The sequence below is a fragment of the Bos grunniens genome, chromosome 29, assembly GCF_055505025.1.
Source record: "Bos grunniens cultivar Pamir isolate PY7600 chromosome 29, Bosgru_T2T1.0, whole genome shotgun sequence".
Lineage (NCBI taxonomy): Eukaryota > Metazoa > Chordata > Mammalia > Artiodactyla > Bovidae > Bos > Bos grunniens.
Window position 1 is genome coordinate 2567636 of NC_141193.1, and position 62491 is coordinate 2630126.

The 62491-nt window shown below is 53.3% G+C and overlaps 1 protein-coding gene across 8 annotated transcripts; it reads right to left on the reverse strand.

Annotated features, from left to right (window-relative positions):
- Positions 1–595: 595 nt before the first annotated feature.
- CARS1 (cysteinyl-tRNA synthetase 1) lies at positions 596–52782 on the reverse strand. Of its 8 annotated transcripts, none has more exons than XR_015157623.1 (23): positions 52694–52782; positions 46364–46612; positions 43078–43169; positions 42121–42209; positions 41695–41791; positions 41093–41191; positions 40074–40223; positions 25667–25807; positions 25355–25443; positions 24631–24752; positions 12206–12318; positions 11697–11825; positions 11292–11421; positions 11110–11213; positions 10718–10815; positions 10342–10531; positions 9920–9988; positions 9552–9633; positions 4396–4476; positions 3819–4287; positions 1719–1778; positions 1312–1395; positions 596–860 (listed from the first exon to the last, which is right to left on the reverse strand). XR_015157623.1 is itself a non-coding variant. In XM_086383889.1 (23 exons), the coding sequence occupies exons 1-23, from the start codon at positions 52716–52718 to the stop codon at positions 726–728; spliced, it is 2496 nt and encodes an 831-aa protein (XP_086240015.1). In that variant the 5' UTR covers positions 52719–52782; the 3' UTR covers positions 596–725. The 8 variants fall into 8 exon arrangements, 3 of the variants coding, with proteins under 3 accessions (XP_086240015.1, XP_086240014.1, XP_086240016.1); XR_015157622.1 differs by having other exon boundaries at positions 43078–43172; XR_015157626.1 differs by having other exon boundaries at positions 40063–40223; positions 43078–43172.
- Between the last annotated feature and the right edge of the window lie 9709 nt (positions 52783–62491).

Consider the following 62491-nt stretch of genomic DNA (forward strand, 5'->3'; position numbering starts at 1 on the left):
CACCGACTGCCACACGAGAACAGGATGACGACCCGCAGCCCGTCGGCCCGGCCCCGAGGACCCCACCGTGGTCCTCGCGGAGCCCACCTGGCCCTCGGTGCCCCTGCCTCGACCAAGGCTGGAGACACACCGTGGAGCTCAGTGGGGATTCTCCTCCCCCGGGAGTGAAAACGCGTGAACGGGGGTGGAGAGGACATGCTCCCGGGCGGGGACCTGGGAACGCTGCGGCCCCAATGTCACCCTGGGGGTGCTGAGCCGGCCCTGCCGCCCGCTCGCCCGCAGGATCGCGGTGGAGACAGGGCGGCGAGCTGAGCTAGCATGACCCGAGTGCCCGGCCGGGCAGGCTTTGTGTGCGGCGCCGCAGGCTCTGCCAGTTTGAGCCCGTCTTTCTCTTGCTCAAATGCCTCCCAATGCGCCCACACAGCAGAGATTAGCTGATAGCCATCAGTACTGGCGGGGTGGGGAGTGCTGGGGGACGATCCTTGGCTGAAGCCACTCGGCGGTCTGAGCCCCCGAGTCGTGACCTGCTGACCCAGCAGCCCTGCCGGCCCGGCGCGCGCTGACCGTGCAGGCTGACGGCAGACAAAGCCCAGCCCCCGGTTGGGAAGACTTTATTACTGACGACTCAGAGCAGGAGGCGGCCCGGCCCTCTGTGGACAGAGCGCTTCACTCGGGGCCAAGGGCCACTGTAAACAGGCGGGAGCACGGGCGGGGTCCCGGGGGGGTCACGGGGGGCCCCCGTTCTGAACCAGTTGCAGGTACTCTAAGTGCAGCTTCTCCTGCGCCTCGAACAGCTTCCGCAGCTTCTTGGCCTGCCCCTTGCTCAGCTCTTTGCCTTCGGTGTCGTGCGTGGGCAGACCCTGGGGGGGCGAGAGCACGGCGGTCACCCCGGGCACCCCGCCCCCACACCACACTCTGCACCCAGCACCCTGATCCGCGGCGCTGGGGCCTCTGGGGAGCACCCTCCTGCCCCGGGCTGAGAGGCATGGCACCCAGGTGGGTCGGCGGCCTCCTTGCTTGTGTGAGCTTAAAAGCCCAGCGGGCCGGAGGGTCTCGGGAGGCCCCACTGGGGAAGCCCTGGCCGGGGGCACGGCTGTGCCATGCCCTTCGGACCGTCTGCGGGGACAGGCTCTGCAAACCCCTTAACCAGCCCCGCGCTGACAGAGAGCAGCCCTGCACACAGGCTGGACCTAACAGCCCACACGAGCCCGTCTTCCTGGGCAGAGACACTCCTTAGCCAAGTTCAAACCCCTGCCATCCCCGTTTCATGGTCTAACAACGTCCTGAAAAGAAAAAAAAGCCTCCTCTTACATTTTCGTCGAACTTGGAGTATTTGTCGCTTTCCGATAAGAACATCTCACTGGGTGGGATCTTCATCTTGGCCAGCTTTGCTGCCTGGAACACACACGTGGGGTCACTGCTCCGAGCCCAGAGGGGGGCCCCACGCCAGCCCCCAAGTTCAGGGAGCGACAGAAAGACCGAGGCGACACCCAGGCAGAGGGAGTTAAAGGCGGAAAGTGGAGGTTTTCTGTAGGACAGAGGGGTGCGGGGCACACGGCAGGGCCAGGGTGGCAGGCGCCAGCCCGCAGCCGCCGCCTCCCTGGGGCACCACGTGGATGTGGGGGACAGAGGTGGGGGGCAGCTAGGCTGTGAGAGACACAGACGGCAGAGTGGGTAAAGTGCCTTCCCGCCGGAAGCCCCTCGCAGGCAGACGCTACCTCCTGCTCCTGCCTCTTCCCGGCAGCCTCCTCTTTCCTCTTCCTCTTCTCCTCTTCTGCCTGTGGGACACCAGACTCCCGTGAGCTGAGCCGCCCCGGCCCCGCTCGAGGGGGAGGGAAATGGGACAAGCCCCCTGCTCCCCCCTGCTGCTGCCCCCTGCCCGGCCCGCTGTGCACACAGGGCAGGGAGTGGGCACCACACGTGAGGTCACCCTCAGCACGGCCACAGTGAAGGAGGGAGCAGAGGCCTGCCCGGCCATGCAGTGGGACCAGGGATGGCCCGGAGAGCCCCGCTGGGCGGCGCCACCCGGGGGCGGAGGGCGGCCTGGGTGCTGGGCTGCATGCCCGCACAGAGCGGCCTGGAGCCCACCATGGGTCTGCTGAGTCCCCCGCCGTGTACACCCCTCCTGGCATCCACGGCGGTGCCCCGGGGCACAGGCAGCCCTGTTGCCTCACCACGCCCCTCCCGGACACCTGCGGAGGCTCCTCCTGGCCCCCAAATGCAGGTCGACAGCGGCTTCCTCCTACAGCCCCGTGGGCCCAGCCCATGAGCTGTGCCCAGAGCTGCCGAAGGGCACCGGCTCCGTCCCATTTCTCTGCAGGACACTGAGTCCCCGAGAGCAGGGTCGGTCCTGATTCACGGAGCAATCCTGCTCCCAGAGGTCTAGGGGGTCTGATGTGTGACAAGGACGCGTGCTGGGGCGGAGGGAGCTGTGACAACACGCTCACCCCCGGGGACGGGGAGGATGGAGGTGAGACACGCTCACCCCGGGGACGGGGAGGATGGAGAGTGAGACACACTCACCCCGGGGACGGGGAGGATGGAGGGGGACACGCTCACCCCGGGGACAGGGAGGATGGAGAGTGAGACATGCTCAGCCTGGGGACGGGGAGGATGGAGGTGAGACACACTCACCCCGGGGACGGGGAGGACGGAGAGTGAGACACGTTCACCCCCGGGGACGGGGAGGATGGAGAGTGAGACACGCTCACCCCGGGGACGGGGAGGATGGAGAGTGAGACACGTTCACCCTGGGGACGGGGACGATGGAGAGTGAGACACATTCACCCCCGGGGACGGGGAGGATGGAGAGTGAGACACGCTCAGCCCCATGGACGGGGAGGACGGAGGTGAGACACGCTCACTCCCGGGGGACAGGGAGGACGGAGGTGAGACACACTCACCCCCGGGGACGGGGAGGATGGAGGTGAGACATGCTCACCCCTGGGGACGGGAAGGATGGAGGTGAGACACGCTCACCCCCGGGGACGGGGAAGATGGAGAGTGAGACAAGCACACCACCGTGGACAGGGAGGATGGAGAGTGAGACACGCTCACCCCGGGGATGGGGAGAATGGAGGTGATACATGTTCACCCCTGGGGACAGGGAGGATGGAAGTGACATGCTTACCCCCGGGGACGGGGAGGATGGAGGTGAGACATGCTCACCCCCGGGGACGGGGAGGATAGAGAGTGAGACACGCTCACCCTGGGGACGGGGAGGATGGAGGTGAGACACGCTCACCCCAGGGACGGGGAGAATGGAGGTGAGTTCACCCCCAGGGGACGGGGAGGATGGAGGTGAGTTCACCCCCAGGGGACAGGGAGGATGGAGGTGAGACACGCTCACCCTCGTGGATGGGGAGGATGGAGGGGGACACGCTCATCCCCGGGGACAAGGGAGGATGGAGGGGGACACGCTCACCCCGTGGACGGGGAGGATGGAGGGGGACACGCTCACCCCGGGGACAGGGAGGATGGAGGGGGACACGCTCACCCCGGTGACGGGGAGGATGGAGGGGCACACGCTCACTCCCGGGCCGGGGTGACACTTCAGGTGACCGGCAGGTGGGACCACACGTCTGCAGGTCACCAGAAGCAACGGACCTTCCCTCACGCTCCGCGCTCTTCGTTAGGAGCTGATTCTGTTGTTGTTTAATTGCCAAGTGGTTGCCTAGCTTGTTCGTCCTCCCTTTCAACGTTTACAAACACCGGGGCTTAGTAAGACTGGAAACACTGACTCCTCCGTGTGCAGTGCACACACGCCCGTGGTCATCGCGCCAGCACACGGCCAGCCCGGCCCCTGCGGCCTCACTCACCCTTTTCTTGTCTTCTCTCTCTCTCAGTAAGGCGTCTCTGTCCACCAGCTTGACCACGGTGGGCAGACCTGAAAGGCAAATGGCCGTGGGAGTCCCGAGCCCAGCCCTGTGCCCACTGCTCCTGCCCTCGGGGCCCCCAGAGGGCAGCAGGGAAACCCCCATTACTGCTCCCAGAGACCACACGTTAACTGTGCTGCTGGGGCCTGAAGAGCCAGGCATCACAGTGAGACTTTCTCCTGAGGGTTTAAAACCCCATCATTTTCTGTGAAGCCCAAACCCCAGCCAAGTCAAAAGACAAGCTGTGAAACTCGCTGACGATCCACACGACACAGGCTGCCTCCCGAGGGACAGGTCCCTGCAGAATCGGGGTGCCGGGCAGTCAGGCCACAGGAGCAGAGCCCCAGATGTCGTCTTTCAGACAGAAGGGGCTGGCGTGAGGTCCAAGAGGCACGATCCGGCCCTGCGGACCCTGTAAGAGGCGCGGTGCCCTCGGACCCATCCCAGCAGCTCCCCTCTTGAGAGCCAGCCGCACCTGGCAGCCCCAACCCGGCGCCCACATCACAGCCAGAGGACCCACCTTCGTGGTCTTCCAGCCGCACCCCCAGCTCGGGCAGGACGTCGTCCCGCAGGGCGTCGCTCAGCTGGAGGACCTCAGGCACTGTGGGCAGAGGACACGGCTCAGTCCTCGGGCGTGGGAATGCCCGGGCACTGCCCGCTGGCAGTGGAGGCAGGCGAAGCCGAAACGGACACCACAGTCACTGCTGAGCGCAGAGCAGGCACAGCTCGGGGCCCTGTTGAGTGGCGGGCACATAGCCTGGCCCCGAAGACCCTGCGTGGGGACAGCCCGGCGTGACAGCAGGCCCGGGGAGACCAGGGCTCCGCTGCACAGAGGGGCCCCCGGGAACACTGAGCCCCATGGCCAGGGCGCAGCGATCCTGGGAGAGGCAGCCGCGTCTCTCCACCCGGGACCAGGGGCTTGTTCCGAGCCCCGAGGTCACGACCAGCCCCGGACCAGCTCCCTGCTGTCGGCTCACAGCAGCTGGCACGCCAGGCCCAGGGACCTGCGGGCAGGACCCAGAAAGGCGGGAGTGGAGGCGGGGCTCTCCAGGAACCGACATGCACCTGCAGGTGGGGGTGACCCCCATGGCTGCCTGCGCCTCTCACCCAGAGATCCTGGCTGAGCAAGGGACAGGAAAGGGCCCCCTGGCCCGACTCTGCCTTGAGCACCAGCTCTCCTGGCCGGGCCCACCCCACCCAAGGGAGGGGGCCACCTAGAGCCCAGCTTGAAGGACCCCCAGGAGGTAAGAAAGACTCAGAGCAGCAGAGCAGGCAGGGCAAGCACACTTCCTGGGAGGCCCTGGGAAGGCCTTGACAGGCCCCTCACGTCCGGACAATCCTAACCCACACGTTAGTCTCTCTGTTCATCCTACAAGCAACACGAGCAACCCCTGGCTCACTCCCTTCCTGGCCCAGGAGCAGGGGGACCCTGTGAGAGCCCTGTAATGGCCCCGAAGTGCCAACGCCAGCCAGGCCCCGTCCGCAGGAAGCGCCCTGACCAGGGAGGACGCAGCTGGGGGGAAGAGGCCAGCCTGTCTGCACCGGGTGTGAAGGGCTTGCTTACAAGCTGCCCTTGTAAGGGCTAAAAATTCACCCCAGCTAAACCCATATCCTACCGACGCCAAGAGCTGCTCTTGAGACCCTCTGGCCCGAGACCCCGGCCCCGGGGCACGGCAGGTTCAGCTGTGGGCAGACCCGGGCCCACGGGCCCTCCACATCCCTCTCTGCAGCTCTGACCTATCCCTATGGGTAATGGTCTTGACAGGGATCAAGACCATCCCCATGGAAAAGAAATGCAAAAAAAGCAAAATGGCTATCTGGGGAGGCCTTACAAATAGCTGTGAAAAGAAGAGAAGCAAAAAGCAAAGGAGAAAAGAAAAGATAAAAGCATCTGAATGCAGAGTTCCAAAGAATAGCAAGAAGAGATAAGAAAGCCTTCCTCAGCGATCAGTGCAAAGAAATAGAAGAAAACAACAGAATGGGAAAGACTAGAGATCTCTTCAAGAAAATCAGAGATACCAAGGGGACATTTCATGCAAAGATGGGCACAATAAAGGACAGAAATGGTATGGACCTAACAGAAGCAGAAGATATTAAGAAGAGGTGGTAAGAATACACAGAAGAACTGTACAAAAAAGAGCTTCACGACCCAGATAATCACGATGGTGTGATCACTGACCTAGAGCCAGACATCCTGGAATGTGAAGTCAAGTGGGCCTTAGGAAGCATCACTATGAACAAAGCTAGTGGAGGTGATGGAATTCCAGTTGAGCTATTTCAAATCCTGAAAGATGATGCTGTGAAAGTGCTGCCCTCAATATGCCAGCAAATTTGGAAAACTCAGCAGTGGCCACAGGACTAGAAAAGGTCAGTTTTCATTCCAATCCCAAAGAAAGGCAATGCCAAAGAATGCTCAAACTACCGCACAATTGCACTCATCTCACATGCTAGTAAAGTAATGCTCAAAATTCTCCAAGCCAGGCTTCAGCAATACGTGAACCGTGAACTTCCAGATGTTCAAGCTGGTTTTAGAAAAGGCAGAGGAACCAGAGATCAGATTGCCAACATCTGCTGGATCATCGAAAAAGCAAGAGTTCCAGAAATACATCTTATTTCTGCTTTATTGACTATGCCAAAGCCTTTGACTGTGTGGATCACAATAAACTGTGGAAAATTCTGAAAGAGATGGGAATACCAGACCACCTGACCTGCCTCTTGAGAAACCTATATGCAGGTCAGGAAGCAACAGTTAGAACTGGACATGGAACAACAGACTGGTTCCAAATAGGAAAAGGAGTACATCAAGGCTGTATATTGTCACCCTGCTTATTTAACTTCTATGCAGAGTACATCATGAGAAACGCTGGGCTGGAAGAAGCACAAGCTGGAATCAAGATTGCCGGGAGAAATATCAATAACCTCAGATATGCAGATGACACCACCCTTATGGCAGAAAGTGAAGAGGAACTCAAAAGCCTCTTGATGAAAATGAAAGTGGAGAGTGAAAAAGTTGGCTTACAGCTCAACATTCAGAAAACGAAGATCATGGCATCTGGTCCCATCACTTCATGGGAAATAGATGGGGAAACAGTGGAAACAGTGTCAGACTTTATTTTTTTGGGCTCCAGAATCACTGTAGATGGTGACTGCAGCCATAAAATTAAAAGACGCTTACTCCTTGGAAGAAAGGTTATGACCAACCGAGATAGCATATTGAAAAGCAGAGACATTACTTTGACAACAAAGGTCCGTCTAGTCAAGGCTATGGTTTTTCCTGTGGTCATGTATGGATGTGAGAGTTGGACTGTGAAGAAGGCTGAGTACCAAAGAATTGATGCTTTTGAACTGTGGTGTTGGAGAAGACTCTTGAGAGTCCCTTGGACTGCAAGGAGATCCAACCAGTCCATTCTGAAGGAGATCAGCCCTGGGATTTCTTTGGAAGGAATGATGCTAAAGCTGAAACTCCAGTACTTTGGCCACCTCATGCTAAGAGTTGACTCATTGGAAAAGATTCTGATGCTGGGAGGGATTGGGGGCAAGAGGAGAAGGGGACGACAGAAGATGAGATGGCTGGATGGCATCACTGATTCGATGGACGTGAGTCTGGGTGAACTCCGGGAGTTGGTGATAGACAGGGAGGCCTGGCGTGCTGGGATTCATGGGGTCGCAAAGAGTTGGACACGACTGAGCTGAATTGACTGAACTGAATGCAGGAGACCCGGGTTCGATCCCTGGGTCGGGAAGATCCCCTGGAGAAGGGAATGACAACCCACTCCAGTATTGTTGCCCAGAGAATCCCATGGACAGAGGAGCCTGGCAGGCTACAGTCCGTGGGGTAGCAGAGTCAGACACAACTGAGCACTTTTCAGTATACTCACTACACAGACGTTAGACACAGAACTACTAAAGGCCCCTCAACTCCTCTCCTAGGCGTGCACCCAAAACACCTGAGCACAGGGAGCCAAGCTGACACTTACACACACGTGTTCACAGCAGTGCTGTGCACCAAAGGTGCACACTGTCCATCCGTCCACCCAGGGCTGACAGATGGACAGAAGGCGGCACGCACGTGCAGTGGAGAATCACAGATTTAAAGAGGAAGGGGGCACGGCCACGTGCCACAGCGTGGGTAACCTCGAAAACATTCTGCTGAAAAGCCAGACAAAAGCAGCCAAAGAACAGGCTGGAAGGGGTCTGCTCCCTGCCCCTGCTGGCGAAAAGCCCCATCTTTATCTCTGGATGAGACTCAAGAGAAATCTGGGAGAACAGAGTGAACTGAAGAGACGGGAGCGCCGGGTTAGCATCCCAGGGAGTCTACCGACCCTGGCATCTCTCTGAACTTCCCAGGGAACAACGTGGAAAACAAACAAACAAACGAGGTTACACGCAGCGGTTCTTGCTGTTCAGCTGTCACGACGCATCCCACTCTGCGACCCACGGGCGCAGCACGTCAGGCTTCTCTGTCCCTCACCACCTCCCAGGGTTGGCTCAGACTCACGTTCACTGAGGCGGCGATGCCATCCGACCATCTCCTCTGCTGCGTGATCCGTTTACGGAACATGCCCGCAACGGGACAACCCCGAGACAGAGGGCAGGCTGGCGGCAGCCGGAGGCTGGGGGAGGGGAGCGCCTCTGGAGGGCGGGGACGTTTGGGGGCCGGAAGGCGGCGGCGCTGCACGGGCCAGGAAGGCCCTGGGAGCCCGAACGGTACCTCAGTGTGGCCGCTTTTACGTCATGTGAATTTCACCTCAATAAACTATTTTTTTAAGGGAAAACCCCAGTTGGATATTTCCGAGGAATTCAATAAACCGACTCTTAAATGTATGCAACAAATTTCTGAGAACAACTCACACGACCCTAAAAGAGGAGCACAGAGGGGGAGCTGGCCTCCAGGGAGGGGAGAAGCTCGCAGGCGGCGATGGAAGCTTCCAGCCCCGCCACCGCCACGGTGGCAGGAGTGAAGCCAAGGCTTCCACCCGGAGAGTCCAAGCTGGAGGAGCGGCCCACGAGTCTGGGGCAGCAGTGGGCTGGGTGCAGGGCACTGGGCGGACCTGCTCCAGGTGGGGTGGGGGAGCCTGTGCACAGAGCAAGGGCGGCCAGGGGCCAGCAGGCCTCCTGGAAGGACGCAGCTACGTGGCCGCCAGGGAGGCCAGCAAGGAGAATGGGCATCCTGGACGTGGGCCGGCAGGCGACGTCCCTGGGGCACCTCTCGGCCTTGCAGGTGCCAAGCTCTGAGCCCAGCTCCAGGCGGGAAGGAGCACGCCCCGCAGTGGCCATCTCAGGACCGCCTCGCCACACCTGCAGCTGCAGCCTCGCCCCCCCCGCCTGCACAGCCCGGGGCTTCGCTGCCCACTGCAGGCTCAGGTCAGCCCTGCTGGTCGCCGTGAGTCCAGACCAGCAGAGGGGGAAGCGGACTGCCTTTCTGACGCGGTTAGCTGCCCGTCTGACAACCGCTCAGAGCCGCCCGAGACGACATGTTTGCAACCCCCCATCCTCAGGCTCTCGGGCGAGCACGAGGGGCAGGCAGGGTGCAGACAGCAAAGCCGGAGCAGACTCCAGAGCCGCCCCAGGAGACGCTGTGCAGTCACCACGGGCCTCTGCGGCCAAGGACAGGACCCCTCCAGTCCTCGGCCTGCGCATGCCCCAGGCCACGGAGCCCCGCCAGGCACACCGCACCTCTGTGCTCACGGGCGATCCGCCGCACCCCTTCCCGGAACTCCGACAGCACCTGCAGGTAGGGCATGACCGTGGACTCCAGCTGCAGAGAGAACGTTTGGGTTGCTGTGACCAGCGCCCTGTTTGTGAAGGTCAGAGCCCGGCACACGCGCCTCAGGGCGGGGCTGCCAACAGATGTGCGAGCCTGTCCAACACGGGGCCACAGGCGTGGGGGCGCCCGCATGGCGGCACAGGCAGGACAGTAAGAGGGTCCCCCCCAGTGGCCTGAGCCTGGGGTTCATAGAAGCCTGGTCTCAGACATCCAGGAGGGAACGCGGTCCTGGGGGCAGGGGCAGCAGGGAGTCCTGGCCCGGAAGGGCTTTACTCACATTGAGGCTGGTTCCAGCTCCTCCGATGGGGAAACCCAGGGAGCTTTCCTCTTCTATGGCCCCGAAGATCTAGGGAAAGAAGCAAGCGTGCAGGACACGTGGCTGAGAGACGGCAGGCAGGGACCGCATCTGCGATGCGCGGGCGGCGGTGCCCCAGGCCCTACCCGGCGCGGGTGGTGGCGGGGCAGTTAGAGACTGAGACCCAGGCTGAGGTGCCCGCCCACCGCTGCAGGACGGGTCCGGTTCCCACAACCCCTCTGGCCCCCAGCCAAGGCCACTGGACCACAGAGCCCCCTGCAGGGACCCCCAGGACTCATCAGCAGGAAGAGAGCATGCTGAACAAGGCATTGGGGACTGCTGGCAAGTACTTCTGCTCGTCAAACCCCAGACAAGAGGGACGAAAGCCGGCGCGGGCCGCTCACCTTCAGCATGTGTGTGAGGTAGTGGGCAATGCTCTCCAGCAGGACGCGGTGGGGCCTCCTCCGGGCGGCCTTGCGGGCCGCCATGTAGAGGTTGCACTGGCCGACCAGAGCCCGCATCTCCTCCAGGACTGTGCGCGTGTCGATGTTGTCACAGAGCGCCTGGTGAACTGCGGCCTTCTTCTTGTAAAAGCTGAGCAGGAAGAGGAAGGCGGGGCACCGTCAGCCGGACAGCTCTGCCTGGGACGGCCCGCAGCGTGATGGTTCTGAGCGCGGTTCCGCACGGACAGCGGGGACGGAGTCACCAGCTGCCCCCTCACCCCCCGTCAGTGGGCACGATGGGGGACCGTGCAGGCCCAGGGAGAAGGTGCAGCCTCACCTCTTGTTCAGCTCCGTTTCCTCGTCCTCCCACTTCTCAAACTGAGCGGCCACCTCCACGGGGGCTCGGAGGAGGTCTTTCACGTTTAAGAAAAACTCCTGAAGTTAGAAAACCCCGTTCAGGAGAATTTCTGAAAAGAGCCTGAGCTGCTCTGGGCACCACCCAGCCCCCCACACAGCAGTGGGCAGGAAGGGGACCAAAAGGTTTCTCTGCAGGACCAGAGTCCCATCTCGGCTTTGGGGTCCCTTGGGGTGGCCGACAGGCGCCCATGTAGGTGAGATGGGGCGCACCGGCAAAGCGGCTCAGCCGCCCCCCAGCTCAGCACCCACATCCCCTTCTGTCCAGGAGGAGCGAGGCCCTCGCGAGGCCGGGGGGCGCGGGGCGGGACCTACGTTGAGGAGCCTTTCGTACTGCAGCGCCGACTCCATGGTGTTGGCCGAGTAGTCCAGCGTGTCCTTCCACGAGTGCATGAGGAAGGCCAGGCGCAGCTGGCGGGCTGCGGGCAGAAGGGCAGCCTGAGGCTCCGCCCCAGCCGGCGGCACCCGCGCGGACAGGGGCGCTGGGGGCTCCTTACCTGAGTGCTTCTTCAGGGCGTCTTTAATGGTGATGAAGTTCTTGAGCGACTTGGACATCTTGCAGCCCGCGATGGTCAGGTGGCCTGTGTGCAGGAAGTACCTGACCCAGCAGTCGTTCTCAAAGTAGGCCTGCACACAAGGGCGGGAGGGGCGGGGGCGGGGCTCAGGGCACCTCCGCAGGCCCAGGGGGCTCAGAGGGGGGACCCTGTGCTGGGCAGGGCCCTGGCAGGAAGTGAGGACGGGTGGGTCCAGGCCTGCGCTGCGAAGGCCAGGCTGCTCATGTGCGAATCAGACCAAACAATCCGATTCACACTCCCCTGACTCGGAGGCCAGGCTCTGCTGGAGAGCACTCGCCGTGCACCCCCTGCCCACCCACCCGCCCAGACAGCGGCCAAGGCCCCTACCTCTGACTGCGCCAGCTCGTTGTCGTGGTGGGGGAAGCGGAGGTCGAAGCCCCCTCCGTGGATGTCCATCGAGGCTCCCAGGAGGGTGCCCGCCATGGCCGAGCACTCGATGTGCCATCCGGGGCGCCCCTGGGGACCCACACTCAGTGAGGGAGCGCCCCGCCTGGCCTCCGTGGCCACGACCCCCAGAAACCAAGCTCCGCGGGAGCAGGGGGTCGAGTCCCACACGCGGAAAGACCGCAGGGAACGGCGAACCCCGTGAAGGCCGAGGCCGTGTCGCTGCCGGGCCCCTGCTCCGACACCCCTGGCCCATGGCTCGCGCCACCAGGACCGTCGTCACAGGCAACATTAGAGGGCGGACACCCCCAACAGCTCAGGTGAGAGATGGTCGGGATGCAGGGCTCCGAGGTGCTCCAGTCCCATCCCACCGGCCACAGGGGGAAGGTGATGACCCCATGGGGGGTGGGCCTTGCAGGGATGCGTTCCCCCCCTGCCCCAGCCACACTCACCTTGCCCCACGGGCAGGGCCAGGACGGCTCCCCGGGCTTGGAGGCCTTCCAGAGCGCAAAGTCATTGGGGGACCGCTTCTCACTCAGGCGCTCTGCAGAGACGCTCAGGTCGCCTGCGGACGTGGGGAGCGTGGGATCATCTCAGCCCAGGGATGTGTGAGTTATGTGTTTATTGGACCCCCACCCCTGCACCCCACTGCCCCCCACCCCCGCAGCCCCTGCATCAGGATGATGATGGAGCGGACTGCAGGTGTGAGGGGCTGTTCCCGCGGGCCTGCCTTGGGTGCAGATGTGAGGGGCTGTTCCCGCGGGCCTGCCTCAGGGACAGGTGTGAGGGGCTGCTCTCGAGGGCCTGCCTCGGGTGCAGGGGTGAGGGGCTGTTCCCGCGTGCCTGCCTCGGGGACGCCGGCTCGAGTGGGCAGGCTCCTGTACTAACATCGGTGGCCTCTGGGCCGGATTCTGGGAGGTGTGAGCCGGGCCACTCTGCACAGCGTGCTGGGCCTGGAGGCTGCAAGTCGGGACCCCCGCCGGTCCCCCCAGAAGGGAACCCACCCACAGGAGAGCCCCCAGCCCACATGGGCACAGCAGCTGCTGTGAACATAACACCCGCCCTGAGCCCAGCCTGCACGTAGAGCGTGCCCCTGGGGATCGGGGCTGTGCTGGCTGAGGCACTCAGGCCCGAGAGGGTCTTCCAGGTCCCTGGTGGAAAATTCCAGGACAGGAGTGACACGGACTCTCACGTCCAGGCTGCAAACGCAGCCACGGCAGGAGGAGCCTGGGAGGCAGCGTGTCAGCGGCCGAGAAAAGAGCTGGACGGAGGCCCCTCTGGACCAAGGGGTGGCGCCGGGTGCCGGGCGCTAAACACAGAGCCCCTGGGACACTCCACAGGCGGACGCGCCGGGACGAGAACTACGCGACGACTGCGGGCACCCTGCTGTCCTGACGTGCGGGTCTGTGGGGTTTTCATCCATGGAAGGGGAGCCCAGGCGCCCACCGAGCGGGACACGTGCCCCTATGGGCCGCACGCCTGTTCTCACCGTGATCACATCACCCCGGCGTCGGCAGTTTCTCAGACGCGTGACCTGACCTGGAGCGCCGACCCTCTCTGCCCACCCTTCCCAGGACAGATAACGCACACTGGGGCTTTACGTTCTTCGTTATAACACACGTGGCCACGAGTGTTTCCAACTTTATAAACTTAACTCTGAAGGCTTCTAACAGGCTCTTCTGTCCCACACGCTCCTCCCCCAGCCTTCACGTGTCCCCAGTGTCCCGGCCTCGTGACACCGGCTCTGTGCTCCAGCCTCCCTCTGCCCGACTCCAGGGTCACTTCTGGTCCCACATGTGCCCTGTGGTCTGACTTGTCTGCCCGACAACCCCACCCCACGCAGCGGCCAAGCCTGACATGCCACTGGATCTTCTCTCCACGTTTCTGTGTCATCTGCTGTGTCTTTAAAACACGTGGCCCACTGGAGAAGGGAATGGCAAACCACTTCAGTATTCTTGCCTTGAGAACCCCAGGAACCATATGAAAAGGCAAAAAGATAGGACACTGAAAGATGACCTCCCCAGCTCGGTAGGTGCCCAATATGTTACTGGAGATCAGTTATTTCTAGAGAAATAACTCTAGAAAAAATGAAGGGATGGAGCCAAAGCAAAAACAACACCCAGTTTTGTATGTGACTGGTGACGGAAGCAAGGTCCGAAGCTGTAAAGAGCAATATTGCATAGGAACCTGGGATGTTAGGGCCATGAATCAAGGCAAATTGGAAGTGGTCAGACAGGAGACGGCAAGAGTGAACACCGACATTTTAGCAATCAGCGAACTAAATGGACTGAATGGGTGAATTTAACTCAGATGACCATTATATCTACTACTGCGGGCAAGAATCCCTTAGAAGAAATGGAGTAGCCATCATGGTCAACAAGAGAGTCCGAAATGCAGTACTTGGGTGCAGTCTCAAAAACGACAGAATGATCTCTGTTCGTTTCCAAGGCAAACCATTCAGTACCACAGTAATCCAAGTCTATGCCCCGACCAGTAACGCTGAAGAAGCTGAACGGTTCTGTGAAAACCTACAAGACCTTGTAGAACTAACACCCAAAAAAGATGTCCTTTTCATTATAGGGGACTGGAATGCAAAAGTAGGAAGTCAAGAAACACCTGGGGTAACAGGCAAATTTGGCCTTGGAATACGGAATGAAGCAGGGCAAAAGGCTAATAGAGTTTTGCCAAGAAAATGCACTGGTCATAACAAACACCCTCTTCCAACAACACAAGAGAAGACTCTACACATGGACATCACCAGATGGTCAACACCGAAATCAAACACTGAATCAAATGAAAGACAGCTCTTTATAGGAGTAATTTTGCAGTTATTAAGTAAGAGAGGAATCAAAGTTAAAAAAATCTACCATTCAATCATTTTTTTCATTTGTATAAGAATAGTGTCCTTGGTTTCCAGAAGAGGGTATTCTTAATTTAGATACTTGGGTGAAGGTAAAAAAAACAAAAACAAAAAAAAAAACAACTAAAAACTTATCCTATAAATATGATTAAAAATGTTCTGGACCCTCGTCATGAGGCTGTGGGATAACCTATGCGAGAGGCTATAGCGGTGGATGGTAGTGGGTCTCCACCTTCTGTGCAGATCGTATTTTCTGCCATTGACGAAGAAAAGGAGGGAGACTGTGTTCTACCTCCCGAGGAGTGAGAGGGCTTACAGGACGCTGCGGCCGGGCGCCCTGGTGAGCCCCCTTCCCCCTCTACACAAACCTTTAAAAATTTATCCAACAATTTCTGATTTAAGGCGACTACCCCACCTCCGCTTGCACCTCCCAGGGCCTAGGAATTCCCCAGTTTACATCCAAAGCCTCCCAGACCACTGCCTAAGGCTGAAAAAGATAAAAAAAAATTTCTTTTAAACTAAGGAGCTTTTCAAGAATACACAATATACAGAGCCTGCTCCTTGCAGAAAAACCCCTCAGGGGGGCCTCACCCAAGCATAAAAAAAAAAAAAAGGAGAAAAATAAAAAGAAAAAAGGAAAGAAAAATAATCGTAATAGAAAAGGATTCTACAAACAAAAAGTGTTTCTCTTATGACCAAGCAGAACGGTAAGGGGATTTAGCAACAGTATTAACCCCTAACATGCTGGTTGCTCCAATTCCATCGGGAGTGGCTGGCCCCCTGTCTGAGGGCCTTGTAGGACTTGTGCTAGGGTGTAGTTCGCTTTCTTTTCAAGGAATTTCGGTGGTGCATGGTGTAGTAGATTCTGATTATATTGAGAAATTAAAGGTTTTGATCTCACCGCCTACTAAAACTGTGCAAATTAATAAAGGTCAGAGAATAACAGTTTTTGCTTTTACCTTACATCAGACAAGAAAAACCTTGACTTCTCAAGCTAGGGGCCCCAGAGGATTTGGATCTAGTAATCTAGTTTTTGGGTGCAGGAAATTACAGCTCCAAGGCCTTTAAAAGATCTTTTAATTCAAGAAAGTAAAATGTCAGGGCTATTAGACACAGGAACAGACGTCTCTTAACATTTCTGGGAAAGACTGACCCAGCTCCTGGCCAACACATACTACTGAAAATGAGTTGGTGGGATTAGAGAAAGTGGTATGCGGGGTGGGAATGCTGTAGAGAAAAAGGTGAGGGAGAGTTTAAAACCTTGAAGAGTAGTGAGTTCCCTGTTGCTGGAAGTATTCAAGCAAAGATTAGATGGTTGTTTGTCATCTAAAAAGCTATAGACCAGATTTACGTTACAAAACGATAATTGGAGAAGCTTATAAAGATGTTGTGCAACACCTCTTTACTTGCTTCTCATATTTAGGTCTGCCAAAAGTTTTGAAAACTGATAATGCCCCTTTGAAGCTGCGGAGAGATTGTTTAATAACTTTAAATGATTTCCAAAAATTATTAGGGGACATTAATTGCATACGCCCACATTTAAAACTGACTACTGTAGATTTAAAGCCTTTGTTTGATTGTTTAAAAAGTGATCCTAATTCCAGTTCTAAGAGAAAGTTGACTAATGAGACAGAGTTGGCTCTTGTTTAAGTAGATGAGACTTTAAATGATCAGTTAATTAGGACTGATATTACCAAAAGATGAGATTAAATTATTCTTGCCCCAAAACATACACCTACAGGGTGCTTGTGACAAAAAGGCCCATTGGTTCCATCTACCAGTGACCCCAAGAAAAATAGTTTTATCTTATCCCAGCTTGGTGGCACAATTAATTATAAAAGGAGGAAAAAAGAAGTGTGGAACTTTTTAGAAAAGAAGTAGCAAATATAGTAATTCCATTCAATAAGGATCAACTGCAAGTCTTTTACAAAATAGTGATGATTGGCAAGTTGTCCTCATAGATTTCAGGGGTCAAATTTTGTTTCATTTGCCCTCAAGCCCCCACAGTAGTTAAAAGTTCAAAAATGTTAGACTGGCAGTTTGAGGATACCTGTGGAACTTTCCAACCCTATGTAGTTCCTACGCTCCCCTTTACCCTATGGGGGAGGGACGTGCTGTCTCAAATAGGAGATACTCAGAGAAGGGTTTTCTCAATTTCTTAGTTATCAACAGGCGGTACAATTAACAATACTTTATATATTGTTATAAATACATAATATAAATATACTTGCCTAATTACAGTTTGCCTAATTAGGTATGGGTATAAATAAAATATAATAAAGGTATACCTAATTCTATTTATGGATCTATACTTAATTAATTTGTATATAAATTAATATGTATACTGTATATGCATATTATATATATACTGTATAATTAAATATATATTGCAGTAATATAACGTGTGTGTGGCTGATATTAATTGGTATGGATTGATGTGCTGTGATGATATATGTTCTGTATACTGTATAATTATATATGTGTGACATGTATTATTGCAGTACATTGGTTTGTGTTGGTTGGTATTAGCTGTGTACATGTTGTATTGCTGTAATATATATTAATTAATGTATTAATTATAAAGATTAATTAAAGTATATTGATTATGTCAATAAGTTTATACTTGTTGCCATATATAAATACCTTTTGCATTTAGGTATATCTGTATACCAAAATGAGATAAGAAGGTTATACATTTATTATTTAAATTTATACAGAGACCTAAACTAAACATTAGACCTAAATTAACATATCTCTAAATTTATGTTGTTAAAATGTAAATTTTAAAAATTTAAAAAATTAAATTGACAACTGCTTGACAATTCCTTTGCCATAAAACCCCCGTAGGTGTAATTGGGGTAACCAGACAAAAAATTGGTTTTATGGCAAAACGGCCCCCTAGAGTGGGTCCATCTTCCCGCTCAAACTAAAAAAGTAGCGGCCTCTTATCCAGGATTGAGAGCTACTTTGATATTAAAGGAAAAAAGGGGAGCATTGAATTATTTGGTAAAGAGCCATCAGAAATTGTAATTCCATATAATAAGGAACAACCTGATGCTCTTCTAATGTTTAAAAATTGACAGATTGCTATAAAAAACTATTTTGGTCAAATTTTTACATCATTTACTTTCACATGTTTTGCTAAATTTTATATCCAGACATCCAGTTATTTTTCCTGTCAGACGTAAACAATCTCCTGTTCCAAACACTCAAATAGTTTTTACTGACGGGTCAACAGACAGTAAAGCCTCCATAGTTACTAAAAATCACCAAAAAGTTTTAAAAACACAAAAAACTTCAGCTCAAAGAGCTGAAATAACAGCAGTCATAGAGGCTTTTGCTATGTTTGCAGATGAGGAATTTAACCTTTATTCTGATTCTCAGTATATTGTCAGGTTGTTTCCACACATTGAAACTGCGGTTTTGCCTGAAAATAAGACTACCATATTTCATTTGTTAACTAAATTACAGCAACAAATGCCTTTAATGATTTGGCTGACTTGTTAACCAGAAATACAGTGGCTACTGTGATTGAGGAGGCCAGAGCCTCTCACTTACTTTATCATCAATATGCTACTGCTTTAAGATATCAATTCCAAATTCCCAGAGAGACTGCTCGAGAGATTGTGCGTTCTTGCCTACACTGCCCCACTGTTTATAATAGTCTACCTGTGGGAGTTAATCCTCGCGGTCTCAAACCTAACGTACTCTGGCAAATGGATGTAACTCATGTCTCTTCATTTGGAAAACTGTCCTTTGTTCATGTAACTGGAGATACCTTTTCTCATGTTATTATTGCAACTGCTCGTACAGGGGAAGCAATTAAAGATGTAATACAGCATCTCTTTACTTGTTTTTCATATTTGAGCCTACCAAAAGCTTTGAAAACTGACAATGCTCCTGCTTTTACTTCTAAGTCTTTTCAGGAATTTTGTATAAAGTTTCAAATTATACATAATACAGGCATCCCTTATAATCTCCAGGGACAAGCCATTGTGAAAAGAGCACATCAAATATTAAAAATCCAAATTCAAAAAATTAAAGAAGGGGAGTTTAAGTATAGTTCTCCCCATCAAATCTTGCAACATGCTCTTTTCGTAATAAATATTTTAAATACTGATTCAGCCGGAACTACTGCAATGCTTCGCCATTTGTGTCCGGAGCAATTGAATGCAAAACCGTTACTCAAATAGAAGGACCTCCTCTCAGGACAATGGAAGGGTCCTGACCCATTATTAACTAGCGGTGGAGGATGCGCTTGTATTTTTCCACAGGATGCAGATTCTCCAATTTAGATCCGGGACAGGCTGATTCACCATGTTGCAGTCCCCCAGACATCCACTTCCCTCATTGCTTCGATCACAAAAGAGGAGCCCGCCGGAAGGGGAGGCAAGATAAACATCGAGATCCCGGCGAGACTGACGAGGCTGCTGCAGCGTGAACTCCCACCAGAAAATAACCCTCTCCTTAAGTTTTTCTCTTTACCAGCGATTCTGGAAAACTTAATTACAGTGACTTTCACTGGTGGACCCAATGCAGCGACTCGTGAACAATGCGTGCTCTCATCTTGTTTAAACCCTCAGTATAATGCTTGCTCCTTTGTAGTGTTACAATGTCCGCCTTATGATGTAACCACTTATTGATATGTTAATTTTGGTCTTGCTGTATTACAACAACTACAGGATTTAATGCGATCGTGATGGTTTGTGGGCTTGCTTATCCTGGGAATAGCAGCTTTAATAACCACAATTGCTTCTGTTACTGTGACAGTAATATCACTGACTCAACAAGTGCATACTGCCCAATATGTTGACACCATGTCTAAAAATGTTTCTCTAACTCTAGCAACACAGGAAGCTATAGATAGAAATTAGAGATGAGAGTAGATGCCTTATAAGAGGCAATAATGCATACTGGGACTGATTACAGGCTTTAAAAGTGAAAATGGCTCTGTCTTGCCACGCTGATTACCGGTGGATATGCGTGACATCTTTAAAGGTAAACGAGACAGATTATGAATGGGAAAAAATCAAAAATCATATCTCAGGTGTTTGGAACAGCTCTGACATTGGCCTGGACTTAGGGAAACTTCATAATCAAATACAGACCCTGGAACACTCTCGACTGGATTTTATGGCCGCTGGAAGAGCTAATGACTTTTTTCACACCTTCTCTAACTTTATTTCTGGAAAAAACATTCTGTCTAATCTTCTCATGAGCATTTTTCCTTGTATTATCAGGATTCTTTGGCAGAACATTCAGAAGCTCACAACTGAGCCGCATCTGGCTGTTTTAAGAAATAAAAAAGGGGGAGATGCCGGGAGCAGGAGCTCCGCCCCTGGCAAAGGTCATGAGGAAGGAGGCTCGGCATACACAAAGGCGGGATCGAGCCTCAGGAGTCCCCCAGGAAATTCTCGAGCATCTGCCCCCAAAACCAGAGTCTGCCTACTTTCTGCTTTGTGCTCTCACCTACACCTCTGACTTTATGGGGGGCTGTCCCCCACTACCTCTCTCTGAAAAAAGAGTTAACTTACAGCTCCAGTTAATAATTCCTGGGTGTGACACTGTTTCAACCTACAAACTCCTTTGGAAGTCCTCTAGCCTGCCTGAATAGGTTTTTCTGGCCACATGTGATTGTTCAGAGCCTCCCAACTGTGAGAGGCATGAGATGTTCTAAACTGTCTGAATACAGATTCCTTTGAGCAGTTAAAAGATTGATGAGAAATTGTATTGGTGAAGGGTTTTTCACTTGTTGGGCCAATGTTTGCTGCTAAGTTTCCATATCCCTTACCTGCTGTGTCCCTGGCAGTGTATTGATTAATATAATTGGTGTAAGTAGTAGCTTTAATGTTTGTAATCTTGGACCCTTGAGTTAATTCTTTTTCTTGTTATAGCCCACCACACCTTTGCCCTATAAGAATGCAACTTTATCTAATGCTTTTGGAGGGTGGCGCCTGACTTTAGAATAATTACCTTAGAGAAAAATAAGTTTCTTAAAATGTTAACAGGCCTCCGGGCCAGAAGATGATGCAAATCACCTAAACTTTTGCATAAGATAAATTTGCAGGAAGAAAGCCTGGCTTACTGCATGACTCTACCCCTTCCCCCATTATCCTCTATGCATAACTTAAGGTATAAAAACTACTTTGGAAAATAAAGTGCGGGCCTTGTTCACCGAAACTTGGTCTCCCCATGTCGTTCTTTCTCTCACCTTCTGGCTGAATTATTCAGCCTCTTTTCTCCACTGAATTTCCTCACTGAGCTATCCTTATTCTATTACTCTTTATATCCTTAGTTAACATTTAATTAAGCAGTTGTTTCCTGATCCTCGCCGACACTGTCCCCGCTTCGAATTCCCTGGATCCACCGGGGCTGGACCCCGGCAGAGAAGCTCCATACAGTCAGCAAAAACAAAACTGGGAGCTGACTGTGGCTCGGATCATGAAATCCTTATTGCCAAATTTAGACTTAAATTGAAGAAAGTAGAGAATCCCACTAGACCATTCAGGTATGACCTAAATCAAATCCTTTATGATCATACAATGGAAGAGACAAATAGATTTAAGGGACCAGATCTGATACATAGACTGCCTGATGAACTATGGACAGAGGTTCATGATACTGTACAGGAGACAGGGATCAAGACCATGCCCAAGAAAAAGAAATGCAAAAAAGCAAAATGGCTGTCTGAGGAGGCCTTACAAATAGCTTAGAAGAGAAGAGAAGTGAAGAGCAAAGGAGAAAAGGAAAGATATACCCATTTGAATGCAAAGTTCGAAAGAATAGCAAGAAGAGATAAGAAAGCCTTCCTCAGCGATCAGTGCAAAGAAATCAAGGAAAACAATAGAATGGGAACAACTAGAGATCTCTTCAAGAAAATTTGAGATACCAAGGGAACTTTTCATGCAAAGATGGGCTCAATAAAGGACAGAAATGGTATGGACCTAACAGAAGCAGAAGATTTTAAGAAGTGGTGGCAAGAATACATAGAAGAACTGTACAAAAAAGAGCTTCACGACCCAGATAATCACGATGGTGTGATCACTCACCTAGAGCCAGACATCCTGGAATGTGAAGTCAAGTGGGCCTTAGAAAGCATCACTACAAACAAAGCTAGTGGAGGTGATGGAATTCCAGTTGAGCTATTTCAAATCCTGAAAGATGATGCTGTGAAAGTGCTGCCCTCAATATGCCAGCAAATTTGGAAAACTCAGCAGTGGCCACAGGACTGGAAAAGGTCAGTTTTCATTCCAGTCCCAAAGAAAGGCAATGCCAAAGAATGCTCAAACTACCGCACAATTGCACTCATCTCACACGCTAGTAAAGTAATGCTCAAAATTCTCCAAGCCAGGCTTCAGCAATACGTGAACCGTGAACTTTCAGATGTTCAAGCTGGTTTTAGAAAAGGCAGAGGAACCAGAGATCAAATTGTCAACATCCACTGGATCATGGAAAAAGCAAGAGTTCCAGAAAAACATCTATTTCTGCTTTATTGACTATGCCAAAGCCTTTAACTGTGTGGATCACAATAAACTGTGGGAAATTCTGAAAGAGATGGGAATACCAGACCACCTGACCTGCCTCTTGAGAAACCTGTATGCAGGTCAGGAAGCAACAGTTAGAGAAGGACATGGAACAACAGACTGGTTCCAAATCACAAAAGGAGTACTTCAAGGCTGTATACTGTCACCCTGCTTATTTAACTTCTATGCAGAGTACATCATGAGAAACGCTGGGCTGGAAGAAGCACAAACTGGAATCAAGATTGCCGGGAGAAATATCAATAACCTCAGATATGCAGATGACACCACCCTTATGGCAGAAAATGAAGAACTACAAAGCCTCTTGATGAAAGTGAAAGAGGAGAGTGAAAAAGTTGGCTTAAAACTCAACATTCAGAAAACTAAGATCCTGGCATCCGGTCCCATCACTTTATGGCAAATAGATGGGGAAACAGTGTCAGACTTTATTTTTTGGGCTCCAAAATCACTGCAGATGGTGATTGCAGCCATGAAATTAAAAGACACTTACTCCTTGGAAGGGAAGTTATGACCAACATAGATAGCATATTAAAAAGCAGAGACATTACTTTATCAACAAAGGTCCATCTAGACAAGGCTATGGTTTTTCCAGTGGTCATGTATGGATGCGAGAGTTGGACTATGAAGAAAGCTGAGAGCCAAAGAATTGATGCTTTTGAACTGTGGTGTTGGAGAAGACTCTTGAGCTGTCCATCCTAAAGAAGGTCAGTCCTGAGTGTTCATTGGAAGGACTGATGTTGAGGCTGAAACTCCAGTACTTTGGCCACCTGATGCAAAGAGCTGACTCATTGGAAAAGACCCTGATGCTGGGAAAGATTGAAGACAGGAGGAGAAGGTTATGACAGAGGATGAGATGGTTGGATGGCATCACCGACTCAAAGGACATGAGTTTGGGTAGATGCTGGGGGTTGGTGATGGACAGGGAGGCCTGGTGTGTTGCAGTCAATGGGGTCGCAAAGAGTTAGACATGACTGAGCGACTGAAGTGAATCTCTTTACAACAGAGCCCTTAAGGAGAAGTCACTGGACCCAAACGTATGACACTGTAAGTCGCACGTTGAGGAAGCTGTAACCTGCATAACGAAGCCGCCCTCGTATCGGGACAAAGACTCCCAAGTCTGTGGAGACTCAGTCAGCAAGCAGGGACCCCTGTTCAGTCCTGGACGGTGCTTCCTCCAACTACGACCCAGAGACTCATACGTCTGCCTGGCTGCAAGTGCAGACAGACAGAAGCAAACACCCACTAACAACCTTTATCTTCTACAATATGTCATAAATCCTTACAGCCACACATCCATTCAGCATCACGTTTCAAAAATTTTGACTAGGGTCTGCTATGTACTTAGGCTCCATGTAGCTAATGGTGAAGTTTAAATGTAAAGACAATAAAATGTGAAAACTGTATCCATGGTTAAAAAAAAAAAAGGCAAGATAAACATTTTTACAGCCCCAGTGCCTTCCGGAAACGCTGGCAGCAACAAGTGCATCTGGTGGTGTGAGAGGGTGAGAGTGGAGAAAACACTTATGAATGAAAGACAGACAGAGCCCAGCGTGGTCCAGGAAAAGTCTTGTGTCTGTTTAACACGTCTGGGTTAAGTGGGGTGGGGGGGGCTGTCTTTACACGCGGGTCACCGTCACAGTGGCAGCAACACGGCCGTCCAAGCGGCTGCCCGGCGTTCTCCAGTGTGCCGTCCTGTTGCCAAGCTCTGCCCAAGGGCTCTCGTGTAGGCAGTGTGAGTGATCACGGTGGACGACGGGCTACGGTTTAGTACTAACTGCAATCCCTGGTCTAAACGACAGTCTCATACACGTTGCAACTGAGCTATGCTTGAAGCATACTATGACACGGAATGCAAACAAACTCTACACGGATTAAACACAGGTGCTCAGACCCCCAGAGCTGAGCCTTCAAGATCAGAACAGGCTCTGACTATGGCCCAAGTCCCCCACCTTGGATTCCCTGCAGCGACCGTACAGATAATGACTGCTCGCTCCTGTCCCGGGACAGGGGCTGCCCTGCCCGACTCGGCGTCCGCCCCAGGCGCCTTCTGGGGTCTGTAAGTGAACAGCCTGTGTCTCCCGCCCCTCTGGGTGCCCTGCCTGCCTTCCATCAAAGCGCTCTGGGGCTTTCCCTCCCCAGGCTCCCTGCTGCCCCGTGAGGGTGCCGGGCGCCCACTCAGCAGGGCACCATCTGTGTCCTCTCCACACCCCCGGGGCAGGAGTCCAGCCCGGCCCAGCCCGACCCTTGAGAGAACAGTCAGCCCCACCCCAGGCGCCGAGGCCTGTCTGCTCTGCGGGGCCGCACAGAGGCTGCCCTCTGCTCTGTCCCCTAGGCAACAACGCAGTTCAGGAGTTCCGTGTAGAGAGCTCCTAAAATCCCTAAAGTTTTAAGCCAGGGTCCCCGTGAGCCTAGGCCCCCACGCTGTGCGGGGTGAGGCCACGGCTCCCCGGGCTGTGACCCCAGCCGGTCCGCTTACCTTCCCCCTCGTGCAGGGCTTTCTGGTCCCCGACGGCCTCGGGCACCAGCTTTCCGTAGCTGTGCCCCTCACTGTTGGCAAACTTGACTGTGTCGAAGTACACGGACCCGTTTGAAGCGTAGCTGGAACACAAAGCCGTCGGGGAAGGCGTGACGAGCTGCCCGGCTGGCCGGCCTGGGGACCCAGAGGCCATAGGGGTCCGCTCCGCACCCTGTGCAGCAGGCCGGCCAGCAGGCTGTTCCAACATGGCCACCGAGTGGGCCAAACGGGGCTGTGACGAGCGTGGCTGGGATGGGGGCCCCCGACTCCCCAACAGCCCGGCCTGTGCCCTGCCCCCTGCCCGGGTGACTCTGCCCTGCATGCTGCCCTCGCCTCTGCCTGCCAGCCCTGACCCCCAGCACCTCGCCGTCTGACTGCATTTGGAAAAAGGGCTTTTACAGAGGAGCTCGAGTTAAAACGAGGCCTCCAGGGTGGGCCCTGACGCAGCAAGACTGGTGTCCTTTTAAGAAGAGGAGCCGGGGGCTCAGGGAGGGACGAGGGGTGTGTGCCCTCACAGGACCGCTGCAGCCGCGTGGTGGCCCTTCCACTGCTCACGTGCCGTGCAGCTCTGAGACGGGAGCCCAGGGCCGCCACCGCCCTGGCGGCTCCCTGCGCCTCCCTGCTCCTCTCCAAGCCAGCGGAGACCCGCGCCCCTGGGCACACCTTCCTGGAGCCTTGAGCTCACCCGTAACCGTTGTCCACGATCTTCTGGACAAAGTCCACGATCTCTGGCACGTACTCACTAACCCGGGTCAGGACGTCCGGAGGGAGGACCTGGGGACAAGGCAAGCCCGGCTCCAGAAGCCTGAGCACCGCTGGGCCCCGGTGCCCCGCCCCTCCCCCATGCACCACCCCCAGCCCCGCTGTCTTTTCAAAATGAATTTGCACACGCAATGAAGAGGGTCTGGATCCCGAGAGGGCTTCAGTCACGGGGCCCTCGGCCCAAGAGACCAAGGTCAAGACCATCTGCGACACTTACATTCAGGGCGACACTTACGTTCAGGGCTTCCATGTCTTTGTGGAACTCCGCCTCCCAGAATTTGGGCAGTTCAGAGAAAATAGAATTGTCCGTCACCTCACTGCCGTGCATGGAATCCAGCCAGTCAGAAAGCACATCCTTTGCTTCTTCCAGCAACGCCTGAAGAAAAGGAAGCAGGATGTGTGCACCCGCATGCAAGTTCCAGGGCCCACGGCGGGCGCGGTCTACGCGCGTCCGTGTCTGCCTCACGCGTACAGACTCGCCGTGCACGGCCAGCACCTGACCCGGGAGGAGACCCCAGAGCTCCCACGGATGGCCTGGCCGTCCAGAGGCTGGAGCTCTGACCACGTGCCTGGAGGGTCAGGGTGGGCCTGGAGAGGCCCAGCACTGCGTCAGGGCTTCCTGGTGCAGGGCAAGAGGGCACGCGGTGTGGTCACCGACGGCCGGGACGCCTGCTGGAGGGGAGGTTCAGAGCAGCAGACGGAGCTGCGATCCAGAAGCAGGTCTCCGTGCCCAGGCCGCCCTGCCGGGCACGTGCCATCAGCTGAAGGCCCCACGTCACGACTACAATGACGCAGCATCGGAACGAGTCATGTCCTGTCACGGCGGTCCTCACGCCACACCCAGAAACCGCCATCTGAGACACGATGAGACAGCGTCAGGGCTGCGCCCCAGCCCCAGCGACCCAGCGGCCCCGGCGCTCTGCCCTGGAGGATCCAGGGCTTCGGCTCCTTAGCTAGAGCGGCGATGGGTATGCAGACGGGCAGGCAGTCTGTGCTCCAGGTCTGTGCTCCACCTTCGGGGGCGCAGGCACAGAACAAGGCGGGAGGGAGGGAGCAGGGACCCTGGAGGGCAGAGGTGGGTGGGGCGGCCCCGGAGCAGCCCCCAGACAGAGCAGAGCTCCTGGGAAACCTCCCAGGACCCAGCTGGTGCCCAGGGCGGGCAGGCAGAGGCGGCAGGGCTCCAGGGAGGCAGGCGCTGTCAGGCTGTAGCTGGAAGTGAGCTCTGGGCCTGCCCCACGTGAAGGGGCAGAAAGCCCACCGCTGCCGGCAGGATCAACACAGAACAAGACAGAGCAGAGGAAGGAGGTCCCAATCAAACGAACGCCTAGATTATTCATGTGTTTCAAAACACAAGATCAAAGGGGAAATAAAAACCTATTGAGAAGCAAAAGAATGTCAATATAGATAGAAGCAGCAAAAACTTTACTTAGAGAAAAATTTATGGCCTTAAATGCTTAAACCAAAAAATGAGCTAAACTCCTAAGTGGTGAGAGAAAAAGGAGCAGAATAAACCCAAAGAGAAAAGAATGAAACAGGTAGCAGAGATGGGGCAGCGGCTGATGAAACAGGGACTCGGGCTCCAGCTCCGCCTCCCAGTGAAAGCCGCCATCCTGTTCCCACAACGACTGAAAGGGTGTCACGCAGAGAGGAGTCAACCACTCCTGGTGGATCCGTAAGGGAGGACGGAGAAGAGCATCACATGATGATAAAGGGGCCGACTCTACACGGAGACACCGTGACCCTCGATACGTACGCACCTCACAGCAGAGCATCAGACACAGCGGGGCAGACACCGACAGAGCTACAGGAAGAACAGATGGATCCAGCGTCACGGCTGGAGACTAGTGCACAGATCCAGAGAATCAGAGGGAACGGCCGAACTCAACACCACCATCAATCAACCGGACGTAACTGACACCTGTGAAGAGACTGCTTCACCCACCAACAGGAGGAAGACACATTCTCCTCCAGTCACGTGGAACAGTTCCCAAGAGAAAGCAGACACTTGGCCACGAAACACACCCAGAGACACTTAGAGCATCTACCAAGACAGAGGGCCCTCGGGCCATGAAACATACCCAGAGACACTTAAGAGGAACAGAAATCAAACAGTGTGTGTTATCAGATCGCAGTGAAATTAAACTGGAAGCCTACAACAGAAAGGTAACTGGACTATCCCCCAAACACACAGAGATTAAACAACACCTTTCTAAATAACATAATGGCCAAAAAAGATACCTCAAGAAAAAATTTTAAATACTTAGAACTCAAAGAGAATGAAAACACAACTTATCAACATTCACGGGACGCAGCAAAAGCAGTGTTCCGAAGAAATTTGTAACGCAGAATGCGTTTCTCAGAAGAGAAAGATACCTGAAATCAGATTTTACCTTAAGAAGCTAGAAGAGGACAGTATCCCTAATACGGGAACCAAAGACACTACAAGAAAACAGTCTCTCTCACGAACATAGACTAAAAAACCGATAACAAAATATAGCAAGTTGAATCTACAAAAGCATAAAGAGAATCATATCCCACAACCAAGCTCATCACACGCATGCAAGCCCGGTTCAACTTTATAAAATCAAACACTGTAAATTATCACCCAACAGATCAAAAAAGAAAAACCATATGACCATATCAGTATCAGTATCGTCTCCTATCAATGCAGAAAAAGCACTAGACAAAATCCAACATCCATTCACGACAAAAACCCTCAGTCAACTAGGAAGAGAGGGGCGCTTCCTCAACTTGACAGAAAACAGCTACAGAAAGCCCGCAGTTAGTATCAGACGTAAGGGCGAGAAACGTGACGCCTTCCCATTCAGAGGAGGTGTAATGCAAGCGTGTCCCCTCTCATCACTCTCCCAACATCGAACTGGAAGTCCCCGCTGATGCAATCAGTCAAGAAAAAGGGGGGGAAAAGACACAGATCTTCATCAACTCATGACAGGATTATAGATCCTTCTTAAGTTGAAAATACCATTAAGCTGAAGAATGTATTTAACACCGCTCACCTACCAAACATCCCAGCTTAGCCTGGTGTGCCTCAGACAAGCTCGGAATGCACTAGCCACAGCTGGAAACCCACTTAACACCGATCCTGCTTTGTAATTAAGAGCTGAATGCCTCATGTCACGCACTGAGTGCTGTACTGAAAGCGAAGACCAAAATGCGTGTGTGGGCACAGAGCCACTGCAGGCGTGTGTGGGCACAGAGCCACTGCAGGCGCGTCAGGGTTTGGTTTTTAATGCACCACTGTTCTTTTTATTTACTTGTTTATTTAAGGCTGTGCTGGGTCTGAATTTGGCAATAAGGAGTTCATGGTCTGAGCCACAGTCAGCTTCCAGTCTTTTTTTTGCTGACTGTATAGAGATTCTCCATCTTTGGCTGCAAAGAATATAATCAATCTGATTTTGGTGTTGACCATCTGGTGATGTCCATGTGTAGAATCTTCTCTTGTGTTGTTGGAAGAGGGTGTTTGCTATGACCAGTGTGTTCTCTTGGCAAAACTCTGTTAGTCTTTCCCCTGCTTCATTCCGTATTCCAAGGCTAAATTTGCCTGTTACTCCAGGTATTTCTTGACTTCCTACTTTTGCATTCCAGTCCCCTATAATGAAAAGGACAGCTTTTTGGGGGTGTTAGTTCTAGAAGGTCTTGTAGGTTTTCAAAGAACCATTCAACTTCATCTTCTTCAGCATTACTGGTCATGGCATAGACTTGGATTACCGTGATATTCAATGGTTTGCCTTGGAAACGAACACAGATCATTCTGTTGTTTTTGAGTTTGCATCCAAGTACTGCATTTCAGACTGTTTTGTTGACTATGAGGGCTACTCTATTTCTTCTAAGGGATTCTGGACCACAGTAATAGATTTAATGGTCATCTGAGTTAAATTCACCCTTTCCAATCCATGTAGTTCGCTGATGCCTAGAATGTCGACATTCACTCTTGCCATCTCCTGTTTGACCACCTCCAATTTGCCTTGATTCATGGACCTAACATTCCAGGTTCCTATGCAATATTGCTCTTTGCAGAATCGGACCTTGCTTCCATCAACAGTCACATTCACAACTTGGTGTTGATTTTGCTTTGGCTCCGTCTCCTCACTCTTTCTGGATTTATTTCTCCACTGATCTGCAGTAGCATATTGGGCACCTACCGAGCTGGGGAGTTCATCTTTCAATGTCTTATCTTTTTGCCTTTCCATACTGTTCATGGGGTTCTTAAGGCAAGAATACTGAAGTGGTTTGCCATTCCCTTTTCCAGTGGACCATGTTTTGTCGGAACTCTCCACTACGACCCGTCCGTCTTGGGTGGCCCTGTATGGCATGGCTCATAGTTTCATTGAGTTAGACAAGGCTGTGGTCCATGAGGTCAGATTGATTAGTTTTCTGTGATTGTGGTTTTCATTCTGTTGCCCTCTGATGGAGAAGGATAAGAAGCTTCTGGATGGGACAGACTGACTGAGGGGGAAACTGGGTCCTGTTCTGATGGGTGGGGCCATGCTCAGTAAATCTTTAATCTTTTAATGATTTTCTGTTGATGGGCAGGACTGCATTCCTTCCCTGCTATTTCAGTCAGTTCAGCTCAGTCGCTCCGTCGTGTCCGACTCTTTGCGACCCCATGAATCGCAGCACGCCAGGCCTCCCTGTCCATCACCAATTCCCGGAGTTCACTCAGACTCACATCCATCGAGTCAGTGATGCCATCCAGCCATCTCATCCTCTGTTGTCCCCTTCTTCTCCTGCCCCCAATCCCTCCCAGCATCAGAGTCTTTTCCAATGAGTCAACTCTACACATGAGGTGGCCAAAGTATTGGAGTTTCAGCTTCCGCATCAGTCCTTCCAATGAACACCCAGGACCGATCTCCTTAAGGATGGACTGGTTGGATCTCCTTGCAGTCCAAGGGACTCTCAAGAGTCTTCTCCAACACCACAGTTCAAAAGCATCAATTCTTCAGCGCTCAGCTTTCTTCACAGTCCAACTCTCACATCCATACATGATCATTGGAAAAACAATAGCCTTGACTAGACGGACCTTTGTTGGCAAAGTAATGTCTCTTCTTTTTAATATGCTGTCTAGGTTGGTAATAACTTTTCTTCCAAGGAGTAAGTGTCTTTTAATTTCATGGCTGCAATCACCATCTGCAGTGATTTTGTAGCCTAAAAAAATAAAGTCTGACACTGTTTCCACTGTTTCCGTATCTATCTGCCATGAAGTGATGGGACCAGATGCCATGATCTTTGTTTTCTGAATGTTGAGCTTTAAGCCAACTTTTTCACTCTCCTCTTTCACTTTCATCAAGAACCTTTTTACTTCCTTTTCACTTTCTGCCATAAGCGTGGTGTCATCTGCATATCTGAGGTTATTGATATTTCTCCCGGCAATCTTGATTCCAGCTTGTGCTTCTTCCAGCCCAGTGTTTCTCATGACGTGCTCTGCGTATAAGTTAAATAAGTAGGGTGATAATATACAGCCTTGACGGACTCCTTTTCCTATTTGGAACCAGTCTGTAGTTCTATGTCCAGTTCTAACTGTTGCTTCCTGACCTGCATATAGGTTTCTCAGAGAGGCAGGTCAGGTGGTCTGGTATTCCCATCTCTTTCAGAATTTTCCACAGAAGCACACTGGCTGAGATGGACTGCACAGAAGCATGGCCAAGAGGAGCTACCCCTCGCCCAAGGTCGGGGGCGGCGACTGAGAGTGCCAAGCTGCGTCGGCACAGGAGCGGCTGAGAGAAGCTACCACACGCCCGAGGTTAGGGCGTCGGCCGGTAGGAGCAACCCCACTGAGAAGAGCAACCCCACGTCCAAGGAAAGGCAGCTGCATGGGCGCAGGAGGGCCGAGAGGAGCTACTCCACGTTCAAGGTCAGGAGGGGCAGTGGTGAGGAGATGCCCCTCGTCCAAGGTAAGGAGCAGCAGCTGCACTTTGCTGGAGCAGCCGTGAAGAGATACCCCACGTCCAAGGTAAGAGAAACCCAAGTAAGATGGTAGGTGTTGCGAGAGGGCATCAGAGGGCAGACACACTGAAACCATAATCACAGAAAACTAGCCAATCTGCTCACACGGACCACAGCCTTGTCTAACTCAATGAAACCAAGCCATGCCCTGCTATTAACCTGGGGCCAAACTATGGTGGAAGATGAGGGTGACCTCCTTATTGCCAAATTCAGACTTAAATTGAAGAAAGTAGTGAAAACCACTAGACCATTCAGGTATGACCTAAATCAAATCCCTTACCATTATACAGTGGAAGTGAGAAATAGACTTAAGAGACTAGATCTGATAGACAGAGTCCCTGATGAACTACGGACGGAGGTTCATGACATTGTACAGGAGACAGGGATCAAGACCATCCCCATGGAAAAGAAATACAAAAAAGCAAAATGGCTGTCTGAGGAGGCCTTACAAACAGCTGAGAAAATAAGAGATGTGTAAAGCAAAGGAGAAAAGGAAAAATATACCCATTTGAATGAAGAGCTCCGAAGAATAGAAAGCAGAGATAAGAAAGCCTTCCTCAGTGATCAGTGCAAAGAAATCAAGGAAAACAATAGAATGGGAAAGACTAGAGATCTCTTCAAGACAACTAGAGATACCAAGGGAACTTTTCATGCAAAGATAGACACAATAAAGGACAGAAATCGTATGGACCTAACAGAAGCAGAAGATATTAAGAAGAGGTGGCAAAAATACACAGAAGAACTGTACAAAAAAGAGCTGCACGACCCAGATAATCACGATGGCGTGATCACCCACCTAGAGCCAGACATCCTGGAATGTGAAGTCAAGTAGGCCTTAGGAAGCATCACTATGAACAAACCTAGTGGAGGTGATGGAATTCCAGTTGAGTTATTTCAAATCCTAAAAGACGATGCTATGAAAGAGCTGCACTCAATATGTCAGCAAAATTTGGAAAACTCAGCAGTGGCCACAGGACTGGAAAAGGTCAGTTTTCATTCCAGTCCCAAAGAAAGGCAATGCCAAAGAATGCTCAAACTACCGCACAACTGCACTCATCTCACACACTAGTAAATTAATGCTCAAAATTCTCCAAGCCAGGCTTCAATGATATGTGAAGCGTGAACTTTCAGATGTTCGAGCTGGTTTTAGAAAAGGCAGAGGAAACAGAGATCAAATTGCCAATATCCGTTGGATCAGCAAAAAAGCAAGAGATTTCCAGAGAAACATGTATTTCTGCTTTATTGACTATGCCAAAGCCTTTGACTGTGTAGAAAGAAAGAAAAGAAAGTGAAGTTGCTCAGTCATGTCTGACTGTTTGCGACCCCACGGACTGGAGCCTACCAGGTTCCTCCATCCATGGGATTTTCCAGGCAAGAATACTGGAGTGGGTTGCCATTTCCTTCTCCAGGAGATCTTCCTGACCCAGGGATTGAACCCAGGTCTCCAGCATTGTAGGCAGACGCTTTACCATCTGAGACACCAGGGAAGTCCTGAAAGTGAATGTCGCTCAGTTGTGTCTGACTCTTTGCGACCCCATGGACTGTGGAGTCCATGGAATTCTCCAGGCCAGAATACAGGAGTAGGTATCCTTTCCCATCTCCAGGGGATCTTCCCGACCCAGGGATCAAACCCAGGTCTCCCACATTGCAGGAGGATTCTTTACCAGCTGAGCCATGACTATGTGGATCACCACAAATTGTGGAAAATTCTGAAAGAGATGGGAATACCAGACCACCTGACCTGCCTCCTGAGAAATCTGTATGTAGGTCAGGAGGCAACAGTTAGAACAGGACATGGAACAACAGATTGGTTCCAAATAGGAAAAGGAGTACGTTAAGGCTGTGTACTGTCACCCTGCTTATTTAACTTATATGCAGAGTACATCATGAGAAACGCTGGGCTGGAGCAAGCATAACCTGGAATCAAGATTGCTGGGAGAAATATGAATAACCTCAGATATGCAGATGACACCACTCTTAGGGCAGAAAGCGAAGAACTACAGAGCCTCTTGAAAGTGAAAGAGGAGAGTGAAAAAGTTGGCTTAAAGCTCAACATTCAGAAAACGAAGATCATGGCATCTGGTCCCATCACTTCATGGCAAATAGATGGGGAAACAGTGGAAACAGTGTCAGACTTTATTTTCTTGGGCTCCAAAATCTCTGCAGATGATGATTACAGCCATGAAATTAAAAGACACTTACTCCTTGGAAGGAAATTTATGACCAACTTAGACAGCATATTAAAAAGCAGACACATTACTTTGACAACAAAGGTCCATCTAGTCAAAGCTATGGTTTTTCCTGTGGTCATGTAGGGATGTGAGAGTTGGACTGTCAAGAAAGCTGAGCGCCGAAGAGTTGATGCTTTTGAACTGTGGTGTTGGAGAAGACTCAAGAGTCCCTTAGACTGCAAGGAGATCCAACCAGTCCATCCTAAAGGAGATCAGTCCTGAATATTCATTGGAAGGACTGATGCTGAAGCTGAAACTCCAATACTTCAGCCACCTGATGCAAAAAGCTGACTCATTTGAAAAGACCCTGATGCTGGAGAAGATTGAAGGCGGGAAGAGAAGGGAACAACAGAGGATGAGATGGTTGGATGGCATCACCGACTCAATGGACATGCGTTTGAGCAAGCTCTGGGAGTTGGTGATGGACAGGGAGGCCTGGCGTGCTGCAGTGCACGGGGTTGAAAAGAGTCGGACACGACTGAGCGACTGAACTGAGCTGAACTATGCTGGGTCCTAACTGCTGCACGGGCTTTCCTCTAGTTGCAGCAAGTGGAGACTCCTCTCCAGTTGCAGTGCGTGGCCTTTTCATTACGGTGGCTTCTCTCACTGTGGGTCCCAGGCTCCAGAGCACAGGCTCAGTAGTTGTGATTCGTGGGCTTAGTTGCCCCACAGCATGTGGTACCTTCCCAGGTCAGGGATTCACGTCCCCGGCACCGGCAGGCAGATTCCTCACCGAGCCGCCAGGGAAATCTGGTACATGAGTTGTTTACCCTGGTGATCGAGTAGCTGGCTGGGAGCTGAGGCCCACTGCTGACGCCCAGCAACCCGGGATCGCAGCAGACTGCCTACCGCTAGTCCAGAGAAAGATCAAAGTTCAAAGCTCAGTTTCTACCAGATATTTATCACTTTTGCACCATTTTAAAACCAAAAAATCTGGAAAGTCGTATTGTCCAGGGTCGGGGACAACCTGCACATCGACTGGGGAAAAGGACAGAACTATATGCCAAGACTACATTTGGGATTTGAAATTAAAATCTCAATACCATTTACGTTAGCTCCTGCAAAATGAAATACCTACATGTGAGTTTTACAAAGTACGTACAAGATCTACATGAGGAAAACTACAAACCTCCGAAGAGAGAAATGGAGAGAGAGTTCACGTCTGTGGGTACAAAGATTCAACACCGTCAAGGTATCAGATTTTCCCAACTTGATTTGTAGATTCAGTTCAATCTCATCAAATTCCTATCAAGTCATTTCACGGGTATTGACAAACTGAATCTAAAGTTTACAAGGACAGGAGGCGAAAGACCCGGGAAAGCCAATACAAGACTGAGGCAGAAGCACAAGGCTGGAGGACTGACCCTCCCCAACCCCAAGACTCGCCGTCGAGCTCAGGCAATCAAGACGGGCAGCGCTGGGCCTCCCTGGCGGTCCAGTGGGTAAGAATTCGCCTGCCATTCAGGGCACTCAGGTTCAATCCCTGGTCAGGGAACTTAGATCCCACGTGCTGCAGAGCAAGTAAGCCCGTGTGCCACAACTGCAGAGTCCACGCACCACAGGGAATGACCCTGCAGCCCCGACGCAGCAAAAAACCAAAAAGACAGTGTGGGGCTAACAAGCAAAGTGATGGAAGAGAACACAGTCCAGAAACAGAGTCCTACACACAGTCAAGTGCTCGTTGACAAAGGAGCAAAAGCAGGAAAAGGGAGCGGAAACGGTCTCTGACAAAGTGTGCTCAACAGCTGGGCCGCACGCACAGAAACCACGAACCACAGCCGGCCGCCACACACCTCACAGACACCACGACGAACCACAGCCAGCCGCCACACACCTCACAGACACCACGAACCACAGCCGGCCGCCACACACCACACAGAAGCCATGAACCAGAGCCGGCCACCACACACCGCACAGAAACCACGAACCACAGCCGGCCAGCCGCCACACACCGCACAGACACCACGAACCAGAGCCAGCCGCCACACACCGCACAGAAACCACGAACCACAGCCGGCCGCCACACACCTCAGGAGAGCTGACTCCAACTGGAACGCAGACCTGAACATAAAACGGGAAACTATGATACTTCTAGAAGATAATCCACGAGAAAACCTAGATGACCTTGGGTTCAGCAATGACTTCTTCCCAACACCACCAATGCACGATTCTTGAAAAGTAAGAATTGATAGGCTGGGTTCTTTGACGATTTTAAAATTTTCTGCTCTGGGAAAGACACTGTCAAGACAATGAAAAGACAAGCCACGGACCAGGAGAAACTATTTGCAAAAGACACGTCTGATAAAGGACTGTTATCCAAAACAAACAAAGAACTCTCAAAACTCAATGAAGAGAAAACTGCCTGATTGCAGAATGGTTCAAAGATGCTAACAGACACTCTGCCAAACATGATACAAGACGGCAAACACCCCTACAGGTGCCCCACCTCACGTGTTTTCAGGTAAACACAAACGAAACCAAGGGCCCGCTGCACAGCTGCTGCAACAGCCAGACGCTGACCACCGACGACACGGTGCCGGCAAGGAGCTGGAGCGACTGGAACTCGCACCGTCCCTGGAGGGGGTGCAGCCGCTCCGGAAGCTTGCGGGCTTCTTAACACACTACACACACTCTCACCACGTGGTCCAGCAGTTAAGCGCCTTGGTATTCACCCAAAGGAGCTGAAAATTTATGTCCACACATAACGTGGGTGTTCGTAGAAGCATTACGCGTAACTGCCAACATTTGGAAGCAAGCACGGTGCCCTTCAGTAGGTGGATGGATAGGTGCGCTGCACTCCATCCAGACGTGGAGTAACCTTGAGTGTTAAAGAGAAACTAGCTCTCAAGCCCCCGCGAGACCTGGAGGAGCCTCCAGTTCGTATCACTAAGTGAAAGCAGCCGATCTGAGTAGGGCACGCGCTGCAACAGTCTGCGTCTGTGATACTCAGAAGAGGCCACACTCTGGAGCCAGCAGAAGGCTCAGTGGGCGCCAGGGTTCGCGGGTGAGGAGGGACGAACAGATGGAGTAGAGAGGACTTTCAGGCAGGGAGCCTACTCTGTGTGAGGACACGAGGGCAGAGACGTGTCATCACACACGTGTCCAGACCTGCGCGAGGCACACCACCAAGAGAGAACCCAGGGTAAACGGGGGACCCTGGGCGGTGACAACGTGTCAGTGGAGCTTGGCCAGCCGTAACAAACAACAGCTCTGGGGGCATGCTGACGGGGGCGAGGCTCCGTGTGCGTGGGGGCGGGCTGGGGCGGGGAGGGCCACGGGAAACCTCTGCGCCTTTCTGTCCCTTTCACCGGGAACCTGAAACTGCTGTAAGAAAAAACTCCTTTTAAAAGTCTTACTGAAACAGAAAGAAAGGCTCGACACAGCCAGAGGCGGATCTCTGAAACGATCCTTCAATACATAACATTTAAAGTCCAAGGTGTCTTGTGTGGGAATCGGCAAGCCAAGGAGCATTCACAACACATCTGGGGAACAAAACCAGGGTGAGGCCTCCTGCCCTCCCAGCATCGGTGACAAGACACCACGACACTCACGCAGGGCAGCTAACCGACCAGAGGGGCAGAGCTGAGACCCGACACGCAGCAGACGGGTATGCAGTCCCCGAGGACAGCAGGGCTTGCCATGTTTGGGGACGACTGGATCCCTACTCAGATGACTTCCGAAACTAATTCTGGGTGCTCCCCTGATGGTCCAGTGGCTAAGCCTCCACACTCCCAGTGCAGGAGGCCCAGGTTCAATCCCTGGTCAGGGAACTGGATCTTACATGCCGCCAGATGAAGCCGGGGATTGTCACAGTGAGGGAAGGAAGTCAGAGAAGCAGAAATCTCACTCATACCGAGACAGAAATGATACAAATGAACTTATTTACAAAACAGAAACAGACTAACAGAGAATGAACTTATGGTCACCAGCGGGGAAGGAATGCAGGGAAGGCATAGCTAGGGAGTTTGGGATTGAGGCAGACACACTGCTGTATTTAAGACGGACACAGGGAACTCTGCTCATTGCTGTGAGGCAGCCTGGAAGGAAGGGGGGTTGGGGGAGAGTGGGTACATGTATACGTATGGCTGAGGCCCTCTGCAGTCCACCTGAAACCATCACAACATTGTTAATCAGCTACACCCCGATGTAAAATAAACAGCTAAAAAAGAAGTTCACGTGCCGCAACTAAGACCTGGCACAGCTACACACACGCACACACACGCGCGCACACGCCTGCACTCACGTGCACATGCACACATACACACGCACACGCATGCGCGCACACACACACACACACACACAGAAAAAACCCTCAAAACCCAAACAAATTCTGGGGGATCAAAGACTTAAATGTGAACTGTACAACTTTAAATTCATTAGAAGAAAATACTGGAGAATGTAGTCGTGTTTCAGGGTAAGAAAAATTTCTTAAGACAAAAATGCTAAGGATAAAAGAAGCAGCTTGATAGAGTTAATTGCATTAAAACTAAGACTCTGTGTTATTAAAAGAGAAGCCACAAATTAGGAGAAGATGTTTGCAACACATTTAAATGACAAACAACTAGCGTCCAGGAAACATAAGCACGCTTACAAACCAGTAAGAAGACAAACCGCCCAGGGGAAAACGGCGTGGAAGATGCCTGTGCAGAATGACGACCAGGAAGTGAACCCACGAAAGGGTACTCAGTCCCACGAGAGGCAAGAGAAACGGAATTTCACCCCGCGGGACTCACCACCTGCCAGTCTGCATCTGACACGCAGGGACGAGCCTGGCCGCACAGCGCGCTGCTGTACAGGCCCACCAGCGGGACACGGGAACACGCGAGGAGGGTGCAGTCACATGCAGGCATCGGTCCACACCAAAAGGCTCTGAAGGGCGGCTGCACCTACAACCATTTGGCATGGACCAAGAATGGCCATGGACGTGTGAAAGTCAAAGTCGCTCAGCCGTGGACTGTCACACGACTATACAGTGGACTGTACGTGGGCTCTACAGTCCGTGGGATTCTCCGGGCCAGAATACTGAAGTGGGTAGCCTTTCCCTTCTCCAGGGGATCTTCCCAACCCAAGGACAGAACCCAGGTCTCCTGCATTGCACGTGGATTCTTTACGAACTGAGCTATCAGGGAACCAAACTTCAAGGACCTCTTGGCATGGACCACATGTCCTGCAAACCCAGGAAGTAACACTTCCTACTGCAAACTAACACAGCGGTCCCTCAGAACGCTGAGCTGAGCTTCTGTACGAGCTGCTTCTGGGGACACACACAAAAGAACAGAGAGCAGGGATCTGCACACCGTGTTCGCAGCAGCAAGATTCACAACAAAGGTGAAAACAGCGTTCATCAAAGACGAAGGGATACACAAAACGCGGTCCAGCCCACGCGATGAAGTGTCACTCAGTCTCAGAAGGACCTTCCGACATACGACCTGGATGAACCTTGAGGACACTTTGCTATGTGAAATAATCCAGCCACTAGAGGAAGAATCCCGAATGATCCCACATCTGTGAGGTCCCAAGAGCAGCTGGATCCACGGGGCTGGGAAGCAGCCAGGTGGGGCCAGGGGCTGGGGGTGGGCGAGGAGTGAGCATTTCCCAGAGACAGCGAGCATGTCAGCTCCGGAAAGTGAAAAGCATTTCTGGAGATGGGCAGTGGTGGTGTTCACACAACGACGTGAATGTGCTTAAAAATGGTTAAGCTGGAAAACTGCATGTTACGCGTAGTGTACAGTTTTAATAAGGACGTTACTGGAATCGCCGAAGAAAATTCCCAGCATCGCTGTTGGAAACAGAAATGTACCCAGCTTCTGGCCAGCCTGAGGCATCCCTGATCCTGTGTGTGGTCTCAGATGCAGGCGCGGGAAAGCCTCGTCCCCATGACCCTGTGCCCCCGACCCCTCACCTCGCTCGGGACATGCACACCCAGGAGCGGGGGCCCTGCAGGCCTGCACCCCGACACGGCTGCACCTTCCCCGGCCTGGTCGGCTGCACCTTCCGTGAGCGGCCAGCAGGGGGCGCCGGAGTCGAGGAGAAGGGCCGGGGGACCCGGGGGGCGCTCAGGCCGGAGGAGGCGGGGACCGCGGAGGAAGGGATGTGCGGAGAGGGACCCGGTGTGCGGAGGGGGACGGGGTGTGCGGCTCAGGCCGGAGGAGGAAGGGACCGCGGAGGAAGGGATGTGCGAAGGCAAGGTGGACGGGGTGTGCAGAGGGGGACGGGGTGTGCAGAGGGGGACGGGGTGTGCGACTCAGGCCCAAGGACGCCGCTGCCCTCAGGGGCAGCAGACCACGCTCACACCCAAGGGGACCCGCGGCGTCTCCACTCGGCTTCTCCAGGCGGTGCTGCTACAAGCACTGGCCAGAGACCCCGAGGAGGCCGGAATAACCCTGAGAAGCCAGCCCCCCGCGCCTGCCGAGGGCGCCGCCTTGACCGGACGCACCTCAGCCTCACCTGCACGCGGCCGTCCAGCTCCTGCCCGGCCTGCCCGGCTCGCAGCGCGCCCTCCAGCGGCTCCGCGGCCTGCGCCACCGCGTGCTGCAGGCGTTCCAGCATCTGCTTCTTGTCCGGGTCCACAGTCTCCTGGAGCTTCGCGGAGAACGGCTGTGCGTGTGAGGAGAGGCCACACCGTTAGCCCCGCTCAGCAGAGCCCCGGGCTCCCTGCCAGCTCCACGCGGAAAAGGCCGGTACTGCCCCCCGCGGAAAAGGCCAGTCCTGCCCCCCGCCCGCGGCCTCCGGGGGTCTGGGTCCCGAGGGCATCATCCCGCGTGTCCCCAGCAGGCAGGTGGTGCTAAGGGCGCAGGGCCCGTCCCTCTGATGTGACCCTGGACTGAGGCAGCTGCCCTAAGGCCACGGCCGGGACACACAGGTGTCCCCCACGACGCCTCCATCACAGAGGCCCCACCGCTCAGCCTAGAGGATGACTGCTAAGCTCTAATTTTATTCCTATTTTTTCTGGCGGAGATAATACATCATAAGCACAAGGGCAATCGTTACTGTAATTACTAAAGGTGGTGATTAAGAAAGAGAACTTGCCTTATCTGACCTCAAAATATAATAACCATAATCTGTAATACTGTTTTTTCAAAACAAAATGTTAGACTGGAGAGAACTAATTTATTCAGATAACTGTGAAAACTTCCAGGACCACCCACTTAAGAAGCCCGGCAGCTTCGCCTCTTGGTCACACGCCTTTGATTCAGTCGTGGCTCCATGTGGAAGGTTCCCAGGTCAGCGCTGACCAGGGTGACCGGCGCTGAGCGTCTCCCGTAAGTGGCAGGAGTGGTCACCACCGCCCCCCACCCCCGCCCGCCCCTCGGTTGCCTCTGCTGGTGGTTTTCCCCACGGCCCGGAGGAGCTCCATGACGGTGACCTCGTGACCCTGCGTGTGACGGAGCCCGCTGACGACGGTCCCCGTGCTGGGGATGGGGTGGACGGGAGGGACATGGGGACCCTGAACGGCAGCGACCCACCTGCAGGGCGGCTCGCACGTCCTCCAGCAGCTGTGCTGCCTGGGGCTGCGTCTCCCGGTACCGCTCGAACAGGTAGTTCTGCCGGGCCCTCTTGATGATCTGGGAGCAGAGGAGGAAAGCGGGGTCAGCCGGGTGGTGCTCGGTGCCCGCGCAGAGGGCAACGCGGCGGGGGGGGGGGGGGGGGGGGGGGGTCGGGGCGGGGGGGGGGGTCGGGGGGGGGGTCGGGGCGGGGGGGGGGGCGGCGCAGCTGCCACAGGCGATATCTGAGAACGCGGCTCCCCCTCGCCCTTCTGAGCGCGGGGCGGGGGGTGGGGGTGGTGGGGTGGTGTCAGCCTGAGCCCACCCTCCCCGACCCCTGCCCTGGGGGTTGCTCACATTTACCGGGGTTTTCAACAGCATCAAAGCAGGTTAACACAAAGCGTCATCTGCATAAATCGCAATACAAGTACCGTGGCGGGGTGGGGGGGGGGGCCGGGGGTTCAAACAGCGTGTACTGAGCTGAGCTGGCTCAAGCCAACATGGGTTTATTAACTCACCCAAGGTCATTTCTTCCCTCATGCCATCCACTGTATTTAAAATTTAATCCTAAGAACTCCCTTTACCTTATCGTCAATGTCCGTGATGTTCATGCAGTAGAAGACGTCAAATTTGAAGTAATCCCTCAGCACTCTTCTCAGGATATCGAAGGAGATGTAGGACCTGCGGCGACGGGAGGCAGGCCTTTCCACCCGCACAGCAGCGCGGGGGTAGAGGAGCCCGCCTTTCCACCCGCACAGCAGCCGCCTTTCCACCCGCACAGCAGCGCAGCGGGAGAAGGGCCCGGCCCTCCCCAGGGAAGCAGGTGGGGAGGACTTTCAGGCGCAGGAAGGAGAGCATCTGGTCAGAGTCCAGAGGGCAGCCTTGGGGCTGCGGGAACTACTTCTGCTTGGTTGCCTGGACTCTAGCTTTTCTAGAGTACTAGCGGAATGAGAAGCTTCCCCCTTTAGAGCTGGGCACCGCGTCTCCGCTCAGCCCAAGGGCGCTCCTACCTGGCGTGCCCCATGTGCGAGGCGTCGTAGACGGTAGGCCCGCAGCAGTACCATGTCACCCTCCTTCCGTCTTGCGGCACAAACACGTCCTTGGTTGGAAACGAGGGAATGACCGTCACGAGGGGCGCAGGACCGGTGCCAGCGGCCATGAGTGGCTCGCGCACCTTCACAGGATCGCTTAGCTCGCAGAAAGCCGCGGTCCGGGCTAGGGCTGGGGCGCCGCACCGGACCCCTAACAGTGAGCTCCACGACCCAGGGGCCCGGGGAGCAGGCCCCCTCCTCCCTGGGACTCCACTCACAGACACAGGCCGGGGGTCAGGGAGACGAGCGTCTGGATTCTGCTGCTTTAACGAGAGCAGTCTCCGTTCATCAGGCACCTGCTGTGAGCCAGGCCAGAGCCGAGCGCGCTGACTGTCCAGCACTCGCTCCCAGAACAACGGGAGGAGGCAGCTTTCCTTTCCCAGCTGCCCGGGGCCCACACTCCTGGAGGAGCCGGCCTAGGGCATGAGGCCTCCTGCCAACTGCCCAAGGTCTCGGGTCAGTTCAGGGCCTGCTGTTTCCAACCAGTCCACAAGGGGGACCCTGCAGCCCATCTGCTCAGGGTGCTGGCCCACAGAAACCCATCAGCCCTGCGCAAAACCCCTGGAGCCCCTGATCCCGCTGAGCAAGCCCTGGCCAGTCCAGAGCCAACCTGCCTTCGCCCTCACACCTGCCGGGCTCCCGAAAGCAATGGCTCCGCTTGGCTGGCACCATGACAGCAGATGCCACCACATTTCCCCCAGAGGGCATGCAGACTCCTGGCCCTGAGCACACCCAGAGCCAGGAAGCTGACGGGCAGCCCCTCAAGGTGTGCCACACGGGTGTGCACGCACGCTCCCGAACACAGCCCTGCGGAGGACGCTCGCCCACCAGTCGAGGGGTCCTCCAGAGCCACCCCTGCCCCCCGCAGCCCCCTACCTTCCTCCGTGTCAGGCTGTTGTACAGGCGCAGCTGGCATGGCTCAGACCCAGCTGGAGGAGACCATGTGGGCTGTGCACGCCGCCCTCTGCCTGCTGGGGGAGAGCACAGCTGGGTCAGTGCGGGATGAAGGGATACCACGGAGCTCTGATGGTGTGGCCCGATCCAGTGCCACCAACCCAAACCCCTGCTCTGCTTGCTCATGTCTGAGCGGTAGCTCGTCCCACAACCCCTTCCCCTCGGCCCGCCACACCCACCTCCCCCCGCTGGCTCCAAGCACGGGGCACCCGTGAGGCCGGAGGTGCACAGGCAGGCCACGGGGCTGGACTGATGCCCGCCTGCCCCCGGGAGGACACCTCTCTGGAGGCTTCGGGGGATGGGGACCATCTCCAGGCCCAGGAGCCAGATCAGGCTAGAAAGAGCCACTGGCCCATGGCTGTGGATGGTCAGTAGCATGGCCTGCAGCCCAGGCTCATCTCCATCAGCAGGCGGCCGGCTCCCCACCCCCGAAACATGTAGGCTCCCAGGCATGGCTCTGATGTGCACCCTGGGTGCACCTCCACCTGGTCCCAGAGCCTTTGGGAACAGCCCGCGGGCCATGTCACGGGGGCGGGGAGGGGGCTCACGGAGCCCAGCCTCCTCAGGTTACAGTCACCAGGGAAGCCCCGCCCTCCTCCCTGACCCCGATCTCCTCCTGGCCATTCCCCTGCCCTGTGGCTGTGAGCCCGAGCCTCCCAATGCATGAAGGGCAGGCCTGACGGTCTACAACGAGGGCCTGGGAGGTGGGTGGGGTTGGGGGGTAGCTGTGTCCCAAGGCTCCGGGAGAGACACCAAGTCTTTACACCCTCCACCCCCACTCGGGGCACCAGTGACCCTTCTGCCACCCCGAGGCACTGCTGCACGCCTAACATGGCCGAGCTCAACGGCCTGCGCGGCCCCTGCACCCCTGCGGGCACAGGCTCCTGGTCTCAACGCCACCCCCACCCCGCTGCCGCATCTGCAAGGCGACCGTCCTGCCGCCAGAGGACCTCCCGCTGCTCCCCGAGGGTCACAAAGAACTCAGCCCTGGGCCCGGCTACAGGCCACCCAGAGGATGCAACTGACCGGTGAAGGGGTGGGAAACGGCTGTGTGTGTGTGTGCGCGTGTGTGCACACCAGCGGGTGCAGGGGGACAGACAGAACCACCCAGCAGCTCCCGACTCCAGGCCCAAGTTGCGGACACATGGAAGGGCTCCTGTGGTCAGCAGCTGCCCAGGCCTCACCGGAGACACGCCTCAGAGCCCGCTGGGACGCCGCCTGCTGCTCCCCGCACCGAGACGCTGCAGGTCCCCACACAAGAGATGCCGCTGCCACGGGGGTGACGGGGAGCTGGCCGGAGCTGCTCACACGCATGCCCGGAGCCGCGGCGAAGGCGGGGCTCGCAGGACTGAAGGCTCGTGCGAGGGGGCGGCAGCGACAGGACCCAGCAGCGGGCACATGCAGGGGGACACCCTCCAGGACACAGGGTCAGACTCGGACTTCTGCGTCCCCCGGAGAGCAGCTACTGCCCAAGAGCTGGTGAGCAGTCACAGAAATGGGCACTCAAAATCCCCTGGCCAAAGAGAGTCAGGAGGCCTGGCTTAATGAGATGGGAGGGTCGCCAGAGGCCCTGGGGGACCCACTGCCCCACGCCCGGCACCAATGGTCTCTGCCGGGCGCAGCCCCCTAGCTGTGCCCAGCCTTCCTCTGGCTGCTTGGGAACAGCACACACGCCTGCGCCTGGCACCCCCGTCCGGGAACGTGCAGAAACGCAGCTCTGACCCACCAGCACACCACCAGCACGCCCGGCTCACTGAGGCCCGGAGAGTGAGGCTCCGGGCAGGGAGGGTTTTGGGAGTGGGGGGACAAAAGGGACATGCCAGCCCGTGATTGCGTACCCCGGGCGCCACACGCACCACAGCCTCGCAAGAGGGGCGGCTCAGAGGGTCACACCCTGGGGACCCGCAGGGCCATGAGCCACCCTCTGTGGGCAAGAGCAGGCCCTGAAACTCCTCTTGGGAGGGGGATAGGGCAGTGAGGGGGGACAGAGAGCACCCCGGGGTGGGGGGCACCCGCCCAGGACAGGCTGGGGGACGTCTGAGACGCACCAGCGAGGCAGACGCTCGGCCACTGGCACCCAGGGACTCAGCAGAGGACACCGACCCTGAGGGTTCTGAGCCCCAGTCCACCAGGCATCTTGCCACTCGGGGTCCCCGCAGGCACCCTGGAGGCATCCGTGTCGGGGCACCAGGAAGGCCTCCCTGCCCTGGGGAACCCACTCCCTCCTTTGCAGGGGCGGATACCCACCCTTCCCAATGGGTTCCTGTGCCACTCTCCCCACAAGCTCCAGGGTGGAGGTTGCAGCTCCAGACAGATGGCCACGCCAAGGCTGCGCCCCGCCCACCCTGACCCCACCCGGGAGGCCACGCCCTGGGGAGAAGCACCACCTCCACTGGGGAAGGGGCGTCTGCGGCAGGATCACCCAGAAACCAAAGCCCACCCCACCCAGGAGGAACACCACCCCACCTCCACCCCGTTACAGAGGGGACCGGCAGAGGGCAGGTCCCCAACGTCCAGGTGAAAGTGCAAGTCGCTCACTCGACTCTTTGCGACCCCATGGACCATACAGTCCATGAGATTCTCCGGGCCAGAATACTGGAGCGGGTAGCCGTTTCCTTCTCCAGGGGACTGTCCCCGCTGAAGGATCTAGAAAAGACCCCGCAGTCTGCCCGGTCCAGCAGGGACCACGGAGACCGCACGTGGATCTCCCTGCCCCCCGCTCAAGGGGGTGCACACCCCAAGCCAGGCTGGGGGGACAGCTGCTCGAGGGCACCGGCCACTACGGATTCATCTACAGATTCATGGGAGAGGAGAGACCACCCAGCAGCCAGACGCCCCCTGCACACCACAACCGGGATGGCGGGGGGAGCAAGAGCTCTGAGCCCCCTCCTCTCAAAGCCCAGAAATGCCTTCGCTCTGGGTGCGCAGGGTTCCCACCACTAACACTGCTTCAGGATCCGATGGTGGATGCACACACACCTGTGACCTCAGGGGAAACTTAAGGAGAAGCAAGTCAAGTCCAAACGGAGTCAGGGAGCTGACGGCCAAGGCGGGCCCCCACCCACCAGCGGCTCCACCACAGCAGTGCGGGGTCGTGATCCTTGGGGGTCGACGCCTCGGCTTCCATCCTAACCTCCCCTCGGGGCGCTGGCAGGGCCCCCAGGCCAGCAAGGAGGGTCTCACGGCCAGAAGCTGCTCTGCTACTCACTTGCTTGGAGCCCGCAGGGCGGGCGTGCGGCGGGGGGGCTGCCCAGGATCGCGGTCACATGCCGGAACCAGCGGGCCACATGGAAGAGCTGCGGGTCGGCCGGAGGGCCCGAGAGCTGCCTGAAGGCATCCACGTCCGCCTGAGACAGGGCAAAGCCCTGCAAGTAGCTACGCGTGCTGAGGTACGCGTCCAGCGCCCGCAACCGGGCCGCCTCGTCACTAATGCCCAGGATGGCCGTGTAGTCGGGAGCTGCAAAGACAGAGGACGCATGTCAGTGGGCCCGGGGACCTGGGCGAGCCCAGGATCGGGGCCGGGGCTCCCCATTCCGGGCAGGAGACACCCAGGACGGGCGGAAGCCCGGGGTGCAGGGACAGGTGTGGAGCAACTGCCTGTGGGCTCCAGGCAAGACAAGGATGTTTCAGAACCAGACAAACGCGGCTGCAGGAGGCTGTGAATGTCACAGATGCGTGAGCTGCACACTGAGGTGGCTAACCTCACGGCTGGTGATGCTCACCTCAATTACACACGCGCGTGCACACACACACCCCTGCTAGGCACTGGGTGCCAGACGGCCGGTGCTGACCGTTACACACACGCACAGGCTGCTAATTTTCACCTCAGTTACACACACACACACCCCTGCTAGGCACTGGGTGCCAGACGGCCGGTGCTGACCGGTCCCCTCACGCCGGGTGGGCTATGGGCAGCGGTGAGAAATGCAGAGCTCTCTAAACCCAGCACTGGCCAGGCTTCCAGCGGCCAAGGCCCAGCTCCGAGGAGGCCTGCAGCCCGCCCCAAAACGCCTGCTCGAGGCGGCTCCACCTGCCCGGAGAGGAGCCAACTGGCCAGCGCCTGGCACAGGCCTGCCCCTGGCAGGGGCCCGAGGCCACTGCTCTGCCCTGGAGCCACAGGACCGGTGTGGGAGGACAGAACCCCAGCCTGAGCGAGGACCAGCCGGCAGCCTCTGCCAGCAGAAGGCCCTGGGCCCTGACCACCCTGAGATCCTGCCCCGACCCCACCGAGCCTGCTCGCCACGCAGCTCCTGCCCCCCAGTCACTGCGTGACCCTGTGTCACGGCTCCAGCCACTGTCCGGTGCTCTCGCCTCCTGCGGGGGGCAGGGCAGGCGGAGGCACAGGCCCCGTGGCTGCGGGGAGGGGGCTGGTCTCGCTTTCTTCCACAGAGGCGCCGAGCCGGGAGGCGCCCGAATGTGCCAGGAGGAGCCCGGCCCGGCCGCACCCGGGGCCTGGCCCCTCCTGCTCTCTCTTCTCCCTAGTTCCTGACACACAGACGCCCCCACCCGCTTCCCTACACTGACCGCGGGCTCCTCTTTCGTGCTGGATGAGACTCAGTTCAGAAAGCTACGTTGAGGGCCTGCCGGCGGGTGAATGGAGCTGGGGGGAGGGCCAGTGCGCGTCCCGCGGGGGCTATATTGCCCTTGAGCACCTGGCTGCCCCACGTCGCCCCCCAAGCCCACCCTCCCCGTCTCTGCTGCAGCCGCCTGGGCCGGGACCAGAGCGCAAAGAAGCCTTGCCCCCCGTGACCCCCACTTCGTGCCCCCAGAATCGCACTGGACAGACAGACTGCCCTCACTCCGGGTGAACGCCAGGGAAGAGGCACCCCCTAGGACCCGCCCACCTGGACAGTGGCTGCCCTGGGCTGAGGTGCTCCCGGGGCGTTTAGGCTCCCTCTTTTCTCTCACTGCCCGCGTTTTCTGCAATAAGCACAGGTCCTTTTCACAATAAGAAAAACACATCAAATGTTTCACCAACTGGATGGCTTTAAAGCGCTAACGAAGCAGGTCAGGGGACAAGGGCTCGGCGGGTTTGCACCCCTCCCTGGCTGGGCGGACCCCCTCCCAGGTAAACAGATGCACACGCACGCACGCACACGTGCGCGCACACACACACACACACGCCTCGTAAAGCCGCGGTGTTAGTGAGATTACACTTGTAAACTGTTTGAAATACTGCCGGGCGCACAGCCAGCGCCCATCAGCTACTATTATTATCATCATTATTATTTTACTCGCTCCTGTGTTGTTACTGCTGTAATGGCCCTGGAGGAGTTTACCCAGGGATCACACACGCGTTTATTACTAAGAGTCCCGTCTGGAGCAGGGAGCCCGCAGGGCAGAGGGCCAGTCATCAGGTCACTGTGGTAGCTGCGTTCCAGCCTAACTTGAGGAAACAAATTTAAAAATAGGTCAGCTTTCAAGTGGCTGTGGGTTTGGGCCAGACTGCAGTCTGGCAGCGAGCCCGTGATGCCAAAGGCAATGAGTGGACACAGAAGCGGGGCGCCCATCGCTTCCCCGACCCCCCTCCCCCAGGAGCCCCGCGCACACACGACTCCCAGCACTGCATCCACCAGCCCACTGCGGGGCCACCCAGACACACAGCTTCCAACGGTGGGAAGGCCCTGATCGTGCACCGTGCTCACCATGGTTTAGAAAACGCTGAGCTGAGCTTACACAAATCCGAGAGCCAGGTGAGGAGCCCAAGGCACACAGGCCGTGGCCCCAGCTCCTTCCTTCCCCACAGCGTGTACAGCTGCCCGCACCTGCCAACAGCCCCCCCCCACCTCCTGCTGCGCTCCAGCTAGGCTCTTGCTTGGGGAAGCTCCAGCGCCAAGGCAGCACCACCAGCTACGAGAAGCACCCGATCCAGGCCTCCCGAGACCTTCAGAATCAGAGCCTGGGGGTAAGGCGGCTACCCTGGCCCCTGCCCTGCTGACCTCAGTGGCTAAGAGCCCACAGGCAGTTGCTGACGCTCAGACCCCTCCCCACAGGCCTGCCTTCCTCCTAAGTGCCCAGGCCAGGTCTGTTTCTGTCCAAGACCGCCTGGGCGCAGTGGGGGTCTGCACCCGTCCCTCGCTGGCTGCGAGGCCCCGGGAGCACCCCGCCCTGAGGGTCAGGCCCTTCCTGCAAAGGCCCCTTCAGCTCCCAAACCCGCCTCTGCTGCCATTTGTCACCGGGGGACCCTTCAGGCCCATTTCTCTTTCCTAGGGGGTTCCTGGTCTGAGAAGCCTTCTGGAACAAAAGCATCCCCCCCAACACACACACAGGAATCTGGGGGACCAGAGAGACGCGTGCACCCCTGCTCTCCTGCACCAGCGGCGACGCCACCCACCCCCGGGAGTGAGGGCCCCACCTCCTGAGCACAGCCCTGCACGTCCAGATGTCACTTGCCCACATGGCGCTCCGTCTCCGGGCTGCAGGGCTGGGCTTGGCCGGAAGACGGATGGATGCCCCCCGCCGCGTCTAGACCTGGCCCAGCAGAGTCTCCACAGTGATCGCCCGTGCTCCACCCTGCTGTGGGCGGCTGGCAGGGGAGGACTCACCGAGGTTCTGCCAGATTCTGCAGCCTCAGAGGAAGGGGCCCTGGCCCTGAACCACCTCCTCGGACTCGGGCCAGCCAGCAGCACGCACACGGGGAAGTGACCAAGAATGAAATGGTCCATGCCGGGGCAGCACTGGGCTTCTGCGCTCCGGCCACCCCTTCCCGCTGGACGTTAAGCCCACAAAAGCCCGACGCCCAGTCTTGCCCCCGGCCGCACCCCCACGCCCAGCAGCGTCCGGCAGAGCCGGTGCCTGAAGCACATCCCCGAATGAACCAAGACCTACGGAAGTGCCCTGCTGTGAAGCATGTCTCCTGAACAAATGAAGAGACACGTCCATGTGAGCACACTGTTGAGAACTCTTGGACAAGTTCCCCCCGAAACAGCAGGTGTGAGCTTTCACGGGGCACTCGTTGGTCCTGGGGAGCATCACCATCTGATGCCCGGACACACGTGTCTGCATGGCACCGCTGCCTGGGGAGGGGTGGGACGGGGTGGGAGCGTGGACACTGGGCGCTTTCATCACCACCCAAGGACACTATCTCCCCTGACTCTTAGACTGGGAATACTGGGAGACGTGAGTGCATGGATGAGCAAATATCTGTAGTCTACACACACGTGCATTTCATTTTTCGTTGGGAAACACAGAAAATACAGCCTGCTCCCCTTGTCTGCCGTGACCCACTCTGGAACTGGGGCATTTGGTGCTAATCTGAATAGAGTCACCCAGGCAGAGTAGTCAAGGTTGCTGCTACTGTCATACAGACCCTGGCAAGCTGTGTGACCTCAGACAAATCACTCACCTGCTCTGAACCTCAGGATTCCTGCCTGCACGGCAAGGGCAGTATTAGCCACGAAGGCATGCTCTGAGGATGAAAGGCCCCCACAGATGTGTTCAGCACAGACTCATGCTGAGAAAAGTGCTAAATGCACCTGTATTGTAATGGGATGGTTAGAGAGCATCACTGACTCAATGGACAAGAATTTGAGCAGACTTCAGGAGATCGTGGAGGCCTGGTGTGCTGCAGTCCATGGGGTCGCAAAGAGCTGGACACGACTGAGCGACTGAACAACTGTTATTACGAACAACTTGGAATTCTACAGTATAAAAAATTAAACTGCAGGTCTGACCTAACTCACGGCCACCGAAGAGGCCTGACCTGCAGGGCAAGGCCTCTGAGATGTGCTCAGTCCACCCTGGGGTCATGAGGGATGAGACTCAACTTTCTAAAACACCCAGGAATGGGCCTCGTGTTCGGGGTACAAAGGAGAAGCTTTAAGCCCAGTGGCATCGCAGGGGACTACCAACTTAAGAAAGACGATACGGAATGGGAAGGTTATTCTAAATGAGGGACTCCTTAAAAATTCTGGGAAGATGGTCACTATCGATGATTCTAACCTCATGGGGAAAAAGCATTCAGAACTCGGAAACCTGGAACATCTAGAACTCTGGAAGCTGTATGAAGCCCTTACCATTTCATTTCCTGTTTCCTCAGGGGATGGTGCGAGGTTCTTGTCTTTGAGAAAAGCCTAGACAAGGGGTGTGTGTGGGAAAGTTGGGGGGCGGGGGGCGGGGGGGGGGGCGTCAGCTCTAAAACAAGAGAGGGCAGAGTGTGGGCTAGGAGACGTGGTCCTTAATTTTAGGACCAGGACAACCTGTTAGCCGCCCAGACAGCTTAATGTATGCAGGAATCTTCCAAAAACAGGACAATTCTTACTAAGGCTCTGAAAATCTCCAGTTCTGAAGCAGTTAAAAACAACTAAAAAACTGAATATGTCATTTCTGATCTCAAATGAAAAAGGAAGAGAGAGACGGAGGAAGGAAGAAAAGAAACAATCTTGGGCTTTCAACCCGGACACAGCACCCATTTCAGCCAAGTATTCTTAACCTCTACCAACCCCTATAAGGCTCACTGCATCCTCCTAGTTGCGACTTTTTAAATCTGCCCCACGTGGGGAAGGGGCAAAGGTGGAACCCCAGCCCTGCCAGCCCCAGAGACTGGGCTATCAACCAAGCTGCTATTTTTCAGGAGTCCGGGGGAACTTCTGAAGGCCGAGGATCTGGGTGGGTGGAGCCAATGCTGGAATCCAGGCACACCTGTCCGATGGAATGTGGGGTGCCGGGATGGTGGGTACCCCAGCAACCCTGTCATCAGGGGCCTCCCACATCACCGGGTCCAGCTGCTTAGAGCTCCCTGCCAGGAACCCCACGAACAAGGGCGACCCCAGAGGCCAGGGAAGTGTGTACAGTCTAAGCAGGGCAGCCAGAGAATAAAAACGACACCCTGAGAGTGCTTCCCAAGGAAAGCTTGCCCCGGACTCCGGAATCCGGGGACTACATCCGCTCTGCCTGGCACCCCGCAATCTTGCAGGAGGGAGGGTGAGCAGGGAACCAGCATGCCCCGGAGGCTGCCTGGTGGCGGCCTGTCTGCCGGCTGGTGACACGAGTGACCCGTGGGGACAGAGCCTGAGACGCTCACGGAACCCCGGGGGCGGCGATCAAGGGGAGGCAGTAACGCCGCGACCGCGCAGATCCCCGTGGCCACTGCTTGCAGCCGCAGATGACAGCCTTCGTGAAACCCCAACCCCTTCCCGTGCGTCCGCGTCCGGCTCCCTCGGCCCCACGTTCCTAAGTGTCAACGTGGGGCTGGGCGGCCCCAAACGACCCTGGCTGTGCCTGTCCCCCCAAATCCCAGGGGGCAGGAGGCGGTGAGGTCCGGCCCAGCGGCCGGCAGGGGAACGCAGAACCAGCCCCCGGGGTCGGGGCGCAGGGGGACCCGGAGGCCTCGAGGTCTGGGAGGACCTGGGGAGGGGCGGCCCCGGCAGGGCCCGGACGGGGTTGGAAGAGCGCACCCGCCGGGGAAAACCCGGGGGTCCGGGCCCGCCCTCTGCGCGCCCTGGGGCCCGTCCCTCAGAGACCCGGCGCCCCCGGCTCCCGCGTGGCCCCGCGGGCCCCGCGGCCCAGGCTGCCCCGCCCGCCCCTCGCGCGCGCTCACCGTGCTCCGTGGTAGACCCTGCCATCACCCGAATCCCGCACTCGCGGAGGCCGCCGCGGCTTCCCAGAATCTGATGCAACCACCGCCCCGGAAATCCCGCCCCCAAGCCGCCGGCCTTCCGGGATCCGCCCGGTCGCTAGGCAACCACCCGCGCGCAGACGCCGCTGGCCCCGGGCATGCTGGGAATCTTTAATTTTTTTTTACTCAATTTTTATTCACGTTAAGGAAACCAGTCCTGAATGTTCATTGGAAGGACTGATGTTGAAGCTGAAACTCCAGTACTTTGGCCACCTGATGCGAAGAACTGACTCATTGGAAAAGTCCCAGATGCTGGGAAAGATTGAAGGCGGGAGAAGGGGACGACAGAGGATGAGATGGTTGGATGGCATCACCGACTTGATGGACAGGAGTTTGAGTAAACTCTGGGAGTTGGTGATGGACAGGGAAGCCTGGCGTGCCGCGGTCCATGGGGTCGCAAAGAATCGGACACAACTGAGCCACTGAACTGTTGATTAACATTTTGTACAATTGCTGATTAACAATGTTGTACAAGAATGACAGTTATATACATTCTTAATATTCTTTCCCCTTATGACTTGTCATATTAAATATAGTATGATAGGAAATATAGTTCTCTGTTCTATACATAGGACACTGTGGATAATCTATATTAAAAAGCTTCCATCTGCTAACACCAACCTCCCACTTCATCCCTTCCCATTCCCCTTACCCCTTGACAACCCACAGTCTGGTCTCTATTGCACGTCATTCTCTTAAAAAAAAAAAAGTGTATAATTACTTTACAACATTCTTAGTTTCTTTTGTACAAGAAACCGAAACAGTGGTAGAAACACACACTTCCCCTCCCTTTTGACCCTCCCTCCCACATACCCTATCCTGCCCCTTAGTCACAGAGCACCAAACAGCTCCCTGTGCTACAGGCAGCTCTTTTTAACATATTTTTGTTGGCTGTGCTGGGCCTTAATTGTAGTGATCTTCGATCTTCGTTCTGGTGTACAGGATCTTTTAGTTGTGGCGTGAGAAATCGTCAGCTGCAACATGTGGGATCCAGTTCCCTGACCAGGAGTCGAACCCCAGCCCCCACCGTGGGAGCACAGTGTTAGCCGGTGGATCACTAGGGAAGTCCCTTCCTGCGCTGCACGGCCGTTTACCACTGGCTGGCTATCTGACACATGGCAGCAAGCCAATCCCAGTCACCCAGTTCGTCCTACCTTGCCCCTTCCCGCGTGTCCACGTCGGCTCTTTACATCTGCAACGCTAGTCCTGCCTTGCCAATACGCTCATCTGCACCTTTTCTAGATTCCACATGTATGTGTTATATACACGTGTGTTATACACGTGTTGTATACATGTGTTGTATACATGTTATATACATATGTTATATACATGTGTTATATGCATGTGTGTTATATACATGTGTTATATACACATGTGTTAATATACAATATTCTTATCTTTCTTACTTTACTTTGTATGACAGATTCTAGGTCTATACACATAACTATGTGTATCACTAAGTGACCCAATATCATTCCTTTTTATAGCTGAGTAATACTCCATGTAATACTCCAAGAAAATAATACAATACTCCAGAAAAACATCTATTTCTGTTTTATTGACTACGCCAAAGCCTTTGACTGTGTGGATCACAATAAACTGTGGAAAATTCTGAAAGACATGGGAACACCAGACCACCTGATCTGCCTCTTGAGAAATTTGTATGCAGGTCAGGAAGCAACAGTTAGAACTGGACATGGAACAACAGACTGGTTCCAAATAGGAAAAGGAGTACATCAAGGCTGTATATTGTCACCCTGCTTATTTAACTTATATACAGAGTACATCACGAGAAACGCTCAACTGGAAGAAACACAAGCTGGAATCAAGATTGCCGGGAGAAATATCAATAACCTTAGATATGCAGATGACACCACCATTATGGCAGAAAGTGAAGAGGAACTCAAAAGCCTCTTGATGAAAGTGAAAGTGAAAAAGTTGGCTTAAAGCTCAACATTCAGAAAACGAAGATCATGGCATCCGGTCCCATCACTTCATGGGAAATAGATGGGGAAATAGTGGAAACAGTGTCAGACTTTATTTTTCTGGACTCCAAAATCACTGCAGATGGTGACTGCAGCCATGAAATTAAAAGACGCTTACTCCTTGGAAGGAAAGTTATGACCAACCTAGATAGCATATTCAAAAGCAGAGACATTACTTTGCCAACAAAGGTTCATCTAGTCAAGGCTATGGTTTTTTCTGTGGTCATGTATGGATGTGAGAGTTGGATTGTGAAGAAAGCTGAGCGCCGAAGAATTGATGCTTTTGAACTGTGGTGTTGGAGAAGACTCTTGAGAGTCCCTTGGACTGCAAGGAGATCCAACCAGTCCATTCTGAAGGAGATCAGCCCTGGGATTTCTTTGGAAGGAATGATGCTAAAGCTGAAACTCCAGTACTTTGGCCACCTCATGCAAAGAGTTGACTCATTGGCAAAGACTCTGATGCTGGGGGGGATTGGGGGCAGGAGGAGAAGAGGACGACAGAGGATGAGATGGCTGGATGGCATCACCGACTCCATGGATGTGAATCTGGGTGAACTCCGGGAGTTGGTGATGGACAGGGAGGCCTGGCGTGCTGTGATTCATGGGGTCGCAGAGTCGGACACGACTGAGCGACTGAAGTGAACTGAATACTCCATGTACATACATGTGCCCTGGGAGTTGTTCTTACTGCTCTGCAGCCTGTCCTTGAGCACACTAAGTAAGTGATGTAGTTACACATACATGCATCCATTACTGTCCAAATTGTTTCCCCATATAGGTTGTCACCGAGTATTAAGGAGAGTCTTCTGTCCATCTTTGACTGGGATAGCCTGCCTGCAGCGCCAGGTCTGGACCAGTATCTGTGAGTGCAGAGCGGCTGCCAGGCCGCCTGCCATCGACTGCTCCTACTACCTATGGACACCTCCTCAATGCCAGGCCCTGTCCTAGGTCATGGAGACGTCACCATGACTCTGAGACCAAGGAGTTGCCGGGGACAGAGGGGCAACCCCCAAAGTCTCCTGGCCTCAGCCCAATGGGAGCTCACCCAGTACAGTGAGCCGCCCTGGGATCCAGCTCTGTCACAACCACCAAAGTGTCCTGGCCTCAGCCCAATGGCCGCTCACCCACTACAGTGAGCCGCCCCCTGGGATCCTGGCCTCAGCCCAATGGCCGCTCACCCAGTACCGTGAGCCGCCCCGGGATCCAGCTCTGTCACACCACAAGCAGTGCCCCCGACCCACCCTGCCCTGGCAGAGCAGCACTTCTGCTGACATGCAGAGCTGACCTCCCCACCGGAAGGTTATAGAGAACCTGTGTGGAGAAGGGCCACAGCTCCGTCTGGGATTCATGAAGTTTCCAATGGGCTCAGAACTGGGAAAGAAACTCAGATCCCATCCATCCAGGATACCGGCTATAGTCACAACCTCGGGCCAAAAAAGTGTTTGCTGGGCCATCTCTGCAGGTCTACCTAAGGTGTTATCAGCAACCAATTTGTTTCTAACGTTCTGCAACCATATCTGTAGCTGCATTTTACGGAAGGCAGCCAGGAGTTTAGAGACATCTCTCCACAGGGGTTTCCTTGGTGTTCCAGGGGTGAAGACCCCACGCTCCACTGCAGGACGTAGTTTCAGTCCCTGCAGGGGGAACGAAGGTCCCACATGCTATGCCATGTAGCAAAAAAAAAACCCACAAAACATACAAATGACCCTCCCTAGCCAGCCCATCCCTCCTCCTGAGGAGTCTTTCCAGATGTTGTCATTTTCTTCAAATCCAGTAAAGCCCATAAATATCTTCCAGTTAACTTCTGCAAAGTAATGACAAATTGCACAGGTGTGGGGAGCTGCCCATGAGAACGGGGTCCTTTATCTAAAGGACACAGCCCTGGAAGCTGTCTCAGTCTTTGAGGGTTTGCTTGCAAACATAGCTCTCTGTCCCGCCACCCCAGAGATTAGGCGACTATTAACTGCAGACACGTGGAGTTTTGGACAAACTTTTTACGCACAGGGAAATGTTATCTGGTGTAAGAAATAATAACAGGGTGCCATTCCCATGCTCTCAAGATTTCTTGTGACTTTTCGTAAGATGTATAGGTCAACCAAGAAAAATGTTAACTGTCTTGTTTTTCTCTTGCTCTCCTGTAAAATATAAGATGCTGAATAAAGTCGTTGTCAGACCGCTTCCCTTTGTGCAGACGTGTCTGATCCTCTCGACCCCATCTTTGCTGTAGTATTCTTTCTCAGCCGCGTTGTGCACGTTCTCAGGAACTGATCGACTTTGCCGGCTGGCTCCGGCAGGTGGCGCCCGAACAGGGACTCGAAAATCGGAGTGTAACGACGGCCGCTGCCCGTCAAGATTGAGGTAAGTAACAAGGAATTCCTAATTATTGAAGGGACAGGGAGTGTTATTGTCGAGAGTAATAAATCATGAGACAAGGCAATAGCCGCCAGTTATTTGTACATATGTTGAAAACTATGTTAAAAGACAGGGGAATTTATGTAAATAAGTTACAGCTAGAAAAGTTTTTACTTTTTGTAGAAAAAGTTTGTCCTTGGTTCCCAGAGAAAAGAACAGGTAGTCTAAAAACCTGTAAGAAAGTAGGAAAACAATTGCAGACATATTACTCCTTACGTGGTCCCAATCGTGTCCCTGTAGATGCTTTTTCTTTGTGGACTCTCATAAGAGACTGTCTGGATCCTGAACATGAGAGACATAAGATTCAAACGGCCCTCCGGGATTGCACAGAACCCGAAGTTGCAGAGCCTTCCGCCCCTCCGCCTGAGCCGCTTTATGCTGTGCCTGAGGGAACAGCTTGTAAGGCTGGAGGGAGTGATGATGTGTTAAGCTCTGGTGAACAGGAAGAGTTAAATGAACAAGCGGCTCACTACCATAGAGAGGATATGCCTTGGGAGATGATGGTTAACATGCAATCCCCCTCGGGAAAAGGGGAATTAAAACATTCAGGGCTTTCCGAAGAACAGCTGGAGAATTTAATTCAGAAGATTGTTATAGCAGTAAAAATGGATGCACAGGGAGACTCCCACTCCAGCCAGCCTGTGCCTCTAGCATATCCTCCCCGGGTTTTTGCTGGGCTCGACCCACCTCCGCCTTTCGTAGAACCACGAGAGCTTCTATCTATCCCTGCTTCTTTGCCGGGTGAAAACATAAAAACTGAGATATTATCTCCTCTTCAACAAACGATTAAGCGAGCTAATGATGAAAGAAAACATATTCCTGGGTTTTCAGGAATCTATCCAGTATTTGAAAATGCTCAACAGCAGAGGTATTATGAACCGCTACCCTTTAAACAACTAAAAGAGTTAAAAATGGCTTGTACACAATACGGCCCAACTGGGCCGTTTACTCAGGCTATTATAAAAGCTTTAAAAAATCAAAATCTGCCACCTAATGATTGGAAACAGGTTGCTCGGGCTTGTCTATCTGGAAGAGATTTTTTATTATGGAAATCTGAGTTTGCTGAACAGTATAGAATCACAGCCGATATCAATCAGCGACAGAGACTGAACACCACTTATAAAATGATGGTGGGAGAGGGGGATTATCGAGACACTAATAATCAACTTAATTATTTGCCTGGAGTGTACCCTCAGATTAATGCTGCGGCTCTACGAACATAGAAAAAACTTCCAAATTCTGATAAAAAGACCGAAGATTTATCTAAAATTCGCCAGGGGCCAGATGAACCATATCAGGATTTTATTGCCCGCCTGCTTGAGACAATTAGTAAAATGATAAGAGATAAACAGGCGAAAATGGTGTTGGCTAAACAGCTTGCTTACAAACATGCCAATTCGGCTTGTCAAGCTGCCCTGAGACCTTACAGGAAAAAGGGAGGCTTATCTGATTATGTACGGATTTGCGCTGATATCGGCCCAAGACATAACTTTGGCTGCGACATTACAAAGAAAGTCAAAAAAGTACTGTATCAACAACAAAAGCAAGAAAACTAGTGGTCAGCCTCGAGTCCCTGGCCCGCCGGGGAGCTGCTTCTCTTGTGCTCAAACCCCTAACGTTTGTCCTAGGCGTAAGAAAGACAAACACTGGACAAAAGATTGCCGTTCTAAAACTGATTTACAGGGAAAGCCACTTCCTCCGGTCTCGGAAAACTGGGTGAGGGGCCAGCCCCAGGCCCCAAAACAATGTTATGGGGCGATACAAAATCCGCCCACATGAGAGACGCTTCAGGGCCAAAACACAGAACTGTTACCGAGTTGTTCAGAACAACTGCAGGGACTGCAAGATTGGACCTCAGTTCCTCCACCTACCCAGTATTAACTCCAAAAATGGACATGCAGGCTTTACCAACTGGAATTTTTGGCCCTCTTCCAAAGAACACTATGGGCCTCCTATTGGGGAAAAACAGTACTACGATGAAAGGTTTATTAGTAGCCCCTGGAGTCATAGACTCTGATTACATGGGTGAGATAAAAATTATGGCCCATTCGCCACAGGACATAACGGTAATACAATCTGGTCAACGTGTTACTCAATTAATTCTACTTCCTACAATTCCAATTGAAAAAGCCGTTAAGCAAGAACAAAGATCCCGGGGTTTCGGGTCTTCAGATGCTATTAGATTCAGGCCATTAATAAACAGCGCCCTGAGCTCCTACTGTATATTCAAGAAAAGCCCTTTACAGACATTTTGGATACTGGTACAGATGTTTCCGTCATATCTCAAAAACATTGGCCTGATGAATGGCCTAAGCAGGTTATAATTTCTACTTTACAAGGCATTAATTAGACAATCACATAACCCAAAACAGAGTTCAACCTTTTTAAAACAGAGAAACAAAACAAGACATGAAGGACATTTTCCACCTTATGTTTTGCCAGGACTGCCGGTTAATCTATGGGAGAGAGATGTTATGATGAATATGGGGGTGTATCTTTATAGTCCAGATAAACAAATTAGTAATCAATTGTTAGACCAAGGCCTTTTACCCCATCAGGGGTTAGAGATAAATTCACAAGGGCCTTTACAACCCCTGATCCCTACAGTTAAAAATGATAAAAAAGATATGATGTTTTTAGGAGGGGTCATTGATTGTCCTGCAATCCATGCTGATCCGATAAAATAAAAGTCTGATGATCCAGTATGGGTTAATCAGTGGCCCCTATCAGTAAAAAAGATCACGGCCGCCAATCAGCTTGTACAAGAACAACTTGCTCTCGGCTATATTGCCCCCTCAAATTCACCTTAAAATTCACCTATTTTTGTCATTAAAAAAAAAGAAAAAAACAAACAAACAGGTAAATGGAGGCTATTACAAAATCTACAAAGGGTTAACAAAACAATGGAATTGATGGGCCCCCTTCAGCCGGGGTTGCCTACCCCCATGGCCATTCCAAAAAACACTTACAAGATTATGATTGACTTAAAAGATTGCTTTTACACTATTCTCCTTGCCACTAATGACTGTCAAAGATTTGCTTTTAGTGTCCCTTCTACAAATTATAAAAAACCTATAAAAAGATATCAGTGACAGGTTTTACCTCAGAAAATGGCTAACTGTCGTACTCTCTGTCAAAAATTTGTTGCTCAAGCTTTAAAACCACTAGGTCCTTGTACTCCCAAGTATATATTATTCATTATATGGATGATATTCTTTTGACATACCAAGATGAAGAGTTGCTGTTAACAACATTCGCTTATATGCAAACTGCATTACAAGATTATGGTTTGATTATCACAACAGAAAAGGTGCAGCGCTTCCCCCCCCATTCTTATTTGGGGTTTTTTTCTAAAAAATAAATGGTTTCAAGCTCAAAAGATAGAGATTCGTAAAGATAACCTGGTTACCTTAAATGATTTCCAAAAACTGTTAAGAGATATTAATTAGATAAGACCTTACTTAAAGCTAACTACAAGAAAAACAAAGCCTCTTTTTGATATCCTAAAGAGTGACCCTGATCCGACTTCCCCCCGAACTCTGACTCTGGAAAAAAGACAAGCCTTAAATAGGGTCGAACAGGCCCTGTCTAAACAACAAGCTACTTATTGCGACTATACTCAAAAATGGGGTTTATATATTCTTCCTACTAAACATGTTCCTACAGCAGTCTTATTCCAAAGATTGCCTTTAAGATGGCTTCACTTGCCTGCCTCTCCCTCTTGGGTACTAACCCCCTATTATGATTTGGTTGCTGCCCTAATAGCTCTTGGACGGTCAAAATCCACTATATATCTAGAAGGAGACCCACATTTTATATGTGTTCCATTTTCTAAAACTCAACGGGACTGGCTGTTTCAGTTTAGTGACAATTGGGTTATTGCCTTAGCTAGTTTTAGTAGACGGCTTGATAATCATTATCCCTCAGATAAAATTTACAATTTGCTCACTATCACCAATTTCTCTTCCCCAAAATCGTTGTTTCTCAGCCCCTTGCCGACACCCTAACTGTATTTACTAATGACTCTTCTAATAAAATAGCTAGTTTGATTATACAGGACAAAACTGCCACCTAGCATACTAATTATGTCTGCTCAAAAAGTAAAACTATTTGCCGTTTTTCAGGCTCTATTACAAATCTCTGCTCCATTTAATTTATATTCCGACAGTCAATATATCATAAAAGCCTTAAACACTATTGCGACTGTTCCATTTATTGGTACCCTGAATTCTACTATCTAAACTCTTTCTCGTGACACACAGCATCTAATTGGCTCCAGAGTTAATAAATGCTATTCCAGTCATATTCATGCTCACTCTGGGCCTCCTGGACCTTTAACACGAGATGATGCTTTGGCTGACAAAGCTACACATATGATATTTCCTTCATTAGAACAAATGACAAAAACTTCCCACAGCTTACACCATCAAAACAACAATAGCTTAAGACTTCAATTTGACATTACTCGAAAAGCTGCCAGATTGTTAAACCATGTCAAACATGTCCTCAATTTTTTAGCGTCCCCCATTATAGAGTTAATCCCCGAAGATTGTTGCCAAACGACATATGACAAATAGATATTACCCATATTCCTAAATTTGGTAAACAAAAATGTGTTCATGTTACTATTGACACCTTCTCCGGCTTTTTACATGCCTCTCTACAATCCAAAAAAGCTAACAAACATTGTATAACTCATTACATTAAATGTTTTGCTGTTATGAGAACCCCTAAGACCATAAAAACAGACAATGGTCCAAGATACACTAAAAAAAATTTTCTTTTTTTTTATTGGTATTTTTATTTTTTTTAAATTTTAAATTTTACATAATTGTATTAATTTTGCCAAATATCAAAATGAATCCACCACAGGTATACATGTGTTCCCCATCCTGAACCCTCCTCCCTCCTCCCTCCCCATACCATCCCTCTGGGTCGTCCCAGTGCACTAGCCCCGAGCATCCCGTATCGTGCATCGAACCTGGACTGGCATCTTGTTTCATACATGATATTATACATGTTTCAATGCCATTCTCCCAAATCTTCCCACCCTCTCCCTCTCCCATAGAGTCTATAAGACTGTTCTATACATCAGTGTCTCTTTTGCTGTCTCGTACACAGGGTTATTGTTACCATCTTTCTAAATTCCATATATATGCGTTAATATACTGTATTGGTGTTTTTCCTTCTGGCTTACTTCACTCTGTATAATAGGCTCCAGTTTCATCCACCTCATTAGGACTGATTCAAATGTATTCTTTTTAATGGCTGAGTAATACTCCATTGTGTATATGTACCACAGCTTTCTTATCCATTCATCTGC

Coding starts and splice junctions, on each gene's coding strand:
- CARS1 (XM_086383888.1), bottom strand. CDS start 52,718: ATGGCAGGGTCTACCACGGAGCACG. Junction 9,989..10,341: donor ACCTCACACACATGCTGAAG/GTGAGCGGCCCG, acceptor TTCTTTCCCTAG/ATCTTCGGGGCCATAGAAGA. Junction 3,887..4,395: donor GCGGCTGGAAGACCACGAAG/GTGGGTCCTCTG, acceptor TTTGCCTTTCAG/GTCTGCCCACCGTGGTCAAG.